We start from the raw sequence: 72,089 nt of genomic DNA on the forward strand, positions 1-72,089 counted from the left end.
TAGTGGAGTCTGTAACCTGAAGCGTATGTAACCTGAAGCGTATGTAACCTGAGGTACCACTGTACTGCTTTCATCGAAACCTTTCCTCACCCCATGTGACCTCTCCTAAGCCCAACATGACCCTCTGTCATTAGAACATAGGAAGATTCCTTATACAAAGTCAGCCTATTGGTCCATCTAGTTCAGTATTGTCTCAACCTGGTGTGCACAATCTTTGGCTCTCTGGGTGTTGCTAAACTACAACTCCCATCATCCCTGCCCATTGACTGTGCTTGCTAAGGCTGATAGCCATTGCGGTTCAACAACATCTGGAGGGCAAAAGGTTCCCCACATCTAGTCTGTATTTACTGCCAGTGGTTCTCCATGGGTTTCAGGCAGTGGTTTCTCCCAGCCAGACTAGGAGGTGCTGCAAAGCAGATGCTCCAAGAGCTACAGCACTTCCCCTCATGTGTCCCTGTGTCCTGCCAGATGTGCCCAGCCACATCCTATTTCTGTAGCCCCAGCCAAGCGTGAGCATCACAAGTTTTACAAAGAGACTAGCAGGCTGCTCTTTGGTAAAATGTAAAGAGGCAGAAAATCCGGATCCCAGCTCTGCATCATCTCATCTAGTTAGGCCTTGAGAATTAAGCCACCTGACAGACAGAAGGCAGCAAAGCAAAGGAAACTTGAAAAAGAAATATTGAATAGGTATTCAACAGAGGGGCCTAAGCTGCCTGCCAAAGTCTCCTTGGAACATCAATATGGAAAACTGCCACAGCAGAGAGAAAGGAGAATTGCTTTGAAAATGGGTTCCCGAAACTGGCATTCAACGTATTGTGGGGTAAAACAATAAAATGAGGCAAAATAATTTATAAAACTGTCATGTGTGTTCTTTGCACTGCTTTAAAACTGACGGTTGTTTGCAAAATTCATTTATTTGCCACTGCACATATCTCCTGAGAAAGGGGGAGTTGTGACAGAGTCTAAAAACTAAACCTAGCCACTCAGTAGCGACTGGTGCCTAGTGGGAATGGTGGAGCACAATGAAAGGTCTTCCAGAGTCTTCTGCAGTGGAGTCAGAGGGCAGAAGTACCACATCCTTGGGCTAAGGGCAGGGGGCGGCTTCATGCGTTCATCTGGCAGCAGCACCTCTGCACATCCTTTGTTGAGGTCTGGTCCTGTGCCAGAACCCACAGGAGAAGGACCACGGACAGCTCCAAGTGAGCACCTTGCTCCAACAAAGGTTGGGAGCAGACAGACCTCCAGACAGCCTCCTCCAGGCTCCACCCCCTTGACAGAACTTCAGGGGCTTAAAGATGTGCACTCATCCTTCATTCCATAATCTTCCTTGTAGCGTGCTTGCAGTGCTGCTAAACAGGAGTGAGAGGCATCTGGCTATTCAGGCTCAGGCTCTGTCCCTACAGGCTCTGGTGAACTGGGAAGTTCCTCTGGGAGTTCTTGCCCAGCCACCTCAGCATCAATGGTCTCCCTATTTTCTGTAGCCAGCTCTGAGCCCTGACTGCCAGGGACTGGCTGAATGATGAGGAACAGTGGAAAGGCACCAGCCGGGGAAACCCCAGAGGAGGGAAGCTCAGAGCCAGGTGGTAGGACACCGAGGAGAGGTGAGATGAAGAAGAGTAGGGGAGGTAGTGGATGCTGAAGAGGCAACAGGATTTAGTGAGCAAGGAGAGCCTGTGACAGGGAGCAGTTCAGAATCAGAGACTGAAGCTGAGTGTCACGATCCGGTTCACAGGTGGTTGAACCCAGTTCACTGGTAGCTGGAGACGTCGGGACCGGGGGCAAGATGGCAGGGTGGGAGCAGGAACGGGAGTCCGGAAGCCAGGAGTCAGGAAGCCAAGAGTCCAAGGGTCAGAGAGCCGGGAGTCAAGAAGCCAAGGGTCCGAGGGTCAGGAAGCAAGGAGTCAAGGAGCCAAACGCAGCAAGGCAGGGAACGTGTTGCTATGGCAAAGAGCCGAAGGGAAATGCTGATCTTATATCCCTTCCTGGCTCTTGCCACCAGGTGCTGTGAGTTACCAAGTAGCCTCACCTGTGTGGCTGTGCCTTGCCTCTCCAGAACAAATTTAGGAAGGCCCCAGTCCTGTGAAGCCCTACTGGTCACAGGGCCTGGCTCCAGCACGCAATCCTGACACAGAGGAGGGGGTGGGCAAGAAACTGCAGAAGCATCCCAGGAGTTTGCCTCTCCTACTGTGACAAGCTCCCCTCCCCGCTTGGCTCCAAGGACACACAAAGTGATGCGTAGAGCGGAACAGAGAGCACAGGTGCCCAGGCACAGTTCAAAGTTGCTTGGGAGACACCTGGCCGGGAAGGAGCCTTAGTGGAGGTAGAAGGTAGGGGACCGTCAGTCCTGGAAACTGCTCTATAGGGGCAAGACCTGCCAGGAAGTGTTGCTGAATTGTATGCCATTTTATTGAATGAAGAATTAGCTGCACTGAGAGACTCTGCATCTGAACCCAGCCTTGACACTGACTCAGACCCAGCTCTCCACTGGGTGCCCCTGCAGCCTCTGACTCTATCCACATCACTGCTAGAGACAGGGGTTATGGCACCCTTCCCTTTTGGGTTGGGAGTCTTCACCTCTCTCACCTGATGAAGAATTCAACTCCTTGTCCCTGACAGAAAGTGATTTTGGCAGTGAATTTGTCTCAGTTGCTGCACCGGAATTTCTTGGAATGATAATCCGCTCACAATGCAAGTAAAGAATTCATATTTTGCAACAGACGCAGTATTCAGAGAACAGGAGGCAACCTGGTCTTCTTGGGAAAGCCACATGCTATTATGAGTTCATTTGGCAGAAGCCAAAAGGAAACACTGACTAAAATACTTTCCCCTCCTCCCCTTCCCACTCATAACGGGGTGAGATATGATGAATTTCTCCTGGTGGAAGCAGGCAATCGGGTTCCTGTCTCATAATCAGCTTAAAAGAGCTGCCATGGGTCCAGAGGGTCACACCAAAATAACTTGACCTACCTTGGTCCTGTAATCTTTAAATACTACTCAACATCTGCCGTTCCGTATTCGGTCATAATTAATGTGTCTTTTGAAAGTTTGAGAGCAGCAGCCTTCCAGGTTCAAATTAATTAGCACAACTTCACAGACGAGGAAAACCTGGGCAAAAGAAATAAGGCTCATTCAGCTGGTGCAGATCTGGAGAAACCAATCCACTTGTGACTGCAAATCCACTGGAGCCAATTCAGATGTTAGAATCCCGTGCAGCAAGATGAAAGTCAAGATTCTGATTGCTAAAGCTTTGTCTATGCTGATTGATGGGCAGAGATGCAATTTTAGAAATAATGGCTGTAATTTAAACAGAGGAGGGGACCTCAGGACTGAGGGCCAATTGCATCCCCCAGACTTCTCTGTCTGGCCCTCAGGAATCTCCTACACCAGTCTTTCTGGCCCTCACTCACCCTGCATCATTCCGCAAGTGCTTTGCCTACCTGGAATGTGAATTTGAACTCTTCCTTGCCTGGATGGAGGAGCCTGAGTGCAGAAACTGACCTACTGTACTGCTCCCGTGGGTTACCCGAGAGGTGAGGTCCAAGTCCAGTCCGTGGTCAAAGGTGCAACATGGAGGCAGTCCATAATAGCTGAAGCTGGGTGCAGGACAGGGAGTCGGGTGAAGTCAGGGTCAGGCATGCAAGCAGGGAGCCAGGGCGGGTCAGGAGCTTAGGCAGGAAAGCAGGACAGGGTTCAGGCAGGAACTAGCAACCAACAATGTTCCTCCCGCAACTTGGGACTGGGGCTGGCCAGCTTTTATCTGCCCCGAGGCATAGGGTGGCCCCGATCCTCAGGTGACTTGCCTCCTGGCCTGGAGGCGAGCACTCCTCCTGCGGGAACTTAGTTCCCTCTGCCTCTCTGCCCTGAGCCTCCGCAGCTCAGGAGAGGCTGGAGGGTTACCGGACCCAGAGGCAACCTCAGCTTCCCCTGACGGGGCTGAGAGTGGAGCACCTGCAGGCAATAGGTCCTCCATCACCTCAGGAGCCAGAGCAGACTCAGCTGGTGCCTGCACCTGAGGATCCAGCACAGGTGAGGACCCTTCAGGCTCATGCCCCAGCCCCGGCTCAGCTGGTTCTGGAGGCAAGGACTCCTGTGCAGGCTGGGATTCCTCAGGTTCAGCATCCGAGTCCAAATCCCAGGCCATCACATAATGTTTATATTAATTTGCTCTGCCCACTTTTGCCTCTGGCCCCGCCCACCGCTGGCATGTGGCCCTCAGAAGGTAGCCCAGAAGCAAATGTGGCCCTCAGGCTGCAAAAGGTCCCCCCCCCACTTTTATATATTTCAAAATCCACTGGTGCTCCGAACTGCACCAGGTAGCTGGCTCTACTCTTCTTTTGAATTTCCCACAATGACCTGGGCAGTATTACACCAGGAGAATTGTGGGAAATTTTAAATAGTGAAAGCTGGACCATAAAGAAGGCTGATCGCCGAAGAATTGATGCTTTTGAATTATGGTGCTGGAGGAGACTCTTGAGAGTCCCATGGACTGCAAGAAGATCAAACGCATCCATTCTTAATGAAATCAGCCCTGAGTGCTCACTGGAAGAACAGATCCTGAAGCTGAGGCTCCAATACTTTGGCTACCTCATGAGAAGAGAAGACTCCCTGGAAAAGACCCTGATGTTGGGAAAGATGGAGGGCACAAGGAGAAGGGGACGACAGAGGACAAGATGGTTGGATAGTGTTCTCGAAGCTACCAGCATGAGTTTGACCAAACTGCGGGAGGCAGTGGAAGACAGGAGTGCCTGGCGTGCTCTGGTCCAGGGGGTCACGAAGAGTCGGACACGACTAAACGACTAAACAACGACAACAACAAAGAGCTGGCCATTCAGCCCAGTCTGGAAAACCACTGCTGTTTTCTACCAGGTAAGCCTGCTAGGGCCTGTGGCTGACCAGTGTGGGGTGAAATCAGTGGGCACTGACGGTGGGGGGAGAGGGCATGGACTCCTGGTGAGATTGAACGTTGCAGCCTCATCCAACCCAGCAGAGTCCTCATAGAGCATTGTGCCCAGACTTATTTTAGCTTCTTCCCTCCTGGGATATCTTCCCTAGTCAAAAATTCACTCAGGCGCTCCAAGCATTTAAGGGAAAGGCTTTCCACCCACCCCCTCCTCTGTGTAGAAATAGCTGCAGAGATGAACAGAGTGGGAATAGACTTTGCGTCTTGATGTAAACCAACCCTCCTGTCCAAAAAAAAGATGTGCAAGCAGTTTCTTCCCCCTCCCTCCCATAAAAACCCCAAAGCAGACATCCATTTGTTTTGACTTTGTTTTCCACTTCATGGTTTTTGTGAGACTACGGGGGTCATTTTGACATCTGGGAAAGTAGGTGGATTATGTTCTCAGTAATTATGAAGTTCTTCTGTTCCTCGATCTTGCCAGTGGGGGTGGGAGGGGAGTTTATAATGAAAACGAATGTGTCTAGTGCAGGCAACACCTGCAATGCTCCTTTGCAAAATGCAAACTTGACCTTCAGGCAAAGAGGGCGGAAGACGGTTCTGTCTGCAGTCCCCGAGGTTCAGATGATGCAGATCTGTCCTGAAAGGCCGCTCAGACTGACATTGTTTCTGACATCTGGTGTCAATGGAAAGAAACAAGGTCCCCACCCCCACCCCCGCCTGGCCAGCCCTCATCACAGTTTTAATATTTTGTCACAGTGGACAATTCCCTTAACAAACAGTTCCATCTTCCTGCTCTGACAGACGATGTTATTTTATTCAAGGGATGATTTGAGCTGGGCCATTTTCGGATCCCAAGAACCGAGGGAGGCACTGCGTAAAGAAACAGCAAAAGGTAGGTTTTCTGAAAAGTTTGGCTAATTAATAATAATAATAATAATAATAATAATAATAATAATAATAATTTATTTATACCCCGCCCATCTGGCTGGGTTTCCCCAGCCACTCTGGGCAGCTTCCAACAGAATATTAAAATACAATAGTCTATTAAACATTAAAAGCTTCCCTAAACAGGGCTGCCTTCAGATGTCTTCTAAAAGTCTGGTAGTTGTTGTTCTCTTTGACATCTGGTGGGAGGGTGTTCCACAGGGCGGGTGCCACTACCGAGAAGGCCCTCTGCCTGGTTCCCTGTAACTTGGCTTCTCACAGCGAGGGAACTGCCAGAAGGCCCTCAGCGCTGGACCTCAGTGTTCGGGCAGAACGATGGGGGTGGAGATGCCCCTTCAGGTATACTATATATATATATAAAGGTAAAAGGTAAAGGACCCCTGGACAGTTAAGCCCAGTCAAAGGTGACAATGGGGTTGCAGCTTTCATCTCACTTTCAGGTTGAGGGAGCCGGCATTTGTCCACAGACAGCTTTCCGGGTCATGTGGCCAGCATGACTAAACCGCTTCTGGCACAATGGAACACCATGACGGAAGCCAGAGTGCACGGAAACACCACAGTGATACCTATTTATCTACTTGCAGTGGCATGTTTTCGAACTGCTAGGTTGGCAGGAGCTGGGACAGAGCAACAGGAGCTCACCCCGTCATGCGGATTTGAACCGCCAACCTTCTGATTTTGTGAATATACTTCCATTGCAGGGGCGGCAACATCATGGTTTGGCATCTGCCAAGACCCACGTCCCAGCAGACACCCGTAGTTTTAGATGAGTTCTAAGGGGAGGCTTGGGGCCAGAACATGCTCAGGCGCTGGTCATAGGAGAACAGAGCTCTGATATTGCTTCAGCAGCCATTCATGGCCGGCCCACCCATGAGGCAAGATGAGGAGACTGCCTCAGGTGGAAGGATCCTCAGGGGCAGCAGATTCAGGCTCCAAGAAATGCATCACCCACTGCTGCTACTGCGGTAACAGTGATAGTCACAGTATGCCACCTCTGCAGTGACCTCTTGGCAAACAGAATCTACAGCTCTCCTTCTCCCGCCCCTAGGAAGGAAATGGTGGGAGCTGCCCCCTGGGATATCACTGCGAGGTTGATTTGTCTCCCCCCCCCATTCCTGATGTAGATCTGCACTCACCCCTTCTTCCAGATGGGGAACCTTGTGGTTTGCTTCAGGTGCCAAAATGTCTTGGGCCGGCCATGATCCCGAGTGAGCATGAGCTCTACATTTTTCCCTCTTGGGAGCCAAGACAGAAAATGACTCTCTTCCCACAACCTTAAAAAATCCTCTTTTTCCCCTCAGCAGAAACTAATAGTGCAGTAGCAATTAGGGTGTCGTTTCATTTCTTGTTTTCAGCATCCAGGCGTTAGGCATTCCTTATTTGCTCCCCCCATTGCTTTATTCAGTATATATATATTTTTCCTCCGGATGCATCACTGGAATAATTATCGCGTCCAAATAAACGTCCACCTCCCCTCCTGCAAAATAATGTAGCCCTGTTCTTTAGAGAAAGATAGCAGCTGCAGCATCTCCCCTGCCTTCCAAGTGACAAAAAGTTTGGGATCTAGTGAGTCAGACCCAAATAAAGATGCTGTGATTCAGGGTCTCATTCCAGCCTCTTTTCTTACTATCCCCTAGTTGCAAAGAGGCATCATTCCCTACATTACAGACTCTTATTAGATTATCCCCTCAACATTCTAGGCATGAGGCAGAGTGAGCCAGGCGACAAAATCGGAGAGGTGGGCAGTGGACCCATGGGCTGTATCCTGCAACCCATAATCTAGCCTGCTGTGCTCAGTGGCAATGGAGGACACTATCCCATTGCCAGCCAGAGGAGGCCGGTCCATTCAGTAGAATGGGGTGCTGTCCTCCCAACCTCAGCCTGCCCCCATGTCTTGGATTCCACTCACAGATTTGGTACCCAAACTCTCATCTCGGATGTTAGGATTTAAAGCTTTCTTCCAAAATTCATGGTCGTGCCCCAACGTAAACTGGGTTGTTGTTGTTGTTTAGTCGTGCCCGACTCTTCATGACCCCATGGACCAGAGCATGCCAGGCACTCCTGTCTTCCACTGCCTCCCGCAGTTTGGTCAAACTCATGCTGGTAGCTTCAAGAACACTGTCCAACCATCTCGTCCTCTGTTGTCCTCTTCTCCTTGTGCCCTCCATCTTTCCCAACATCAGGGTCTTTTCCAGGGAGTCTTCTCTTCTCATGAGGTGGCCAAAGTATTGGAGCCTCAGCTTCAGGATCTGTCCTTCCAGTGAGCACTCAGGGCTGATTTCCTTCAGAATGGAGAGGTTTGATCTTCTTGCAGTCCATGGGACTCTCAAGAGTCTCCTCCAGCACCATAATTCAAAAGCATCAATTCTTCGGCGATCAGCCTTCTTTATGGTCCAGCTCTCACTTCCATACATCACTACTGGGAAAACCGTAGCTTTAACTATACGGACCTTTGTCAGCAAGGTAATGTCTCTGCTTTTTAAGATGCTGTCTAGGTTTGTCATTGCTTTTCTCCCAAGAAGCAGGCGTCTTTTAATTTTGTGACCACTGTCACCATCTGCAGTGATCATGGAACCCAAGACTGGGTTACAGGTTGCAATTCAAGAAGTGTGGTGGAGTTCTAGAACACATGGCTAGGCAGATGCTAAGACACAGATGCAACATTTGACTTATCCTCCTGCGCTCTGTTTCTGAAGAGTGGGGTGGGCACCTGCATTTGCATAGTTGACATCCCGAGGCTCAGGACTGGGCAGGCAAGCAAGCAAGTGCTTCAGCAAGCAGGCTGAGAGTGCAAAATCTATTTGCACCAGCACAAAGAGTCCCATGGAAATGTCTTGGTGGAGGGTGGTCGGACCTGGAGAAGGAGGAGAAGCTCAGGGAGTGAGACCTGGAAGACCTTAGTAGGGTGAGGCCTTGTAGATCAGGCTTCCTCAAACTCGGCCCTCCAGATGCTTTTGGCCTACAACTCCCATGATCCCTAGCTAGCAGGACCAGTGGTCAGGGATGATGGGAATTGTAGTCTCGAAACATCTGGAGGGCTGAGTTTGAGGAAGCCTGTTGTAGATTCTGAACCCCAAGAGATGTCTGATTCGAGGGAAGGTCCCAGCAGATGACAACCCACCCTCCCATGGTGGCCAATGGTCAAGGATGATGGGATTTGTAGTCTTAGCAACGTCAGAGTACCGTAGGCTTCCCACCCTTGACTTTCATACAGTTTATTCAGTTTCTCTAACGTTAATTTCCACATTATATTTGAGCTTTCAGGTGATGTAAAAGCCACTTCCGGAAACCTTGCAGAACGTACTAGAAGAATAGCACTCATTTTTGTGTTAATTGCTTCCAGAAAAGAATCCATTTGCAGCCACCTTAACCCACAAAATTATTGGAGTAGAGTGATTAAATCTGGAGTGGTATCCTAGCATACAGCCTGTTCCTGCCGTTCATGGATGAATCACGGGGTGAAAGAAGCACACATGTGGGAAAGGTTGGGGAGTAGTGGCATTGTCCCTTGACATTGATTTTTGAGTCACACCACTGCTAAGGGTGTGAATGAAATTGAGCATGACATGCTGATATATTGGCCAAAAAGCCACAGTTCCATAATGCAACAGGGACTGCAGTGTGAAAGAAATTAGAAGCACTAGAATTGCAATCAGGAAAACGAATGCAATATCCCCCATGTCCGAATGCAGCTTAAGAGAAGTCTTAAATGACGCTGCCTTCTAGGGGTAAGTTGTAAGTGCAGGCTTTGTGTATGTTTTAACAGCACTTCCAAAACTGATTTCCATTTTCTCACCTGATAATTATCCCTGTAAGAGACATACCACTCCATCTTAATAAATATTCCGCTTCTCATACTTTTTGAACAGTTGCCTATTAATCTTTGCAAACACCTTAAGAGTAGCCAGAGGGATGAACTTGTGTGGTCTGAACTCCAGGTAAGCAAACATTTTCCTACTGAAAAATATAAGTTCAGGTTCAGCAATGCCAGCCATGCCCCTTCATACTTCATGGCAAGTATTAATATTTTATTCTTTTTATCAGGCAGATGATTTTCTAATGACAGAAGAGCTTGGAAGTGATCCCCTGCTGTGATTGACTGACAACATCATCTGTGTGTACTTATCTATCATCAAGCAGACATTCTCCGGTTCTGCAGAAATTGGCTGGCAGCTGTCCTGCACCCCAGAGGCAGTCGCAATTCAGTAAATAACACTTAGCTAAGGAATTATATGTTATCATAAAGCCTCTTCAGTTTAAAGGCATTGTATTAACACAGTGGAGTACACAGGTTGTTGTCTTCCAAGCAAACTAGTCTCTTGCATTTTTGCCGTTAAAATGGCTGTCATCTTCCACCTCAGAGATGTCTGCATTTCAAGAAACAAAGCTCAGCTATGGCTTGGCACTATGCAGGTTAAGTTGTTGTTGCTGCTGCTGCTGCTGTTTTCAAAACAAGAAATTTAAAAGTACTTTATAAACCAAAGCAGATGCCTAAATTTTGGGGAAAGGCATGGCAATACAGAGAACTGATCAAAGGGGCTCTTCTCAGCCGCCGCCACCATCTAGAATCTCAGATCTGTAGAGCTGGAAGGTACCATGGGGTCATCTAGTCCAACCCCCTGCAATGCAGGAATCTTTCACCCAACACTGGACTCAAACCCATGACCATGAGATTAAGAGTCTCATGCTCTACCAACTGAGCTATCCTTCAGGGATATGCTGCAATTCATCTGACTGTACTCAGACCCAACCCTCTCAAAGGAGCACCCATTTGCTTGCCCACATGCAAAAGATGACTCTTGCTTGCTGTGCTGAAGCTGTGCCCATCCTGCTCCTTAAAAGCTGTTGTTCATTGGATCAGCATCTTAGCTAGCTCAGCCCTGCAGTCCACCTGCTGTGCCTTGTAACCCTTGCCTTGTCTATGTATCGTACTGATCTGAGTTCGAGTTCTTCATCCAGCAACAGCCAGGTCGGAATCCAAAATCTGTACTTAACAGAAGTAGATCGTGAGATTCTAATTGCTGCTCTCAGCAATTGGCAGGAATGGGTGGCCAGGAAATTGGGGCAGGAGGTGCTACCAGAGAAGGAAGAAGAAGAAGAAGAAGAAGAAGAAGAAGAAGAAGAAGAAGAAGAAGAAGGGGAGTTGTTTGGATTTGATATCCCACCTTTCACTCCCCTTCAGGAGTCTCAAAGCGGCTAACAATCTCCTTTCCCTTCCTCCCCCCAACAAACACTCTGTGAGGTGAGTGAGGCTGAGAGACTGGCCCAAGGTCACCCAGCAGCTGCATGTGGAGGAGCGGAGTGTGAGAGCGGAGGAGAGAAGTGTGACTGGCCCAAGGTCACCCAGCAGCTGCATGTGGAGGAGCGGAGACGCGAACCCAGTTCACCAGATTACGAGACTACTGCTCTTAACCACTACACCACACTGGCTCTCCAGAAGACAGTGATTTCCGTTACAGCCTGTACATACAATAATCAGCACTGTTTCTATTCCTCTGCCGTTCAGTTTCCACCAAATGCTATGTTATGTGTCCCACTGTCCACTGGTTAATGTAAGCTACATGACTTATGTAACTAATTTCAAGGACAGATGTAACTTACATAACTTACATTCATTTCAATGTAAAGGAAATGTCACAACTGTTATGTATTCAGTGGTCTGTGTTTGCCTGAGCTTGAGTCGGGACTAAGGATTCTGAGCTCCTGTGTTCTTTGATACATGGTGTCCAATCACAGAACATTTCAGGATTTGGGCCTCTGCCATTGGCCCTTGAACTCTGAGTCATGATTCGCAGCTTGGAAGTTTAGACAGCCAATCACGTTGGGAGTGGGAGTGGCACAGGCTTTCAGGAATGTGTATAAGCAGTTGCTTTGCCCTTTTCCCAGTTGTGCAGTTCAATAAAGGTTATCACTGTGTCCTGCCTTGTGGGAACCCACCTATACTTCCACAACAGGTTTTTAAAAAGCCATTTAGTGTGTGTCATTCATAGACTTAAAATGCCAACAACACTGTCACAAAATGAATGCCCCTTGCTTGAATTATTTCCCTTCCTGACCACAACTTCTGCTTCCTTTTCAGTTTCATCGGAATTCTCCATCGCCTTTCAGTGCCACTGCTATGAACTACCTCGAAGTTCTTAAAAAAACAGGCAGAGTCTCCAGTCATACACATGGCCCTCCAAAATTTTGAATTTGTGCACATTCTTAAAAGGATACATCACACATTGGACCAAGACCCAATGCTGAGGAGCATTGGGGAGGTTTTGAGCAGGTCATTGTTATTAGCACTATCATTTTGCACAGGCAATAAAGGATGGAAAAATAGCTTCACAATACAGAAAGATCTTTGTGTTGCCAATGCAAGGTCAGCCTAACATCTTAAAGGATGGGTAGCCAGCTTAGAACCCTCGAGATATTATGGACTCCAACTCCCACCAGCTTCAGCCAGTGTGGTCAGTTATCAAGGATTATGGGATTTGTATTCCGAAACACCTAGAAATGCATCGGGTTGGCTACCTTGCTTAAGGCACAATCCTGTTGATGTTGTGCACCTTCCAGCTGCATTTATTTGGGGGAGATTTAGAAACACATGCGTAAAACAGAGTTTAAGGAGTTTTGAAAGAAGGAGGGCTTAGGTGCATTTATGTGACTAGGTCATGTTCTCAATCTTCCCCATTTGCAAAGGTAAGATTGGAGATGAGTGAAAAACCAACATGCGAACCTCGTGGCAGTGGAATCAGCTTTTCACAAAAGCACCAAGACATTTTAAATTTACAGTGCAAGTTTTTAATTTCCTCTTTTTTTAAAAAAAGAAAAGAACATTGTACTACGTATTAATGGAAATATGTAACTTTCTCCTACAAATGATACAGTCACTACACGAGAGCTCCATACAATCCAAACATTTGAAAAATAATATATGATTTTTAAAATATATAAATTCCCTTCCTTCCCCTCCCTTTAAAATCCCCCTAAAATCAGAAAAGGTTATCAGCTTTCTTTCCCCCCCGCCCCTGCCCCGATATGTCATGTAAGTACTCTTAGTGATGCAAGCCAAGCAGTCACCAAATGCAAAAAAAGGGGAGGAGAGCCACATCTACAAGGTATTGGGAAAAGAACACATTTGCTTTTTAAAAAAAAAACCCACACATTTAAAGACAGTTCAGTGCTTACAGATATCATGATAGCGAACAAGAACTAAAAAGCAACACAGCTGATTTTTATTTTTTGTAAAGCACAAAGGACCATCACAGGAGATATTTCTTTTAAAAAAAAATAACAGACAGTTGTTTTTTAATTGGGAGAGATGAAGAAAATAATAAACATTGTCCAAGAGGGATATGGAACCTGTGGCCCTTCGGGTTTTTGTTGAACTACAGCTCCCATAATCCCTTGGCCACGTTGGCTGGGGCTGATGGGAACTGGGAGTCCAACAGCATATAGAGGACAGCAAGCTCCCCATCCCTGCAGACAGGAAGTCCTCCTGCACAACTCCCATTGGAATGAATGGGCGGCATCTACTGAAGCACTACTGTGCCCATTCATTTCAATGGGACTTGCAGGTGAAGCGCCCAGTGAAGAGCCAATGTTTCTTTGCAAGTGCGGGGGGGGGGGAGAGAGAGAGACTAAAACAACATCCTTAACTTTGGCACATGCTTATGAAAGGCAAAGCAAAAGTACAATCCCCTTTGGGAATTCTCTTGGGTAGATATTTTAAAAGGAAATAAACAAATAAAAAATACCCAGAAGGTTAAGTATGGCTAAGAGTCAGTACCTAATAAAGATCAAGGGTCCTTACTCAGGTGTAGGGTATCGCCCAAGAAAAGAGGACAAGGAGGACACATATTTGCATAAGTTAATTCCAGTGTTCAGACAGAATTTAGAAATAATTAACTATAATCTGAATAAAAATATAATACATCTCAACATGGTGGGGTTAAGACATCTGCTCCCTCTGTGTTAACTGAGGATGGCCAACTTCAAAATCCCTCCTGTTCTTCTCTCTTGGGCTTTTTATCTTTGGACCAGACAGCCCTTCAAATAGAAGATGCCTTCAAACAGAGGACCACCCTCTGTACATGTAGGACACATGGTTTCCCAATAGCCAGAGGCCTCCCCTATCAATTGAATCATAGTGCCTTGGGGCTAATAAATGGGCAAGCAGCATCTCTGGGAACTTAGCCTTGGGAATAAGGTTGCCAACTGTTCAGGAAGAGCTCTGCTGACTCGGAACAAGGGTCCAAGTAATCCAGCACACCCTGCTTCCCCAAGTGCTTAGCTGGATGCCTTTGGGAAGCCCCAAAGCAGAGAATTAAGGGAGCAATGTGCATGAGAGATGGGATTTCCCCCATGTCACCCAGTGGGAATTCCAACCCACATGCACTTGATCAAAAAAAAACCCAACAGGGTTTCCAGACAAGCTCTCTCTAGAGGCACCTCCAACAGCAGTTTGATGTGCAGGCCTTAGTAGAGAGGATCACACACTCATAGAATTATAGTGTTTGGTGGGACCTGAGGGTCATCTAGTCTGACCCCCTGCGATGCAGGAATCCTGCTCACAACCATCCCTGGGTGGGCTCAAACCACCAACCTTGATTAACAGCCAGACCCATGCTGCGAAAAGCTTCCCCTTATGCAGTGCAAGCTGCTGTGCAAGGCACAAGAGCAGCCCAGATCACTTTCTTCCAGTCAGTTGGCAACCCTGTTCAGAATCCCTGTGCATGCTACTCTGCGATGCGAGCGTGACGGATCAGGAACGAAGGAAGGCCTGGGTTCACTTCCATATAAATACCCAGCAAATGACGTCCAGTACATTCATCAGCCAATGAAGGATGTGAATACAATCAGAAAACCTTAGCCCCAGCAACAATTGAACTGCCCTGGAGGAAAGGAAGACAGGGTTACATCTACCAGTAAGTAAGCGACCCATTAAAATTAATGAGTCTGGGTTTGTCATGTCCATCAATTTCAACAGGTCTATTCCGTGTAGGGCTGCATACACACATTTATCCCCTCAAAGAATTCTGGGCAATATAGTTTATCCTTCAGAGTGTTACGATTCCCAGCAAACCTTAACAAACTACAGTGCCCAGAATTCTTTGCGGTGGTGGGAAATGTGCTTTGAATGAGCTTTAAAGGTACTGTATAGTGTGTACATAGCCTAGGACTAGTAGTGGATACAAGAAAGAAAGAGAGAAAGAGAGGGAGAGGGAGGGAGGGAGAGAGGGAGAGAGAGAGAGAGAGAGAGAGAGAGAGAGAGAGAGAGAGAGAGAGCGACCTTAGTCAGATCCCTTGCTGGCTAAACTGAACGCCATCAAAATTGCTAAAGTGACAACTTTTATGTTTTGTTTTTCGTAAAGTCCTATTTACAATCAAGCAGTATATAAATTTGGTCAGATAAAATGAACAAATAAAAACACATGGCACGATCCATTTGAACAGCTCTCCTGCACAAGCCTCCACTGAAATGAATGGGCGGAAGGGCACCACCAAGTTCTTGGCACAACTCCCATTCACAAAATCGGAGATTCGGGGGGGGGGACCCTCAAAAGTAATCTTATCCAACCCCCTGTCTGATGCACAAAATCCTCTGCTGCAGCATCCTTGAAGATGGCCATCCAGCCTCTGCTTAAAAACCTCCAAGGAAGGAGAGTCCACCCCCTTCCAAGGTTCATTTCAGAGGGGCTTACTCAGGAGTAGATCCAGGGTAGATGGTGCTGCTAACACTTTCCTGCGAGGCTGGAGTGAAATGGCATGCCGCAAAACTGACTCCTATACATTGTACCACATCACAAACACACACAAGAACAAAACCAAGAAAGGTGTTGCCCGTTTCTCAGCTGTACAGCAACACTTTTTGCAATGTAAATAGTGCATATCTTTTGCTTTTTAAGGGCCTGAATGATGCAATATTAAGACAAAGTTACCATAGCGTTTAAAAAGTGCTTTTTTTTATTTAAAGGAAGGGCTACCAAAACACAGGGGTTGGGGTCTGAGGAAAGGGGAGGTCAGGATCCTATTAGCAAAGGTTTGGGCTCTCTCTGTGACTGGGTTTACTTAGAGATCCTAACTATTGCCTAAGGACTTTAGAACAACTGCAAATGATACACTCTGAAGGGGAAGTGTGAAAGGAGGTCTGCAACGTGCCTCAAGATTCACAACCTGTCATAGCCATATTTGGATTTACTTCTACGTAACCAGTGATGGTGGAGAAATCCAATTCAGTTTTCATCTGAAGCCAAATCTATTAAATTCGCACTTCCCAAACAATATAACTGAAACACAGCAGTTCTTTGAAATTTGCAGCTATTTGAATGTTGCAATAAGGTTCTCCAACCAACGTTTACAAAAATGCATATATTAGGGGAAAGTGTGCACAAAAACAAATACATTCAAAATGCATTTTATTAGGAGGAATTGCTTGCAAAAAATGTGCACATTAATCAAAACTGCATACAAAAATGTGATTATTGGGAGAATTTTGCACTAAAATGCTGATGAATTTTCATGAGCATTTAAAAAAACACACACACAATTTCACGAACTGCTGCAGAATTCTGGTTCTCTTACAGCCTCTCACTTCCGATCTTAAAGTTATCCATATTTTCCACAGCACTTTGCATTTTTTTAAAAAGTCCTCATGAAAATCCACCATATTCCTCTTAATATATATGTTTACATGCAACTATGTGCAACAGACATGTTTTTGCAAAACAATCCCCCCTAATATAATGCATTTAAATATTGTTTTCAGTGATATGAATATTTTTATGCATACTTTACCCTAGCAAATGCATTTTTGTACTTGTCTGGAGAATTTCACGGCAAAATTCAGAGAAGAGTGGATTTCAAAGGACGGCTGTGTTTCAATTTGAAGAAGAGTGGATTTCAAAGGACGGCTGTGTTTCAATTTGTAGATTGTTTCTGAAAGTGTGAATTAGCTTGGCTCCCCTTTAAGTGCAAATGGAATCAAATCTCTTCCCCCATCCCTAGTCGCAAAGGAGGACACCTGACGTAAAGGTAGGATGAGCTCACAGGTCTGCTTCTTCCATTGGAAAAGAACAGGGAAACCTGTCGACAGGGCAGCTTATGCATCAAAGTCCCAGTCCCATTGAACCAGGGCAATAGACACATTTAATTTTACCCCTTCCTTGATATGATTCAGAAGTGCAGAAACAAAATATCATATTGCCCTTTGTGCTACAGACCATTTCAGACTGCAGGCTGCATATGCCACATGTTTGAATACTGCTAGTGTTTAAAAAAACCAACAACAATTTGCATGTGGAAATCTAAAGCGAAAGGAAGATCAACAAAAACCCATAACCCTGATAAGCTGGATTTCTGTTAGCGTAAGCAGAGCCTGCCAGATCAGGCCACTGGCCCATCTAGTCCAGCATCCTCTTCCCACAGTGGCAAACCAGATTACAAGAAGCCTCAAAATGGGACCTGAGTGCAACCTCTCTCCCCCCATTTGGGGTCCCCCCAACAACCGACATTCGGAGTCATCCTGCATCTATGACAGTGGTGGACAATACAACCATTGCGGCTAGTAGCCATCGATAGCCTTTTTCTCCATGACACAGTTTCATTCTCACATGACGGGATCCTCCAGAAATTTGGAACTCTGCCTACAGCCTGAAGTGGGCATGAAAAAGGAAAGACAGGGCCTTGTTCTATTTCCATAGGGCCATTTAGAGAAACCCAGAGGGCCACAGGAAGTAATTCACCCCTGCTTTAAGGAACCTCCCCTTTCCCATTCTTCACTTCAGCCCCACAAGGGCTCCCAATTCCTCCATTTGGCTGTAAACACAGGGCTGGGCATTACAGGTTCAGTGGGAAACAGCATGAATCTATTGTGACGACCAAATTACATGTAAGTCCTTACACTTAACCCCTACGACGTTTGTGCTTTATTTGACACCATGTGCTGTTAGGAGGGGACGCATTCTGTCATTAAGCAGGGACAAAGTATTTGCATGGGACATGGGGTTTCTGCCAGAGGGATGGACGTAAGCTTTGGACGCGGATCCATGGCACTATCTACTGCTCAAGTCTGAGAGCTTGATGGTTTTGGAAATTCGAGGCAAGAACCCATGCAGGTAACAGACAGAATTGGCCACGAACCTCTTCTGCGGGAGCTCCGCTGAGCAGAATCAAAGATGGACAGGTTGAGGGCATAACAGTGTACAGGTGCTTCCCAAACTTCCCCCTCCCCCCATGGACCATCTGAAAATTGCTGAGGGTCCTGGTGAACCACTTAAGGATTTTTCTGCCTGCTCTAGCAATTGCAGTGCACAGAGCTAGATGCTGTGTGATTGTTAATGGTATTATTGCAGACATGTCATGGACCACCTGAATGAAGCTCATGGACCACTAGTGGCCTACAGACCAGTTTGGGAACCCTTGTCTTGTACGCCACCTCCCGTTTAATTAAGGGAGGCTGATGCAAGCACTTGTGGAGAACTGTGCCTCTCATTGGTACCCTGGCAGTGAGTTTACTAAGGGGTAATTGAAATTAGCGCTAATGAAAGGAAGCGGATAGGGGCATCAGAGCGTCAGACCTCACGAGAGATTGTCTTAAGAAAAACGGGGCACTTCAATGGGTTATGGTCATGGCTATAAATCGAGCAAACGCTCTTCGCACGTCTCTACGGGCCATTTCGCTGCACCCCCAAACACATCCACGTTGTTGTCAACCCAGGGGATGATGTTGCCCGGCATGTTGGTGGAGCAGTTAGCAATATTCACGATGTCTTCAGGCTTCAAGACTCTGTCCCATATATTGAACTGGCTCATCTCCCCAACGAAAGCTTGAGTTGCATCAAACCTTCCTCCAACAGTGTCCTTAAAGTGAATGAAAACCAAAGCTTGGATTAGTTCAAGACCGTCCTTAAAAGAGATGGCCAAATCAGTATCTTTACGTTTGCAAAAATGAGGGGGAAAAGAAATCAGTGCAGCTTACTTCTGCGTAGGCAGAAAGCTGCGGGGCTGGTTTTCTCAATTAGGAAGCCGTTCAGTGTCATGTCAAGCCACTGGTGCATCTAGATCAGTATGGACTATTTGACTGGTGGTGGAAGAACTGCAGGAGCCTTTCTCAGACTTACCTGGAGATGCTAGGAATTGAATCTAGGGCCATCTGCATGCAAATCCTAAATACCAAGAGTGGGGGGACCTGTGGCCTTCCATGTGTTGTTGGACTCCAGCTCCATCAGCCCCAGCTAGTATGGTCAAGGATGATGGGAGTTGTAGTCCAGCAACATCTTGAGGGACTCTGGTTTCCTATTTCTAGTATCTCCTCCAGTTGATCCTTAGGTAACACATGTAATAATAGAATTGTAGAGTTGGAAGGGACCCTAAGAATGCAACACAGCTTTTGGGAGGGGGACTGCACCCCAATAAACATAAATTGTTTATTGGAGATTTTCCTATGTAGAGGTGCCCCTCTATTGAGTTGAATGGGGAGTCCCATATTGATGCAATGAGCTTCATTAGTACAATGGAATCAGCACCCTTGCAAGGGATGGTGAGCTCAGGAATGTGCAGGATGGTTTATTCACTGTGATCAGCTACAACCATGAATCTTTTGTGTACAGCATGTCTGATGTTGCCATTTGCAACATACTGAGACTGATGTACTCATATGTGAGGCCCTCGATAGCTCCGTCAGTAGAGCATGAGACTCTTAATATCAGGGTCATGGGTTCAAGCCCCACGTTGGGTAAAATATTGCTTTGTAACCATGACGCTTTCCTGGTGGAAAGGTAAAATACACACGTAATAAAGACATATGGTATGGCCAACAATATGTCAGAGATGTGTTAGGTTTTTTATATTATAATACATTAGCAGGAGGAGGGAAAGAGGCAGAGGAGGAGAAACATGGGAAGCTGCCTTATACTGAGCCCATATTGCCTACACTGACTGGCAGCTGCTCCCTGGGATTTCAGACAGGGGTCTCTTCCTGGTGACACTAGGGATTTGAACCGGCAACTTTCTGCATACAGTGCAGATGCTCTACCCATGAGCTATGGATGTTCCCTGTAGAGGATGAAGAAGAGGGCCTTTCCTGTGGTGGCCCTGCATTCCTAGAATACCATGGTCCCTCCTCATTGGCCTTTAGGCAGGCCCCAAACACCTTGTTGAATGAACCATGGTGCAGTGTTTTAATAACTTTTCTCTACTGCCGCTATTTTAAAGCTCGGGAGATGCTTTTGAATTTCAAATTTTAATGTGGTGTTTTATTGATTTGTTGTAAGCTGCCCCAGGGTATGGGCTTCAAAAAGCAGGCCAGAAATAACAAGACGGATCATGTTCCTTCATGTTCGGAGGCAGCATGCAACTGAGTTGCAGTTGCTTATTGGATTCCCAGAAACATTTGCCTGACAAGTGTGGGAAGCAAGATGCTAGGCTATAGAAAGATAACCAGCAAGAAAAGAGGAAGGAGAGTCTCAAGGGCCATAGATCAATTGTACGGCATCTGCCTTTGCATGCAGGAAGTCCCTGTTTCAAACACTGACAACTCTAGGTCAGGCTGGGAATGTGGAGAGCTGCTGCCAGTCCGTGTAGACAATTCTGAGCTAGATGGGCCAATGATCTGACACAGTATGGGACAGCTCCCTACGTGTTCTTCCTCCCTCCCTTCCCCACCTACCCTCTGCCATTCTGAAGATGAAAATCACACCCTCTGGGGATGTTTCTTTCCCCTTCTATATTGGTCTCTCCCATAGTTGGGTTTGCAAGATTGTGGGCAGAACCTGTATTTTAAAACGCTTTTTGTGCATAGCACTTAGTTGAACTACTGTGTTTTTTTTAAGACAGGTGCATTCTTCTGCAACATGTCATTGAAGCAATAGCAGTGCGTTACTGCCTGGATAGCTCAGTTGGTTAGAGCTTGGTGCTGATAATGGCAAGGTTGCAGGTTCGATCCCCATATGGGACAGCTGCATATTCCTGCATTGCAGGGGGTTCGACTAGATGATCCTCAGGGTCCCTTCCAGCTCTACAGTTCTATGATTTATACTGGTCACACCATTCTGCTTTATTCGTTATCATGCAATGCTTCTGCATTATTGCCACACAGAAGGGCACTCTTGCACTACAGAGCAACGAAAGCAGAACCAAAACACACCCCGGGGCATTTGTGGTATAAAAAGTTACTGGATTCCAACAGGGAGTTGCAGGACACACACTGATGGATGATGAAGCAGTGTGTCTGCCCCAAAGCTTTTATAGGTGCAAACAATATTGAAAGTGAGATCGTGTATAACCACCCCGATACCATCACAATGATACTTTACTCAGAGTAAACCCATTGAAAACCAATAGGTCTAAATTAGCCATGCTCATTGGTTTCAATTTATCTACACTGAGCAAGACTAATATTGGATACAACTCCATGAATGCACAATAAAAAAGGATATCTGCAGGTACCTCTCAGGCCACATTCAAACCATATGATACCACTTTAAACAATCTTCTCCCAAAGAATTCTGGGAACTGTAGTTTCTTAAGGGCGATGAGAGTTGTTATGAGGCCTTCTATTCCCCTCACAGAGCTAAAACTCTCAAATACCCTTTTGAAGACGGATTGATTGCTGAAATACTCTGGGAACTATAGCTCTGGGAGAGGAATGGAGGTGACAATTTCCTGTTGTTTTAATTTCTTGGAAGGAGGAAAAGGGGAGAAATAAGCACCTTGCATGACTCACCTGCTCCTGACCAAGGATCAGAACCCCTCCTGGCTTAATGGGGTGCCAAGGAGCTAAATTATCCCCCGTCCCAAGCTTCTCTCCATCCTGAAAAGCTTCCCACATTCCGTCCCTCGTGGTCCACGTCACACAGATGTGGTGCCATTTTCCATCGCTAATGAAGAGCGGGAGCTGGGCGACCTGTTGAAGATAATAAAGGTCATTGTGGATGCCTGGAGTGTTACGCCCAAAGGGTGCAGGCCTATCCAGTGTGGGTGAATGACATGTTGCATCACCAACCTCAGCCTGTCTTCAGCCAATCCTCGCTTGCCTGCCTTCTCACCTGCACCCAATCCAAGCGGAGGCCCTGCCTGCCAGCTCCCTCCTCTTTAGTCTCAGCATTGCCCCTTGTAGAAGCGAGGAGGAGGAGGATGGGGACAAAACTAGAATGAATTGGTTCTGCCAGTCACTGACTCTATCCACCATTGGCCTCTTTGCCTTCCTCCCTGGGAGTCCCAATGGGCACCAGCCGCCATTGGCACAGACCACACTGATCCTGAGCCAGTCAGTGGCTGAAGCACTCTACAAAGAACAGACGGTAAGGTTGGCTAGGGCAGGAACATGGCTTGCAATCTCTGGACTTTCCCATTTTACAGCCAACAAGATTTTGCTGCCGATTAAACTGGAATCTTGGTTCGTATTTTATGGCGAAGCTTGGCAAATCCTAGATGTGCCCAATCAGCGAGGAGAGACAGATGCTAAGCGGCAGGATCAAGCTGAACTGTAGAATTCAGGAGGGAGGAAGATGGGGACAAAACTAGAATGAGTCACTGACTCTGTCACCTCCTGTTGCTGGCTTCCCTGCCTTCTGCCCTGCTTATCCCAAAGTGTAGCAGCATCCATTGGACCTGTTTGCTGAGCGGCAAGAGCCTAGTCCTCAGGAAACCCAAATACTAAAGGAGAAGAGTTGTGAAGATTGGACACTAACACACTGCAGAGTTCTCAATGGGGGGGCTGGGGGGGCGGAAGGAGGTGCATCCTCCCCAACAATCCTGCTGTCAGTTTGCATTTCTTAGTGCAGAAAGTATTGATCCGACGCGTAGAGATCTTTCCTGTTCTAATTAATTCAAGAGGGTTCTGCAAGCTTCTCTGCGAGAAATAAACAAGCAGACGGTTCATAATGTTTGCGTTATTCCTTCAGAGAAGCTGAGTATTGTACAGCTGGTTTAAACTGGTTCTGTTATCTCTTTCTGGCAAGATCATGCTGACTATAAAATTAAGGCCAGAAGGAACCTGGGTTTCACTTTCTCTTTCTGTCTCTTTTCCTTCTGGTGTGGTGTTCTGTACATAGTACAGTGGTACCTCTGGTTGTGAACAGGATCTGTTCCGGAGGCCCGATCGCAACATGAAAAGAGCTCAACCCACAGCGGCGCGTCTGCACACGCGCGGGTTGCGATTCGCTGCTTCTGCGCATGCGTGTGACGTCATTTTGTGCTTCTGCGCATGCACAAGCGGCGAAACCCGGAAGTAACCCTTTCCGGTACTTCCGGGTCGCCGCAGAACGTAACCTGAAAGAACGTAACATGAGGTATGACTGTATGGTTAGTGTTAAACTTACTTACAATAAGTCTAAACCTTAAGTTAAATCTGCTGCAACTGGATTTTCTATGGATAGTGCCAGTACTGAATGTATGGGATTTGTGACCATTATGTTCCTTTGCCTTCAGTAGCAGTAAAGCTCTGCTGGATCCTGCGTTTTAAGTTTTTACTCTGCTAACTATACATTGGAGTTCTGCTCTGGATCAATACTGATCGAGGTCATTCCATAAAGCTGAGTGTTGGAAGATTCGGGGCAGGGGAAATAAAGTGTTTCTTCACACAGCACATAGCCCAACTATGGAATTCTCCACCAAAAGCTGCAGCCAAGGGGCACCAACTAGGAAAGCTTTAAAGGGGAATTAGCCACATTCATAGAGAAGTCTGCCATAGCTATGCGCTACTTGCAGTATCAGAAGCAGAAAAGCGACAGCTCAGTGGCAGAGCATCAGCAGAAGGTCCCAGGTTCAATCCCTAATGGCATCTCCGGGTAGGGCTGGGGGAATTGCCCCACCTGAAACCCTGGAGAGCTGCTGCCAGTCTGTGTTGGCAATACTGAGCTAGATAGGCCAATGGTATGACAAAGTGTAACGCAGGTTCCTATGCCACTGAATGCTGGGGATCATGAGTGGATGGGAGTGCTGTTGCAGTCAATCCTGCTTGTAGGTTTCCCATAGGCATCTACTGGCCGCAGTGGGAACAGGATGCTAGACTAGATGAGCTGTTGGTCTGACGAAGAAATACAGTGGTACCTCAGGTTAAGAACTTAATTCATTCTGGAGGTCCATTCTTAACCTGAGGTACCACTTTAGCTAATGGGGCCTCCCCCGCTGCCGCCGCCACCCTGCGATTTCTGTTCTCATCCTGAAGCAAAGTTCTTAACCCGAGGTACTATTTCTGGGTTAGCGGAGTCTGTAACCTGAAGCGTATGTAACCTGAAGTGTCTGTAACCCTAGGTACCACTGTAATCTTCTCAGCTATTTTGTGTTGCAAAGCGAAAAGGCCTGACATACAGTCTGTCAAAAAAACTCTTGTCCTCGGTTCCATAAATACAGTGGTACCTCGGGTTACAGACGCTTCAGGTTACAGACTTTGCTAACCCAGAAATAGTACCTCATGTTAAGAACTTTGCTTCAGGATGAGAACAGAAACGGGGGGGGGCGGCATGGGGGGGCAGCGCAGCAGCGGGAGGCCCCATTAGCTAAAGTGGTACCTCAGGTTAAGAACAGTTTCAGATTAAGAACGGACCTCCAGAACGAATTAAGTTCTTAACCTGAGGTACCACTGTATTTAGTTGGAGATTCCAACCAAACACCAGGAAGAACTTTCTGGCAGTAAGGGCTGTTTGATAGTGGAATGGACTTCCCTGGGAGATCGTGGACTCTCCTTCCTTGGAGATTTTTAAGCAGAGGTTGGATGGCCATTGGTTGTGGATGCTTTAGCTGAGATTCCTGCATTGCAGGGGGTGGACTAGATGACACATGGGGTCCCTTCCAATGATTCTACAATTCCTTCTATCTATCTATCTGGAATCATTGTAGCTCCCCAGTGGTAACAGCAATATCCTCTGAACAGGCTTAAATACATTTTCCTTTAGAATTGCCTAGTAGAATTGATTTTTGTACCTGGATGCTGATGAAGCCCTGTGTGCATATATTATGAACTGTGGCAAATTCCGAATGATGCACATGTCTCTTAGCAACCTCTTATAACGCTCCCAGGGATTCGATGTTTATGAGACTACCACAATGCATCTGCACAGAACAACAGGCCTTTTCCCCTCCCCTCCCCAGCTACACACAAATACATTTCTCCTTCTGACAGAGCCTTATTTTGACCACATTTGTAATAGGTCAGTTGCTGACTTGATTAATTGTTACGTGACTTACAGTCTAATTTTAAAGCGGCCAAGCCAACAAGCCGCACTCTGGTGAAAGGAGCTTCTACCGGCAAAGTAATTCAAGAACTGCAGCTTTACAACCTGATCAATCAACTGGGCGAACTTGCAGCAGTGCAAGTCTGGGAGCCTCATCCTTCCCTTTGCAAGCAAGTAAAAGTCATGTGGCCTCCCACATCTTCACTTTGCAAAACAATACGCAGAATGAAACACAGCCATCTTTCAAAATTCACCTTTCTTTGCAGTGGAGTTCTGCAGACAAGTAATGGGTACCCAACGAACATTGGTGAAAATAACGTGCAAAAATGTGCTATATTAGCAGAATTTGCTTTGCATAAATGTGTGCATTAGGCAATATTGCGTACAAATAATGTCCCTATCAGGAGATATTTGCACTAAAATGCAAATGAATTTCCACGAGGATTTTTATTTTTATTTTATGCAAACTGATGTAAAGGTGTGGAGAACTTAAGATTGGGTAAAAAACGAGAAAGCGGTTGGCTCATCTCTACTTGGAACCAGGTCCCATTCAGTTCAATGGTACTTGCTAGGGAGCGAGTGTGCACAGAATTGCTGTTCCAGGAGCCATGTACCAAGACACTCCATTTGCCTGTTTATGGTTTTAACAAGAGTGGGGCTCAAATGCATTGACCCTCCAGACTGAATGAAGAATTGCCCTACTATTTCAGCAGGGCAGGATTAAACTCTGCTACATCTTATAGTGCAGCAGAGCTTAATCCTTGAACATTTCACTATTGCACAGCAGGAATTCTTTCTTTTTCCTGCCTTGGCTGGTGGAAAGAAATGGGATTCTCAAAAGGAAGAAGAGGAGTTTGGATTTCATATTCCGCTTTATCACTACCCTAAGGAGTCTCAAAGCAGCTTTCTTTCCCTTTCTCCCCCACAACAAACACTCTGTGAGGTGCGTGAGACTTCACAGAAGTGTGACTGGCCCAAGGTCACCCAGCAGCTGCATGTGGAGGAGCGGGGAATCGAACTCGGTTCACCAGATTATGAGTCCACTGCTCTCAACCACTACACCACACTGGCTCACTGGAAGGTAAATCTTTCCTCACCTTGTCATTAATGAGCAGCTCAATGGGGTTGTTCCCCCACTCGATCAGCACCACTTCGTTAGCTTGCCCAGGGACAGCGTAGGAGAAGGGTGTCCCTATTCCCGGAGAGGCACTCGACTTCAGCCACAAGCACACAGTGAAGGCATACAGCTCAGGCAACGTCTTCTTGATCTTCCCATACAAGTAGTTGGTGCGGAGAGGGAGGGAGACTTTAAATTCATCCGGTGATTTGAAGGCGCTGGTACCTACAGCCGTATCCCAAAGGACACAAGGTTACCCATGTAAATTGCAGGGAGGTCGCTCAAATAAAGAAGCTGATTCATTGCACAGGTTTTACCTGGTTAATCAATCAATCAAATTTGCATAAAACTAATGCTAGAGCTCTGAAAGCAAACTAAGAAGCGTGCTTTTTTTATCCCTGCACAGAAAGTTTCCCCCCTGAAATATTAAGTGTCTAAAATAAAAACATAAAATATATCTATTTTATGGATCTTCATGACGTAAGTGACAGGAGAAAGTGCCTTTTCAGTGGTGACGCCTGTATTTTAAAGTTTGAATGGGATCATTTTATTGTGTAGTTTGATTGTGGATGTTTATACTTTAATGCTTGTGGAATTGCTTTTTGTACTTGAACACTGTTTAAGAAGCCTTTTTCTGGCAATAAGATTTATATAAATTAATAACAGGATGAACAACAACAATAAGTGCTGGATTTTAAAGGGACTCTGAAAACCCACTTACATGGTACCTCGGGTTAAGTACTTAATTCGTTCCGGAGCTCCGTTCTTAACCTGAAACTGTTCTTAACCTGAAGCACCACTTTAGCTAATGGGGCCTCCTGCTGCCGCCGCACAGGGATCCGGTTCACTGTCCCTCATACCTTGTGGGGGGGCCGGACTATATTTTTTGGGGGGGGGAATGAACAAATTCCTATGCCCCACAAATAACCCAGAGATGCATTTTAAATAAAAGGACACATTCTACTCATGTAAAAACACTAGGCAGGCCCCACAAATAACCCAGAGATGCATTTTAAATAAAAGGACACATTCTACTCATGTAAAAAAACGCTGATTCCCGGACCATCGGCTGGCCGGATTTAGAAGGTGATTGGGCCAGATCTGGGCCTTAATTTGCCTACTCATGCTGTAAAGTGTAATATTTTGTTGTGAGTTCCACATGTCTATCTGAAAATAGATAGCAGGTATCACAGAATAGCCTTGTTTAGTGGGACAGGGGCACCATGCTAGCTCCCCAGAAGAGGGGTGGGTGAGTCAGCGGGGAGGTTGATGCAGTGCAAACACAACAGCAGAGCCAATCTAGCATTCCTGCAAGTGTGTTTGCACTGTAGCAACCTCTCCACTGCCTTGCCTCCGTCCCTCCTGGGTAAGCAACAGCAACCCACCTGCCAGGAAGCTAACACAATGGCTCAGTCTCACCCAAAGAGCAGCTTCTGGTGGACAGCAGCATTTAATGCAATCTCCCCTGAAGATTATTGGGTGTCATGCCACAGGTGCTGAAAAGATATCCCTTGCCTGAGTCTCTAAAGCAAACTTCGCAGACTGTAGGCTGTCTGGGTCAGGATTGGAAATATAGGAAGCTGCCTTGTACCAGTTCTGACAATTTTATCCATCTAACTGGGTGTTACATACTCTGACTGGCAGTGGCCCCTATGGTCTCAGGCAGCTTGCTCCTTTTAATTAGAAATACTGGGGATTGAACACAAGACCCTCTGCAGAGTATGTGTTCTGCCACTGGGCAATGGTATCTTCATTTAATTAGACGTTCTGATTCTGTGCTTACCAATGAATGGCTGCCTTCTTTTTAATTAAAAAAACATCACTATGCGTTTTGTTCCTTCCTTCCTCTGTGTGGCATATATATATATATATTGGCAAGCACATTCATTTGCAATGAAACAGAACACAAAGCCTTTGATTTCTATGGAGCAGACTTCGCCGTAAATGTGTTTTTTAGACTGAGGATATAGGTAACTTACATCAAGACTGCATGTGGCAATTTCCGGCAGATCTCGACATTACCTGTCCCAGATGGTTTGCTTTTAAAGAAATCTAGCAGGTCAGCTTTTTTCAAATAGCTTTTGACTGCTTTTGAAGACCTGGGGATTTGATTTGCAGCAGTGATCCTGCAGCTTTCTCAGACTCATTTTCCCTTTAAGTGTATTTGGTTCCAAGTTCTGCAGCAGCCTGCTTGCCTCTGAAAGCTCTTTCTATGAATGCATCGCCACCCTATTAAGAGGTTAAAACCCATCTGTGAACAGCACGTGTCCCTGGGGAGAAGATGAACATTTTCATTCCATGCTGCCTTTCACCTTGGATGAAAGGTTCTGTTAATTTTTTATCAACGTGTCCATCTTTCCTCCTGATTCCAGACATGTTTACTCAGGTTCAAGCTGGATGCAGGTTTACTCAGGTTCAATGCTGGTCCTGCACCCATATAAAGGGTCAGTGTGATATAGAGGTTTAAGAAGGCATGGGAAATCCATGACTCTCCAGACGGGGCTGGACTCCAGTTCCCATGAGTTCCCGTCACCATGGCCAATGGTCATAAGATGATGGGAGCTGTAGTTACACAGGAGGACCTCCTGTGTACAGAGATAGAGAGCCTGCAGAACTCCAGATGTGGCTGGACTCCAGTTCCCATCAGCCCCAGCCACCATGACCAATGGTCCAGCTACCATCTTCCAGGCTAGCCTACCTAACAAGATTGTTGTGAGGATAAATGGGGCAAGTGGGAAAGAACCATGTATAATGACTTAAGCTTTGGGGAGCAAAGGTGGAGTATTTAAATACAATGCAATGTAAATATTAACCATTGCAATTATATGCAATATATAATTATCATTTATTGCATTTATCAGTTGCTCATACAAAAGAAAAAGTCTAAAAGCTATTTAACGAAACACAGCACCTAAGAATGTTTTAAAACCAGAAAAAAAATAAAACAATGAGCACTACAAAATACACAAAGCACTCGCCCAGTAACATTTTAATAAGGACAAGTCCACTAAAATATGACCACTACCATAGGACACAACTTAATTACCAAAGGCCTAAGCAAAATAAGTCTTGGTGCCTAAAGATGAACAAGGGTGGAGCCAGGTGCCTCTTCCTGGTGAAAGCATTCCAGAAATGGGATGGAGCCCCACTTTAAAAGCCAATTTTTGTGTAACCACCCTCTGTCCCTCCCTCAGGGGGCACATGGAAAAGTGGCTCTGCTGAAGGCTACAGAGTCTGGGCTGGTTCATATGGGGGCAAAAGGTTCCCCTCACTTGTTTTATACCAGGCATCCCCAAACTTGGCCCTCCAGATGTTTTGGGACTACAATTCCCATCATCCCTGACCACTGGTCCTGTTAGCTAGCAATGATGGGATTTGTAGTCCCAAAACAACTGGAGGGCCAAGTTTGGGGGTGCCTGCTTTATACAACCTGGGGACACAATCCAAATCCCTGGCCTAGATATTGTCCCGTTTGCTCTTACAATGGAACCTTGCACACACAAAGAAACACACTGTATTGGAATCCAAGCCAACACACATTTGGTTCCCAAGTGATCACCCATCAGATCAGACCTGCTTAGCTTCAGCAAGGTTGTGGGACTGACAGGTTATCAGACCATACCTTGGGACCAAATCTGAGACAGAACCAGGCTGAACCACCTTAGTCTGTCGCCGCTACATCTAATTTCAGTCTCAGGAGTTGAGCCTCTTTTTTTTCATTCCACAGACACTCATTTCCAACAGTGTGTTTGGGACTTCATCCTGAGAAGATGTCTCCCATTCCCCAAGACCAGAAGAGGAGCTGAACTGACTCTCACAAAAGGCCCATCCATCTATTCCAGCATTCTATTCCCTCGGTGGCCGACCAAATTTATTTGTTTGATTTACATCTCTTCCAGTGGGAGGACACAGCATGAATTAAAACAAATACAATCAGTGTTTTAAAACACACAACAAGTGTCAATTTTTTTAAAAAAACCAAAACTAGTAAGTAACCATACAGTGGTACCTTGGTTTGCAAACAGCCTAGTTTACGACCATTTTGGATTATGATCAATTTGTGAATTTTTTTTGGATTACGACCTGTTTTTTAAGATTACAAACAATTTTGGGGGGATTACGACCCATTTTTTCGGAAGCCCCATTGGCGAAAGTGCGCCTTGGGTTACAACCTGTTTTGGTTTATGGACAGACCTCCGGAATGGATTATGGTCGTAAACCAAGGTACCACTGTATTAAAAAAGAGCACTACAAACCCTTAAAAACATTGAAAAGCACACACACGCCCAAAGTAGAATATCCAGCCCTAGAAGACCCTAACAAAACAGCCAGTTAGTGGCCAAAGACCTGTCTGAGCAAACAAAACTTTTGTCTACCAGTGAAAGGGAAGCACAGAGGGGGCCAGCCTAGCCTCTTGTAGAAGGGAGTTCCACAATCTGGGAGCAGCCACCAAGAAGGCCCTGTCTCATGTCCTCGTGAAACATGCCTGCGAAGGTGGTGGGACCAAAAGAATGGCCTTTGGGAAAGCATTGAATTGCATTTGGGAAGGTTGCAAAGCAGAACAGGAGCACAGCAGCCTTCTCTCGTCCTATCACTAGACTTCCTATATCTCCAAAACATCCCTGTAACTAGCCCATCATGGCAAAAAAACTAAGCGACCCAAAATGAAGATTCCCCTGCTTTTGCTCAACAACAATAACGAACAACAAAAAAGAGAAACCAGAGGTGCTTATGTGGTCTGGAGATTTATTTTAAGGAACGTTTGCACCCTTTCCCCATAAGAGTAATGGCATGCCCAGATATGTGGAACCTGGCTCCTGCAAAGGCTGGGGCTTAACCTTCATAAAAGGCATCCCTTGGCACAATTCGGAGGTGCAATCATTAATTTGCCTGAACAAGCCTTGATCCAGACTTGCTTAACACTATAAATATCATTTAAAGAGAATCTATATTTAAACAATTCACACGCTCTTGCTCTGTAAAAACAGGGGGGAAAGGAAAGGAAAAATGATTATGCAGACAGTTTCGTGTTATTCCTCCCTTGCCATGTGTGCTTGAAATTTAAATACACAAACTCTAGCCAAGCGTGCTGTTTCCCAGTAATTAAATCTAAGGATCTGATTAAATGATTAGGATTAAGAGTGTCCCCCAGTGGCTCCAGGAGTAATCCACAGTAAAGGTTGCGCATTTGAGACAGGACATGCTTGCCCCAAGGTCTGTGGAGTGAACAGAAGTGACATTCAGCAATTAATTAAAAGCAAAAGAGAAAAGGGAAGTTTGTCTCATTTCACAGCTTGCTCAAAGGCAAAGAAGAAGCCTTTACAGGTAGGGTAAGTGCCTCTCTCTTACTCTGTCTACCAATTAAACTAACTGATAGGAGGTTCAGGACAAACAAAATGCAGTACTCCTTCACACAACACTTAAAGTTAGACTGCAATGATGCAAACAATAAGCCCTGCTGAATCCAGTGGGACTTGCTTCTGTGCATTACATGGACTTGTGCTATAGCTTATGGAACTCATTGCTACAGGATGGTGGTGATGGCCACCCGCTGAGATGGCTCTGAAAGGGAATTAGACATATTCATGGAGGAGAGGTCTATCAGTGGCTATTAGTCATGATATTTATATGCATTCTCCAGGTTCAGAGATTGTAAACCACTGAATACCGGAGCCAAAATCACAGAGGGCTATTGTCCTCATGCCCTGATTTTGGGTTTCCTTGGAGGTATCTGGTTGGCCACTATGGGAAACAGACTCTTAAACAATGGAAGCTGGTCCACTTACGGTGAATGGGACAATGCCCCATCTACCTCAGCCTGACCTCAGCCAGCCACCACCAGCCTTCTTGCATACAACCAGTCAGTGGGTGGCTCTGCCTGTCATTGGCTCTGGAAGTGCCTGCTATTGGTCTCCTTGCCATCCGCCCCAGCAGTCCCAATCAGCACCAGCCACCACCATTACATCCGCAATTTCTCAAACTTGGGTCCCCAGCTGTTGTTGGACTACAACTCCCATAATCCCTAGCTAGCAGGACCAGTGGTCAGGGATGGTGGGAGTTGTAATCCAACAACAGCTGGGGATCCAGGTTTGAGAAACGCTGGACTAGATGGACTGCTAGCCTGACCCACAAGGCCTCTTCTTGCTTTGTGTGCTGGGTGAACTGAAGGAATTCTATTGCCAGAAATGGACCGTGCAGGATTGAAGCCACTTCTTCCTTGCTTGACATCATCCCTTTGAGATTATGAGAATTGATTCCATGTAGTGATAGGGACATGGCAGTAGCCTCCAAATAGCCACAGGACCGCCATGCAAAGATGGAACAGACTTCTTATCTGTTGCTCTGGAGAGCAGGGCTAGAACCAAGTGGCAGTTGTCAATTGGAGGGAAGGAAGCAAGTTTAAGCTGAACATCGGGAGAGGCTTCCTAATAGCCAGAGCTTTTTGACAGCAGGAGGCGGTGGGCTCTCCTTCACTGGGTGTGTTTAAGGAGGGGGGCTGTACAACCATCCGTCAGGAATATATCAGCTGCATCCTGCATTGCAGATTCTGCACTGAACAAGAGGAGGTGCTACATAAACGTAGGAATACAGTGGTACCTCGGGTTAAGTACTTAATTCGTTCTGGAGGTCCGATCTTAACCTAAAACTGTTCTTAACCTGAAGCACCACTTTAGCTAATGGGGCCTTCAACTGCTGCCACGCCGCAGGAGCACGATTTCTGTTCTCATCCTGAAGCAAAGTTCTTAACCTGAAGCACTATTTCTGGGTTAGCAGAGTCTGTAACCTGAAGCATATGTAACCTGAAGCGTATGTAACCCGAGGTACCACTGTATAAGAAAAGCCCTATCTGATCAGGCCATTGGCCAACTAACCCAGCATCCGGTTCTAACCAGTACTGGATTTACGTATAAGCTAAACAAGCTATAGCTTAGGGCCCCACTCGCTTGGGGGCCCCCAAAAAAATTAAAAGAAAAAAAACCTGGATGTACATTTCCAAAATATAAGACAAAAAACAAATAAAATAAAACCTACATACAGCAACAGTGTTTTGTGTTGTGTAGGCTCCTATGATGCAAGTAATGGGCCCCGCCTGCTAGCCTGCTCCCTAAAATATCACTGGATTGCTCATTTCTATATATAGGGTGCCTACATTCTGAATGGATTGGTTGCATGGCAACACGGGCAAATGGCTTTAGATGCCTATTAGGTCCATAAATTACCATACAGCATATATTCAACACAAAAAGTAGCAACAATTTGTTGTTGACAAAGGACAGCTGGACATATAAAGGGCCCCATTACCTTCAGTAGCTTAGGGCCTCATCAAACCTAAATCTGGCCCTGGTTCTAACAGTGGCCAACTACAGTGGAGGTACTGCACATCCATCGTCCAAATGTGTGTATAAGTCTGCACTCAGGATGCCCTTATTCTGTTATTTATTTGTTCAGCTTAGATTCAGACCAATGCAGTAACGGCTGTCCCCATCCACTACCAGCAATGCAAGTTGCTCCAGACATCACTGCACCCTAAATCAATACATAGGACTTGAGTGTTGCAGGACATCTGAGCTCCTGCTGAGTCAACAAGTCAAACAAAAATAAATCCATGCTGGAATATACGAAAAGGGGGATGTAAATTAGGCATCATTATTACCTCTTTCTAGTTCAGAAACCCTTTCAAGAAGTGCGTTCAATGCTGCCTCTGTCCTTTGCCGATGGGTGGAAGTCTCATTATGAAGCAGGGATTTCTCGTTCTCCAGGTCTGCCACTTTGCTTAAAAGCTGGCGCTCTAAATCTCCCAGCCTCCTCTGAAGCATCTCTCGGAGATCGTGAGGCAGGGCTGTATAGGACACGTTCGCTCGGAGCTGATGCTATAAAGGAGAGGGGACAAGGGGGAAACAAAACAAAATGCCACAATTCTCATTCATTAAACTTAACGAGACACTAATACTATATTATCTTCTCATATGCCCCAGGGCAGCTGGAAGTGAAGCATATGCAGCAAAAATTGAGCTTCTGAGTTCATATATCTCACTGTATGGGAAACCATGTGTGCAGATGAGAGACGTGTGTACATTTCTCCTCTGTGATCTAACAGCTGGGGATGTATATGCAGAACCCAGTAAACCGCTGTCTCTTTAAAAAGCTGGATTTCCACAGATCAGCCTTTCAGGGCAAGAAGGAAGAGAGCAGCAGGATTCAATTCATCTAATAGCTGATTAACAGTATCTCAGGGGAGTCATTCCCAATAATTTCAAGGAGTCTACTATGAGTAGGAATAGCATTGGATACAACACTGTTAATATTCAAATAAGCATGATTAGGAACACAGCCTTGTTTTAAATTCCAATTTATAATGCAGCAATAGTTCACGTTTGAAAAATACATCTCCTTTAAAAAAAAACTAGCTGTGAGGGTGGGGAGATGAGCTACGTCATAAATAAAACAGGCATTGCAAAACAATGAATTAAAGCAGTCCATACTAGCATCCCCAACAGCCAGACCTTACAGATCTCATTCTAACAACTGTAGAGCGTTGCTGGAATAAACAAAGTTTTAGCCTTCTTTTAGGAAAGCAGAAATGGAGGTTCTTGGCGAGTCAATGATACCCTGCAACGATGGAGCAATGCTAGAAATGACCTGGCTTTATGCTCTACAAGAGCAATTCAGCAATCAATACGGAGATCAGCTATGGGAAAAGGACTTCTGGAAGTATAGAGGTCTCCATGCTGGCTGCAGCTGCTGGAAGCCGAAAACATCTGGAGGCAGTCTTAAAAACTCAGATATATAAGCTAGGAGCCAATTGGCTCCTTAAACCTGGGTTTTCTAAAACAGAATGCCTAGTTGCCATTTTGGGGCCAGATGGCTTGAAAGTCATATTTTTCAAAACAACTTTTTGGTTCCTAAAATTCATTCCGATTTTGCAGATAAAATATAATGGATTGACTTCTACAGGCTGTGTTGCTAGTGTGTGCCAAGGATCCCCAGGCATGCACCTCCAGAGAGTAGAGACATCAGGTGCCGTCCTGGTGCCCCAAGCATCTTCACATGGTCGCAAGTGGCCGATAGCCAGGTACAAAATGCGCCCAGCGCCTGGCTAATTTCGAATGCTATAGGAGGGCATCCTATTGGCTACCACTGGGTCAAACCAACACTTTCAGTTATGCCCAGAAGTCAACTTTTTTTACTTACAAATGGATGGTTGATAACTCTTAAGCCGCTCCATTCTACAGAAAGTGATGTCACTTCTATGCAGGTATGTTTGGGGGGGAATGTGTGACTATGGTGGCATGCAATAGCTCTCACAGGGGCATTAGCTGCCAGATTTAACATTTCCTTGCATGAACAATTGTTAAATGCTTATGACACATGCGACAGAGATCTCACGCCAATCTAGACATGTGATTTTGGGGAATGCAGATAAATTTGTGTAAATTGTCAATGAATGGCTAACTCTTTGAATCCTTTTACTGTAGCGTTCATGAGGGTGCCTTTGAACTGTGGAATAAAAGCATTGCTGCTAGCCATTTTATTTACATTTTTATAGGCCTGATGTTACTGAGTTCATCCATCCTTATGTTTATTCAATGTCATGGTCAAAAAGAAGAAGAAATGAAATGAAACAGAGGGATACCTGTGACCTCTGGGCCACAGGTTGCCTCACTGTGTCCCACAGGTAATCAAACAAAGCATCTAGCATTTCCAAAGGTGCTGCACCTTGCTGATAACGTTCCTTTCCAAAGAGGAAGGGGAAAAACTTGTCCTTAAGAGTTATATCCTTGATATTTGATTACTATGAGACTTCCTCATTATACATTGACAGCACTTCAAGCAAATGTAAGAGCTGCTTCAAACACTGAATTCTGCATTGATTACAAAAAGCTTTCAACCATGTCCTTCAAAATGACAGCTGGATTGGGAGAAGAGATATATTCTGCATTAATATTTAAGCATCAGCGACCACTGGGCTGAAAAATAATAATATCTAAAATATCTAAAATATTAATAAAAATAATATCTAAAATACTGTCTCATTCATTCCAATGGTCTTTGTAGCAGGTTGTATAGTTAAACTGTTGAGAAGATGGACCGGCACTTAACACTTAAAACAAAATAAAAACCCTCATGTTCTTACATGGCACCATATGCCAAGGACACATTATCTAGGATGTCAACGTTACACTGCAACCTCTTAAGCAACTATGTTCTTAGCCGAGGCTGAGATTAAGAAAAAGAAATGAAAAGCACCAGGGCAGGGAAATAAAACCCACAAATCTCCTCTCAATCCATTTTATTGGTAAACACACACAGAACATCTATACCTTCTTGTGCTTCCATTGGGGGAAATGGCACCTCATAAACACCAGTTCTGTAGTTTGTACTTGTTGCAATCAATTTTCACAAAATCTGCACCAGGGCTCAGAACAAGCATCGCCTTGCCAGGAGCTGGTGAATATTTTATTTCTTTGGATTTCTAATAAATTGACCATTTCCGGATCTCACTTCCCCATCATATTCTCCCTCTTATGCCTGGATTAAAGTATAGCTTCTCTGCTTAATGTGATAATAAAGTTCCCCTTTTATAAAAGAGAAGTTCAAGAAAGTGATTTACATAAAACCTGAGCAGCCTTTCTTTTTAAAAAGAATCCCATTAAAAATGAGACGATGACTAAGAGTTTCTGGGAAATGAAGCCTGTTTATTGCAGTGTCCCAGAAGGTTGAAACTTCACTAATTGCTCCCCTGATAATCTACGACGTATATATTTAGCGGGTGACAACAATCCCCTAAGGAGAGATGCACCTTCAGCTGCCTAGAAGATAGGTTACATATGTTGAATGGCTAAGAAAATGGCAAAAAAGAAGACAGGCGGGTACAAATATGGAGTTCTTCCCCAAAAAATGACCTGGTATTTGAACTTGGAACAGCACCATACTATAGAATGGACCAGACACATAGACTATGAATGAAGATGTTTCACACAATTCTTTAGATATGGACAGCAATAGACTATTTTTAAGAAAATGAAGGTTGCAAAGCTGCTATAATGGGATCTGAGCACTTCTTGATGGGGGATAATATCAAATCCTGTCCCTCGACACTACAGCTACTCAGAAGAATGTGTAGATTATTTATGCAGCAGTATAAGAATAGCACTGCTGGATCAAGCTCAACATTTTGCACTGGCCAACCAGCCGCCTCTGGCAAGCCTACAAACAGGGCAAAAGGGCTGTTGCCATGCTCAGCTGTTGCCTCCTTCAGCAACTGGTATTGAGAGGTACAGTCCCCCTACACATGGAGGCTCCATTTAGCCATCATGCTAGTGTAGTATAGTGGTTAGAGTCTGGGGTATAGACTGAGGAGATTTGGGTTCAAATCTCAGCCCCAAGGCTTTGTGGGTGACCTTGGAAACCAGTCAATGTATTTCAGCCTATGACTGTCACACAAGGATAAAGAAAGCGGGAGGCATGAAGACGAGCAGAAGCAAAGTGAAAGAGCATCTGTTTTGCATGCACAATTTCCAGAATCTCCAGACAGGTCTGAGAGAGACTCCCTCCATCTGAAACCCTGGAAAGCCACTGCCAGTCAGTGCAGACAGACTGAACTAGCTAGACTAATGGTCTACCTCAGTATAGGGCAGCTTCCCATGTTCCTATATACATATCGCCTTCAACGCTGTGGAAGAAGGGTTAGAGCTGAACTCAATGATACTTACAATGCAATGCCTACTTTAAAAAAGTAAATTCCAGTGTGCCCTGAAGTGCTTGCTCCCTAGTAAGGCTAGCTTTTAGGATTGCAGCATAAGTCTAACTTGCCTCCTTTCCACACCAGTAGCCAATTTTCAGCATCCTGGACACACAAAAGGTGGTTTTATCCCTATTAGGACTCCCTAAGAGTGAAGTTTCAAAGGCAAAGTGACTTTCTCACCTTCAAACCAAACACTAGCTACCTGGCATCAGTTACCCACAAGGATGCCGCTCTCTTTTCCAAAAAGAGATGGAAGCACCACAAACAGCCCCCACCCCGCACCTAGCTACCACCTGTCAATCACCCCCAACGGAGTGCGCTCGCTTCCCGGGACCAGAGGCCAAATTGCAGCACCACAGACAGCTCCCGCTCGGCACAGAGCCCTCCCCGCTATCCATTACCGCCAACTGGCTGCCGTCCCTGCTTGGCGAAGTCGGCGGTTAACTTTCAGCACCGCGGACAGCTCCGCTCTCTCCCCCCGTCCTCACCTCCAGATTCTCCAGGCGATCCTTGAGCGTCTGCATGGTGCGGCTGAGCTGGTCGATGATCTTGGCGGGGTCGCGGGGCAAGTCGCCCATGGTGTCCTTGCCTTTGCCGAACTCCTTCCTCCACGTGCCCGCTTTGCCGTCGGGGGTCTCGCAGCGGCCGAGCTTGGCGGTCAGCTCGCGGATGGCCTCCCTCTGGTTCCCGATGGTCTCCTTCTGCTGCAGGATCGTCTCCCGCAGCTGCAGCACGGTGGCCTTCAGCTCCTCCTCGGGGGGCAGCCCGCCCCCTTGCATGGGGATGGGGGGCAGCGGGCAGCCCGGGTTGGCGGCGTCCAGAGGCAGCGAGGTACACACGAAGCGGCTCCCCGGGGGGCTCTCCTGGGCGCCCGCTGCCCCCCACGCGGAGAAAGCCAGCCCCGCTAAGACAGGCAGCAGCATGCCGGCCGGTGGGGGGGGGCGCTAACTTACTGCGGGAGGGACCGGCTCAGCATGGGGTTGCGGGGAAGAGGCTGCCAGACCCGGGAAAGCCCCTGGGGTGGTGGTTCCAAATGGCTTGCCGTCGGGAAGCGCCCAGCGAGCGTCTCTCCGCGTGGGGAAGCACTTTTCTTCGCAGGAGAAGAAAGTGCGGAGCGGAAAAAAGCTTGCCACGCTCAGCTGCAACTCGTTGCAAAAGACAGCAAACTAAGATTGCGCCGGCGAAGCGGCTCGCGCGCTCTTAAAAGGCTGAGCCGGGTAAGCTGCGAGGAGGGAGGGGGCGTGGGAGAGCCGGGCAAAGTGAGCGCGCGCCGTGGCGGCCTCTCGCTCTGATTGGTCGGTCGGTTCGGAAGCCCGCGTGACGCCTTCTCGGCTCTTGAACGGCGGGGCGGGGCGAAGAGTGGAGAGGGGGAGAGAGAGAGAAAGAGAGAAGGCGGGAAGCTTCCTCATTCGTTTCCCGCTTGGGAGAGAAAGAGGGAAGCGCGCGAGGAGGATGGGGAAAGGCGCGTGCTCGCTGGGGGGCGGGGGCGCGCGGGTTTTTTGGCGCGGGAGAAAAGGCGCGAAAGCTTATTTCGCTTTTATTCCCTGAGGAGAAGCTTTCGCACATTCCTCTAACCTGAAGGAGAGGTGTCTGGGCTCAAAGCCCGTCGCAGCTCTTCTCTCGCATGTGGGTTGAAACAGTGAAATAATAATAATAATAATAATAATAATAATAATAATAATAATAATGTGTGGTGGGCAGTATCGTGTAGTGGCTACAGTGCTAGACTAGGACCAGGGAGACCAGGGTTCAAATCCCCTCACTCAACCATGGAGCTCACCAGCCTCTCGGCTTAGCCTACCTCACAAGGTTTTTGTGAGGATGAAATGGAGAGGAGGGGAGCCATGTGTGCCACCTCAAGCGCTTTGGAGGCTGTAATGTAATACTGTAAATAAAACTGGGAAAACCTGGGCGCAAGTCACTCCTTAGCACCACAGCACTTGTACATTATCTTCTGCTAGTCTAACTCATCTTCTTAACCTACCTCACAAGGCTGTTGTGAGAATAAAAGTGGGAGAATGTGTGCTTTTTTAATAATAAAAAAGGAAGGATAGGATTGAAATGAAATGTAATAACAAGCACTCTGCACATTGCTCAGAGGCACTTTCTTTGTTATAACACAATACTATTTGAGACTGACCTGTGGTAAGTCTCGACACATGTAAAGCACCCTTCAGGGACAATGACCCAAGAGATGTGCTTTGCAATGATGTGTGAGAAGAAACTACACCTTTTGTATTTCATATTTATTACTTTATACAACATACCTTTCTTCTGTGGTGCTCAATATAGCATAAATAGATTCCCACCAATACTTCACCCCAACGCTGTAAAGCAGACTGGGCTGAGAAGAAGTGACTCTCCATGGTCCTGCAGTTTTTGCAAGTGATTGTTATTCATTTGATTTATTTATTTAAAACCTTCATGTACCTCTGAACTGCAGTCATCTCAAAACAGTTTACAAAGATACAATGCCCCAAAAGTAAACATCAGTTATAACGACAAAACCAAACATAAAATGCCTGCTGGCAAGAGTGTCAGCTTGGCCCTGCGATCGTGGGTGCCTAGGGCCATAGGTGCCATGCAGCGTGCATGGCCCTGGCACCGAAATTTGTGGGTGTCCTGCCCCTTCATGGGGAATTTTGTGGGTGCTTGGGCACCCAGGGCCCCAGGAAGTTGGCAGCTATGCCCACTGGAATAAAAAGGTCTTCAACAGGTGCCATAAGGGAGGAAGGCCTGTCAGACATCAACTGGAAAGGAGTTCCATAAAATTGGGCGCGCAATGTAGCTGGAGCCTCCAAACCAGGCTCAAGGGTAGCCACGCATAGAGCACATTGCAATAATCAAGTTGTGTTGCCATGTTGCTCTGCACTGTGAGAGGAATGGCGATGTAGCAATTAAATAATAATATTTTTTATTAGCATTTTTTTAATTTCCGCAAATGCTTTGTACAAACTTTTTCTATAGCTTCAAATGTAATGATGATAAGAAATTCCCACCCTCCTACTCCCAAATTAATGCCCTGCCTTTGTTTTTGTTTTGTTTTTCAAATTCGAAACCATTATATTGCTAACCAGATACATTATTAACCACCCAGTGCCAAAGTCTTATTCGTATCAACACCTCCTTTATAACATTCCCAAGATTCTTCAAGGCTGGATCCTTATTATTCCAATATGTTATAAAAATTGAGTGTTTTTTCTCACTGCCTTCCTTCTCGAAACATAATAATGCTTGTTAATCATTTTTTAATATTGCTTTTTAAAAATGTATTTAATCAAAACCATACAATTCAAAACCATGTAAGAAATGAGGCAGGGGTTCCCACCCTCCCATTTCCATCCCCACAGATCACTTTACAATTGCTCTCTGTGGACCACTTATTGATTTTTCTGCTTTTTGTATCAATGGTAAAGCACTTCAGTAGATGCTGCATGATTTTTAATGGTATTTTCACCAACACTCCATGAACCACCTGAATGAAGCTCATGGACCAACTGGTGGTCTGTGAGTCACACGGTATGGGAATCCCTGAAACAAGGAAATAGAGAAAGAAGGAAGGAAATACAGAGAATAAAAATGAAAATTAAACTTCTCGCACACACAAAAAAAGAGAGGTACAGATTTGGGTCATAATTCTTGGGAAGAATAATAGCATGTTGGTTAATTGCTCCCTCTTTTTCCAATGTCCAGGCTGTGAATGTCATTACTTACACAGCCAGATTGGCAACATCTGTCCATTAGAGGGAGGCAGCAGTAGAAGTACTAGAAGTTTGCAGAAGTATAAAAAAAAAGTTTAGTCCTATAGAATGAACCCTCAAAATATCCCAGTGTAAATTCTGACTGGCTGTTTTGTGTGGGGCGGAAAATCAGGGGTGGGGCCGTCCTGCCTAGCCCTGAGCTGGTGCCAGACACTGAGTCCTTAGAAGACAAACCAGACGCTTCACAGGGCAAGAACCTTGAGCAACAGGCAGGGCCTCCTGGCACCAGTGCTGAGAATCTTCCTGTGGAGCTGTCTAGGTTGAGACCTGCTGAAGAACTTTGTCAGAGGAGGAGGAGGAAGAGCCACCCCTCAGTCTCTGAGAAGATTGGTGCCAAAAGGCCCAGAGTCCAATCCAGAGAGCCATGACACAACGTACGTCTACAGACTTTGAGTCATCATGTGGCTCATGAGTAAGGGCTCTACTTGTGAATGAGCAGTCCCTAAAACTTATTTACTACCAAGCAGCTGCAGATAGAACAGGCATCCCCAAACTCGGCCCTCCAGATGTTTTGGGACTAGAGTGGTACCTTGGGTTAAGTACTTAATTCGTTCTGGAGGTCCGTTCTTAACCTGAAACTGTTCTTAACCTGAAGCACCACTTTAGCTAATGGGGCCTCCTGCTGCCGCCACGCTGCCGGAGCACAATTTCTGTTCTCATCCTGAAGCAAAGTTCTTAACCCAAGGTACTATTTCTGGGTTAGTGGAGTCTGTAACCTGAAGCATATGTAACCTGAAGCATATGTAACCCGAGGTACCACTGTACAACTCCCATCATCCCTAGCTAACAGGACCAGTGGTCAGGGATGATAGGAGTTGTAGTCCCAAAACATCTGGAGGGCTGAGTTTGGTGATGCCTGAGCTAGAATGTGGTTTAGGAGGCCACAGAATATAAGGTGATTGGGCTTGGCTTAACTGAGACTATGCTGTACCTTGGACTGTACTTTCTTGGACAACTGTTTTGGTAAAAGGCTTTTACCTCACTGAGACCCCAGGCTTTGAGAGAATCTTCTGGAGCACAACAGGGAAGGGAACAGCTGGAATTTTGGGCAGCAATGCTCCACAATGCAACCTTTTGTTGCAGGCCCCACTTGTATACTCAGTTCAAGGCAGGGGAGAGATCTGAATGAGGGACTACCTGATTAATTGCTCATTTTCATTTTTAAAAATCCATATCCCACTTCCCCCTCCACAAAGAAGCTCCTTGCAGCAGCCGACAAATCTATATGCAAAAATTATCGAACCATTAAAACCCAAATTACCAAACTAGAAACAGCAGCACATAAAGAGCAGAACTAACAATATATACATTAAGCTGCAACAGAATTAAAAAGCTTGTTTAAAAATGAGTGTCTTCAGTTGCTGGTGGAACACGAATGAAGAGAAAGGTTGTTTTTATTCTTTTGTTCTAATTTTTTTAACAGGATTTATATGCAGCTTAATCATCAAATCCTCTAAGCAGCTTACATAAAATATAAAATATAAAATAAAATTATCAATAAAGTCAGCAGTTAAAAAAAATATGCATTGTAAAATAATATGTACATATTAAAGTACATGTCAAATGTAAGTGTCTGGGTAGGCTCACTTAAACAAAAGAAATCTTTAGCAGCTCCCCCCAAAAAGTACAGCACTTTCCTGATATCAAAGTGCTGATCTTTGGTATTGATCCTGGGGCTGAGACTGAGCTAAGGTTAACTCTGCCTGCCCTCTAGTGGCTAACGGTAACAAGCCCACACCCATTCATAGTCAAGTCTTCTTGTTTCTAGTTCCATCTGCACCATACATTTAAAGCACTCCTATGTCACTTTAGCAGTAATGGAGAATTCTGGGAACTGCCGTTTGCCCAAGGTGCTGAACTTGCAAAGCAACGATTCTTAGCACCCTTAAGAAGCTGCAGTTCTCAGGAATCTCCACGACTACTAAAGTGGTATAATACTACTTTAAATGTAAGGTATGAATGTTTCGTTTGTTAGGAGAGCTTCACACAGCTCTTCCTATAAGGAATTTTTTTAAAGCAAATCTATGTTGGCAAGATCCAAACATGAGTTGAACCGCATTTTGTTAGGGCAGAACCTGGTTCTGACACTCACCAAAAACATTGTGGACTATTTGCAAGCCTCAAAGTGAATTCCTCCCTTTGATGTGACTTTTTGCAGGCCTCATGTACTAAGGCTGAAATAATGGCACCATTGGCGCAGACTACACTGATCCGAAGCCAATCTCTGTCTGTGGCTGAAGCACCCTGCAAGGACTGGATGATAAGGTTAGCTTGCGCAGAAACATTGCTTGCAACCCCTGGACTTTCACATTTACAGCCAACGGGGATTTTGCTGCTGATTACACCAAGATTGTGGCTTATAGTTTATGACCGAGCTTTGAAGTTCTGACATGTGTCAGCCAGCCAGTGAGGAGAGCTAAGTGCTAAACAGCAGGATCGAGTTCAACTTTCCTGGCTATTGAGCACTAGTGTGCAGTACGTGCAACAGAGCTTTGTTATGAGAACGAAGTGTTGTTCGGTATTAAAGCCATATGTCTTTTGCTTTGACAGGCAAGGTCAATACAATTGCGGAGAAGTCTAACATGGGCAATATGAGATATGGCACATTCTTTTTGCTTGGTGAGGCCAAGCGCATGGTGGAGATGGACAGATCGTCTAATATTAGCACCATCAGCCTTCACTGTTGACCACATTTTGCTTTGTCATCTTAGTGCTAAGCAAAGATAAAACTTCAATTTAATACGTATTAAACACAATGCTTGAAAAATATAGCTGATGTTTATATGTTTATGAGCATATAACTCTTAATTTTGTGCAAACAGCATGCATCAGTTGTTTATTGGATTGAGGGAGGAAAAATCCTTTAAAAAAGCACAGCACACACCAGCCTGCTGCTTTTGATGCCCATCAATAATTAGGCAGTAAAGGAACCAGATTTTTTTCCACAGGTTTCATTATTACTCATCCAAGCTGTTTTCACATAGATGCTGCCAAAGAAAACGATACCCATGCAACATATTCATGCAAGTCAGCTATATATTTCGTAACGCAATAAATATATTACGAAAAAGAGCTTTATAGCTGTAGTGGAAAGAATTTTTTTTTTTTTTACGTCATCGCCCTAAGGGCTGTCTGGCACACTCACCATCTCTCTTCAGCCCACGGAATGGATTTTTAATTTTTAATTTAGCATTGACAATTTCAGCTGCCTTCAAAAGAGCTTTGTTCTTTTTGGAAAAGGCCTTTGTGTTCTAGTTTGTGTCATTTGCCGCGTTTGAGGCACTGTTTGAAATGTCTAACCCTGAAACTTAGGAAGAAAGATATAGGGCACAGATGGGCTAATAAGGCTGGATTTTTGCTCAGATGCCTGCTGAAGGCTTCAGCCTGCTACTAGCAAATACTAGGGAACCCCAAGTAAAATTTGTATTTACCTCCTAGTATAGGGCCAAAAGAGGGACGCGGGTGGCGCTGTGGGTAAAACCTCAGTGCCTAGGACTTGCCGATCGTATGGTCGGCGCTTCGAATCCCCGCGGCGGGGTGAGCTCCCGTCGTTCGGTCCCAGCTCCTGCCCACCTAGCAGTTCGAAAGCACTCTTAAGTGCAAGTAGATAAATAGGGACCGCTTTATAGCGGGAAGGTAAACGGCGTTTCTGTGTGATGCGCTGGTGCTGGCTCGCCAGCTGCAGCTTCGTCACGCTGGCCACGTGACCCGGAAGTGTCTTCAGACAGCGCCGGCTCACGGCCTCTAGAGCGAGATGAGCACACAACCCTAGAGTCGGACACGACTGGCCCATACGGGCAGGGGTACCATAGGGCCAAAAAAGCTCCAGTATGTGGAGACCAATCATGGCCTGCTAGGGAGTCCAATTTAGCCCTCCAAGCCACTTCCCCCCTAAAACCACACCCACCTGACATCACTGATGACATTCACTGATAGGTAGGGCAGGGTGTAATCCTCCAATGGCTGTGCTGAAGGAACAGGACCACACAGCTTAGGCAGCAAGGTTTAATCTTCATTCATCGGCTGATGAGGACACTCAAATCTCCCCCTCCCCTCCTCACACTCCCAGTTTTCCTTTTTCCTTTTCCTATTAACCCTTAGGGCACATCGGTACCATACATTTAATTCACACAGTTTCCCACACTGTTGCAATGTGTTAAGGGTGCTGGGAATTGCAGCTCTGCGATGGCAAGCTATACTTCTCAGGATTTTTTGGGGGAACCATTTGCTTTAAATGTATGGTGTGGGTGTGCCCCCAGTGTCCTATGGTTTCTGAACAAGGGCAATTCTCTTTTTTTTTTTAAATATTTTTTATTAAAGAATTTTTTATGATCACGAAAACATAACATAACAATACAATAAACACAACAGATACATAAACAAACAAAAACAAAAACAAAACAAGAAACAAGTACCATTTCATATCTTAATTTCTTATATGAACAAGGGCAATTCTCACTGGGCTGGTTTGGTGAAAGGGCTGCCACCTGGGGAGTGGGGGTGGTTTTTATTTTTATTTTTAAGCTGAGACCCTCTAGTTTTTTAAAAGAATTTGAAAGCCTTGCTATCACTTCATCATTGCTCCTGCTCTGAAAAAAGTCCTGGAACTATGCTCGCCTGCATTCCCCTCAAGGCAGGCCCATCCATGAGGCCAAGGTGAGGTGGCCACCTCAGGTAGCAGGATCCACAGGGACAGCTGTTGATCTTTCTTTCCCCACCTCCTTTGTTCCTGATGCAGATCTTCCCTCACCTCTTCTTCCCTGGCAGGGAACAAGCACCATTTTGGGGTCCACCTCAGGTGGCAAAATGTCTTGGGCCAGCCCTGATTCCTCTTCACTATGCCAGGGATTTCATCATGAATTCATCGTGTCCATGCTATACTTTTCATAGGCTATTCCTATTAATTCTTCTTCTATATATTTTGTTATCTTGGACTGAGTATGGATTTTTTCTTCTTCAAAATGAAAGCCTGTTTCCTTTTATTAGTAAACCTTTTAGAGGATACTTCATTTCTGTTTTTGCCAATAGCTGGTTTGAAGAATACTTATGAAGAACATGGGCATTAAGGCAGCTGATGGACTTATTCTGTAGGAGTGTTCGCTGGCGCTGTGTGTACCCTGAATTGCAATGTGAGTTGGGCTGATTCATGGAAGGTTCTCCACCCCCTCCCCTCCCCAACGCTGTCAGCTTGGTCTCATTTCTCTGGAAAAACTTTCCCGAAGACTCTCTGCCTGGGAAAGAAAATCACATCCCCATGGCTCCATTTTAGAAAAGTCTACAGCCCTGCTTGGGACCCTCTGGCCCTCCAGATATTTTTGGAATCCCATCATCCCTGAGCTCTGACAACACTGGCTGGGGTTGATGAGTGTTAAGAGTTCAACAACTTAAATTTAAAAAATGCTCAAAATGTGCAATATAGCCTTGAATTCTGCCTCCAGCCTTACATCCCACTTTCCTTCTATCTTTCTTCCTGTACTGCTTTTGTTAGTGACTGATGATGAGAGAGTTATTTCTTCACCCCCGTTACATTCACAATGCCAGAACGTCAGGTGTTTGGCCATGATGTGTCGTCTGCTTCCTCTTGCATTCTAATGGGCATTACAAGGAAAATGAATGCTGGCAGCTCTTCAGGGATGCTTGATTAACTCAGAAAGCCACAGTTTCCACACAGTGCAATCTCTATAAAGAGAATTATCTGCGTTTCTTTCATTCATACTTTGGTCTCTTAATCAAACTATGCAAACTAAAGAAACAAAAGGAGACGTTGATCCATTAACAAAATGCCAGCACTGCAGTCATTGCCATAATCTGATTCCAAACAGTCGCACTTTCCAAGGGTGCAAACACACATTTCTAATTACTACTAGGTGACTCTTTCCTGCATGAGGATTATCTCCAGGTAGGAAAACTTGTGCACAGCTTCACATACAATCAAGCTGGCACTCAGGAATTTTGGACAGAGAGGGCTTATGTGAAGGACATGCAATATACAAATGTGACACTAGATGGCGACAGTGAGCTATGACAAATTCAATGTATTTTTCAAAACTTTTTTTAAAAAAGCATTTTCACAGCATTTTTTATATGTGTGTAGATTCCACCCCTGTCGAGGGCTGTATTTTCCTTTGGGGATAACCCATCAGGGACTGCAGGCCAATTGTGGACGTGGTTAAAGCCAACAGAGGGTGGGATTAGTGGTGGGGGGATAAGGCCACTTGTTTCTCTCTCTTTTTCTGCCACCTCTTTTCCTCACCCCAATAAAGCCTGAGGCCACAGCCTTGCTAAAGCTTATCTGGTCATTGCCTAGAAGAGTGACTGCCTGGGAACTACAGGTATGATGCATTGGGTTTCACAATGGAAGAAATGTGGGGTGTAAATGCCTAAGGGCTCCCCAGAATCTAGAGCTGGCCCTGGTAACCTGTAGTTTAGCCAATGGCTGTTGCAGAGAGGATTTTCTCAGTGGTTGTTCTCCAGTTGGCTGCCTAGTTCCCCTCCTCCACTCAGTTGCTATCTTGTTAATTGCTTCATAGATTTAATCTGTTTAGTATCAAATGTAAGACACCCTTTGTGCCTTTTGCTGCTGCCAATTGTTCATTTAGGCTGTTTCCTTATCTTACAGGTGGCTTATTCTAGCAATCTTTTATATATTGATTTGTTTAAATTGTTCCACATTGATTGTAAGCTGCCTCGGGCACATTTTATGGAAAGGAAGAATATTAAAAAGAAAACCTTAAATAAATGAAATTATAGTTAATGGAAGGAATTTCACAAGCAGTCTCCTTATTTGTATTCCATGTGGTCACACATGCGTTTGCAAATTGTTCATAATTTTATTTAGAAAGGGCATGGGTTTGCCAGAGCTTCTGTGAAAGCAGCTCTTAGTTAAATCTAGGGAAGTGTGAAAATCAGTCAGATCAGATGTACATGTCTACAGTCAATCTCTCACTTGCCTTTAAGTTCTTTTTTCCGGTTTGTGTGGGCGCTGGCAGCTAATGCAGGTTTCAATCAAACGTCAACAAGCAAAATTCCTCCTGCCCTACAGACAGCCACAAAAATGATTCAGCGATATATTCACACTACAAATTCATTTAGACCCCTGTCCAGACTCGATGAGGCACAGCAAGTTGAGGGCATCACATTTCATGTTCGCGAGATTCTTTTGTTTTTGCCAAAAGGTATCTTCAAATGTGAAACAGCATGCTCTTAAAATTGGAAAACAACATCTAATGGAGGGTGGATTCAATTTCTGCCCAAAGATGGGAAAAGTGTCTAATTTAGACATTACTTCCCAATTTGGTAATGAATTGCATCTAATTGCCTCTTAGGGAGAGAAAGACATTATGGCGGCAGACCTGCGCCATGTCTGCTCTAAGATTTTCTGTAAAGGGAATGGTGTGATTTAGAGTACATCCAGTAGGAGGGGTGCATATCCTTCCCCCTCCCCGGTTTTTCTACCTGAATTGTTTAAGGTAGCTATGTCAGGCCTTTTTGCAGAAGAAACAATGCTCTGATGGTACCTTGTAGTCCAATCATGTTCTTGTTGCAGAACTTTGCTTTCATGGACTAGTGCTCTCTTTGTCAGATGTGTGAGAAGTGTTCTGCCCTCAGTCAGTAGAAAAATGGGGCATGGCCACAGATGGAAAAGGGTGGTACTTAATGGGTATGTTTAAGAAGCACAGAATAACAGTACCAATAGTAAGAAGGCATTGTTTTCCTTTCTGCTCTGTATCCATCGTATACAGCAATGTTTCTGTTCCACGGCAGTTCACCTCCTGCCAAAAATTAATCTATTCATCCCACTGCATGCTATGGCAAAATTATTTCACTTACACAATTAATTAAATAAATTACATTGTGTGCTATTGACCAACAATAACAGACAAGACAGCGCATTGGGATCAAATAAGACCACAACTTTTTTGATTGACAGGTGTCAGAGGTTTGGCATAGGCATTGGGTAATACCATGAACTTCCAAGCCCACTGGCTGGAAGTAAAACCTAGGTCAACCCGACAGCTGGACTAACATCAACTAGAAGCACCCCCTGTGGGGTCGCCATTTTGAGGCCCCAGCCACTGCCTCGACAGAAGCAACTCCCAGATTCCTTTAACTGGATACCCATAATTTGGAGGGGCAGGCAGTGGCTACAACCTCCCCTCCAACCACTACTAAGGCTTTCCCAATGCCAAAGTTGTGACGATTGCTATGAGGTAGGCAAACCCACAAGGCGTAAGCCAATTTGCTGCCCCTGATTGGCTGAATTTGAGTAGGTCTGAATACAAGGCTTGACTGGCAAGACAAGGCTAGGCTAGGCTGCCTTGCTGGCCAGGGAGCCACGCAACAAACAGGGGATATTGGGACCCAGCACATTGGGACCCAGCTACAATTTTGCTACACCAAAAGGTTTAGCGGACTTGTCATTATGTTATTTCCTCTCAGTTCAATGGAAAGGAAATTCAATGTGAATGGGTGGGGGGAGGCATTACCAATTACATGTCATTGCAGACTGAAAGCAGTAACAACAACAAATACCAGTTTTATTCACAGGTATTTGATTGATTTCTGTTCTGGACATGGAATGAATTAGCAAACGTCAGTAATTTCTACTTCCACTTGCATTTTTGTTGGGATTCTCTGACATCCCTATACACCAGTACATTCAACCTCCTATTCCACTTAAGAAAACGAGCTAGTTTGCAGTTGGCAATTTTCATCTTTGTATGTCAAAAACAAAGACACTGCAGCAATGGGCTGATGGCAGCATTGTTGTTTGCACTAGAAATGTATTGCTGGCGATGAATGCTTCAGTTAGGGCTTTCAGTACAAAAGAGGTGGAGGAGTAGCAAGGACAGCCCCAAATGCAGATTCAGCATGAGGCAGAAAACGCAGGGACCATATAGGCTTTCAAAAGCAATTAATGAGGTCCATGGAACAGTCAGGTCCTTTCTGCAGCCTCTGCTGACCCTTCCACGTCTTAGCATCATCTGCCCATTCAGAATGCTGCTCTGAGATTGCAGAGAGTGGTTCAAAAGAGTGTTTTGATCCATATTGCTCATTGTAAGTGAAAGACAACTTCACACAACCAGGAAAAGCTGGGAAGGATTTCCTGAGGTTTAATGAGCAGTAATGGTTTGCTGGCAACAGGCTCAGCCTGCCTCAGTGCTTGCCAACTCTTCATGGGGTTTCAAGTACATTCTTTGCTTTCTCTATGGCATATCATATTGATGGAGCCTGGGAAAGGCCATCAAAGCCTGCCTTGTCTGTTTGACTTTCAGACAGGGATGACGACGAAATTCAATTCCGTTTGTATTTAAAAGTGAACTCAACCTAATCTGTCCTCCCCAAAACAATACATGAATCAAAACATAGCCATCCTTCAAAATTTTCTAAATTTTGCAACACAGTTCACCACCAGCCAACTAATGTGTACAAAATGCATATACTAGGAGAAAGCATGCACACAAATGCATAAAATAACACAAAAGTGCATTATATTAGGGGAAATTTATTTGCAAAAAAAAATCTGTATGTTAGGCAAAATTGTATACACAAATGTGTTATAGGTGGGGCAGGATCACAAACTGATAAGGAATGTGGAGAACTGAATTTAAGATTAGATTAATGAGAAATGGAGAGAACCCCACTCACCCATCCCTACTGTCAGAAATTTAAAAGCATAGAATAATATCATGGTGACAAGCAACCACAAACCTTCTTAAGATTTTATTTGCCCGCATTCAATTATTTATATAAAAATAAAAGGCAACTTTTCAATTCTTTCAATAATAATGAAATAATAAACAAAAGCATTACAAGAAAAACAGATCGAAAAATAAATCAAACAAAACTGTTACAAAGCAAAGCGGCATTAAAACCTAAGGAGAAAGCATAAACACAGTAGAAATCTGTCTTAAAATACCTGGTTTGTGACTGGGTGAGTTTTTTGTAGTATCCATCTAAGAACAAGAAGAGAAAGTACTTAAGTGGACCTAGCTAAGGAGGGAATTCCACAACTGCGGTGTCAACCACCTTGAACAACCAAGGTGTCTCTGTCCCTGGTACCCATCACTTGGACCTTAACTAATAATAATAATATAATAATAATAATTTATTATTTGTACCCCGCCCATCTGGCTGGGCTTCCCCAGCCACTCTGGGCGGCTTCCAAAAAAATATTAAAATCCTCTAATACATCAAACATTAAAAGCTTCCCTAAATGAGAGGCCAGAGCACTTAGCCTGTGATGCTTCTCTTAAAGCCACACAGGCTCATATGAGAACATGTCTAGTGTTAACCCTGCATTCCCTTCGCCTTTGGCTTCAAGATTCCTCATACTCTGAAGATGAGGAATCTGAGTCCAGGATCATGACAACTACCTGCTAGAAAGAAATGAAGGGTGCTGAACACTCAAATAGATGGAAGTTGGTGTACAGAGCTTTGACCTTCATGCTCATGGTAATTGTTTGTGTCTGTGCACAGCTGCAGTATCAAGTGATGATGTTTACAGTTGGGATGGGGCAGGACTTGTAAGCTATCTTCTCCAATCCCTGGGTCCATGCAAGAAAGCCAGAGTTAAACATCCCCAGCAGAAATCTGGAACCTCCAGATTTGCTGTAGGCAAATGTTTGGCTGTAACCAAAATTGCTTTGAATACTTCCGGCATTGGGGGGGGGGGGAGAGATAGCCTGCCTTTTCCAAACTCCACCAGCAACTTAGCCAAGTCACTCATCAGAAAATTTTATTATATATTCAGTCAGCGTAATATTTTCCCTCTGATCCAGTTCCCACGATCAGTTCCACATCAATCATAATAACAGTTCAGATGGCTGAAAACCCACACAGCCTTCTGTGCTGTGGTTCCTGTTTCATTTTGAACAGAGGGGTTTCCCCCCCCCCTACTTATCAGCCGAAACACTGGCATCTGTTGAATATCACATTTCATTGCAGCAGGAGAGCTCTCTGTGTAAAGCGTTGCAAAAAGAAAAAGGTGCCCCTAACGAAGATCTTCAGTTCTTTCAGTGTGACTGCCACCACCATTTATCATATCAAAAACCAAGCTGTGAACTGGTGTTGGCTCAATGAATTGTTCCTCTAGCTTCCCATTCTTGCCCAATTCAATTGCAGGGTGATCAACTTACAGTGCAATGCTCTGCATAGATACTCAGAAAGAAGTCCCATTGGGTTTAATGGGACCAACTTCCAAGCATGTACAGGATTTCAGCCTTACAGTCTGATCCTAGCTTTATTATTGCTTCAATTACTAAGCTACAAGTGTAGAATTCCGCTACTATATATTTAAGGTGCATCCTATGCTAAGAAAATTACTTTCCCTGGAATAATTACAAGGTAGTTTACAAAAACATGAGCAACACATGAGCAATCAGGGCCGTCTTACCCATAGGCATCAGGGATGCGGGGCACCTGGGCGTTGGGCTCTCAGGGGCGCCAGGCCGAGAGTTCGGGGCCCAAGAGTTGAGTCCGGGGAAGAGCCCATCTGTCAGCCAGAGTGCCGCAGAAGGCTCTTCTGCTGTGGGTGGCTCTGCGCCGCATGTTTGCGGGTGACCGAGCCAGCGAGAAGCTAAGGCGGCCAGCCGGTTCTTCCCTCCTGCATGGCTGGGACTGGGCAACTGGGGGGGGGGGCGCCAGGCAGATCTTTGTACCCTGGCGTCACATATGCTTAAGGCAGCCCTGTGAGCAATACACACATACAATAATGCAACAATATGTTCAGATGCTATAAATTCAGATAAACAAAAAGATATCCAGAGGTTCATTAAGAGCTGGAACTAAGACTTAATGACCTGGAACTGCATGAGTGAATAGATGTATTTTTAACAAGCAGCAAAAGACCAATCCTATATTGTTGTCATACCTCACCCTTTAGTTAAAAAAAAGGCAGTCAATGCGAAGATGGCCCTTGCCCTCAGGCTCACAGTCTAAAAGGACATGGCACATGAGGAAAAAGGAGTGGGAGGGAAGAGAGAAAAGCAAGCTCCAGCACAAGGTCTTAAAGTTACAACCAATGTCATTGGTGGTTCTGCTACACCTCCGAAGGGAGATGATTCCATCAATAGCTCTACTCTGCTCACTGTTTATACTGTGATCACATTTTTGCTTTCATCAGTTGCTAAGAGTAGAGCAGGCCGGCTTGCTTTTGGGCAGATGGAGCTAAGGAAAGGGATAGTATTGAGAAGGAGAGTGGGTAGGGCTTATAGCACCACTGATCTTTTTTAAAAGAAAAATCAGTAATCCGTATTAAAAAAACCTGTTATGATTCATTCTCTGATACCATGCATATTAAGGCCTCGTGTGCACTATACATTTAAAGTAGTGTCATACCACTTTAAACTGCCATGGGTTCTTCTTCCAAAGAACCCTGGGAACTGTAGCTAGTTAAGGATGCTGAGAATTATTAGGTGACCCTCCCCCCCCCATAGAGTTACAATTCACAGACATTCTTGAGGAGAGGGATTGATTGTTAAAACCATTCTGGGAACTGTAACTCTGAGAGGGGGAATAGGGGTCTTCTGACAGTTCTCAGCACCCTTGACTACAATTCCCAGGATTCTTCAGGCTAAGCCATGGCTGTTTAATGTGAGATAGTTTATTCTGATATTGCTTTAGATGCATAGTGCGGATATGGACTAAGACGGCGGGTAGCAACCTTTACACGTGTGTTTCTCTAAGTAGGTATGTCATGATTTGCTCCTGATAGACATTCTGTTGATATTCATCATCAGACGTTATCAGACATTCCGTGAACAAAGTATCCAAAGAAAACTACAATTCCTCAAAAACGAAATTGGTCTTGAGACTGCCAAAAGCAACTGAAAGGATTTTCTCAGACAGGGTTTAAAGATTCATTATTTGCTTTGTATTTATTTAGTTGTAAGTTTCGCACACAGAGAAGGAGAAATTGGGGAAAACCCAAAGCTTTGCAGTGCCTAGAGCGAAGTCAAGATGTTTTTACTTTTTCCCATTGCACACTGAGTATTGCAATACTCTGCTGCAAATTAATTCATTGAATGCCTATAAGAATCCCTACCGGCAGCCTGAATGCCAGAGGAAATTATTGTAAATACTGGTTTAGAGTCAAGATCTAGGATTGTAAAACTGACTATTTAAAAGCAAAGGCAAGCACTAAATATGTTCAGGTAACAGAAGCAATCAGGAAATTCATCTGTAGATCAGGCAGGAACCTGGACAATAGTCAAAGAAGAAAGAGTGAGGCAGTTGGAGAGAGAGAGCCAAGGGAAGTCTGACGTAGCAGCAGTCAGAATTTCCAGGACTGTGCGCTAATTTTGCACGCACCAGGATTTTATATATAGCTTTCCCTATGGAGCCCTCTAGCCCATCAGAGGACTAGGCTGAAAGTCAGCCAAGAACTGAAGAATGTAAACATCCATCAATTATGCCAGTTACATAGAATGAGAGAGTGTGCTGCGAACTTCATGGGTTGACTATAGATGGAAAACGTCCAAACACAATCCTGGAAAACTCAGGGTATAACCTGGCTCTTTCCACCCAAATAACAGGAGGGTGGGGATGCACTCTCTACATTAACTTATGTCAGAGGCTCAGGAGCAGAAGAGCAGGGGAGAGAGCAAATAGAGAGCGGAGGAGAGGAATCAGAGGGGAGCGTAGGGGAATATGACAGTGGCCCGAGAGATTCCATGAGCTTCTCCAGCGAATCAGAAGATTCCCAGGAGGGGGCGCCTATGATAAGGGCGAGGCGAGTCCCAGGGGGGACGCTCCATAAACAAGGAACCAGAGGGGACTCCCAAGGGAGTAGCGGAGGATCAGGACCAGTTCCCCCACCAGAGCACAGTGGGGGGGAAGAGTCACATGAGTCAGGACCAGCTTCTCCTCCAGCGGGGAGAGAAGATGAGTCAGGGGTAACCACGCCCCCATCGGGGAGTGGGGAAACGGAGGGAAGGCCAGGTCCAGCTAGCCTCCCCGAAAGAGGGAGCAGTGACACAAGTGTAACGGTCAGAAGGAAAGTGGGAGGCTGCGCGCGCGCGCCAAGTTCAAATGTGGAGGAGCGCGGGACAGCAGAAGACCCAGATTGGGAGCCAGGTCCTAAAGCCCGAAGGAGGGGGGGAGGAGAGTCGGGGGACTCAGCGTCAGAAGAATCTAGGAGGGCTGAAACTCCGACTAGCAGGAGGACCCAGAGAAAGAAGGAACAGAGGAAGAGGTGGAGTAAGGCTAGAATCTTAAGCTGGTGTCAGGGGGGAGGAGATTCAGATGGGACTTCTACGGTCTGAGGCATAGACGTAGCGTTGCGCGCTGCGCGTCTGGAAATGAAACTGAACTTCAATAAAGACCTTTTTACTTGAGGAAGAAGCAGCGTTGGTCTTGTGTGAGCTGGGACCTTGGGCAGCGCTGACAACTTACCATAACTGGGAATGAGAGACAATTTTGATTCAGTTCACAATTAAAGGAGATGCTTCCTAATGACCACAAAACACAGCCATCTTTTGGAATTAGCACTTCTCTGAATTTTGCAATGCAGTTCTCCAGTCAAGTAGGGTAAAATGTAAAAAGTAGGGTAAATGCATACATTAGTGAAAATAACATCCAAAATATTTGAGGGACTGCCCCTCCCCCAAGGTTGGTGGGCATTGCCATTCACATGGTGTGTGCACGGCAGCATGTGTTCTATTATGCAGAGAGGAGCTTACCTGCCCCCCCTCCAATATTTTATTCAAGTTGGCACCCCTGATCTGTGACCTGGAACAGGACATGAACACCAAGCATGTGGTTGACATCATAGTGGTGGATCAGAGGGTTTACCATTAAAGCCTAGCAGAAACCCGCTACACTCTGTGTGCAGCTTATTCCCTCCTATTTGAGGTCTTGGCTAGGATGCAGATGGGCTGCGGGCAGCCAGCTATGCCACAATCTAGGGTTGGAAAAGCAGCTGGATCATGAAGTGCCACCGGCAGAAGGACCTGCTCTGTCGACCAGGCGTATGGCCAGGTTCCTGAACCAATATAGTCAGCAGTTACAAGAATGAGTTTTTCTATATGTATCAGAATCTGGAGGCCTCCCAAATGAGTTGGTGCTTTTGTATGCACAGTCCATGACTTCTGCAATCCATCCATTCTGTTCTTGCAGCACTCTTGGTCTGAATAGCTTTAGCTGTTCTACAGGAGAGATGATTAAGAAGGAGGGTCTGGTGGGGGGAGCGGGATTCAGAAACTGGAAGGTAAATTCCAGCAATGCCAGGGAGTTTCAACAGTGTGTGTGCTAGGACTCAATCTGAGGACTCCCTTTACACACACTTTACTTGAAGCTTGCAAAGCAAATCCAAATGCAGCCCTTATTAGGAAGAATTGATTGCATTTTCATGAATGGAACAGTGCATATTATATGAAGAGATGTGTGTCTATCCAAGGGATGGAAAACCTGTGGCAACTCCAGATATTGCTATACTACAACTCCCATCATCCCTGATCACTGGCCAAGCTGAATGGGACTGATGGGAGTTGGAGTCCGACAGCATCTGTTTCCACATACCTGGCCTATCCTCACCAGAAATCACTGCTCTGCAAATCATCTAGAGTAACTTTAACTTGATTTGAGTACGGCTAGGATCCCTAAATGCAGGTGCACAAAAATTATATTGTTACATCACAATGTGGGGCATGAGCCTGAAAATGCAAGCCTATGCACACTTAACCTGGAACCAAACCCCACTGAACACAGTGCAACCTTGTAAGTAAACAAGTAAACAAGTAAGGGATTTTGCATTCAGTGAAGTTTTCATGCTCAGATGGAACCCTCCCTGGGTCAGCTCCTAGTTTGAGGGGGCTTTGGTAAAAGTGTCCCGTGGGGGGTTCTTTCCTCTGTTGTGGGGTCCTGGTGGGCATTGCCTGATAGTTGTGGCAAGTAGCAGCACTGCTGTGAGCATTGGGCAATTGTGGGAACATAGGAAGCTCCCTTATAGTGAATCAAACCGTTGGTCTGTGTTGTTCAGTATTACTGACACTGACTGGCAGCAGCTCTCTAGGTTTTGAGGCAGAAGTCTCTCCCAACCCTACCTTGAGATGTGTTGGATCAAACTTTGGACCTTCTGCATACAAAGCAGATGCTCTGTCACTGACCTACAGGCCTTCCCCTTGGAAGCAGGTGTGCTCTGAAAGGCAATTTTAAAATCTACTGTATATCTTGGGAGACCGGGATCCATGGGAACCTCACCTCCCATGGACCCTGCTGCACTGTGCAGCAGGCAGAATCTATTATTTTGATACTGTAAATGGACTTTCCCAGTTGCCTATGACCCACACACTTATTCATCATTAAGGAATATAAAAAAAGACTTTCTAGATTGCTTTTGAACAGTCTGTAGTCCATTCCAAATGGATCCATATTGGGCAGATTTGCAAAATCTGGGTTAAAATTCCAGGTCTGGAGGTCTCTGATAATAAAGGGTATAATGTCGCTATAACAGTCTTTTCTTTCTTTCTTTTTAAAGTGCTATAGCAGCTAAGGTAAAGGTAAAGGACCCCTCACAGTTAAGTCCAGTCGTGAACGACTCTGGGGTTGCAGCGCTCATCTTGCTTTACTGGCTGAGGGAGCCGACATTTGTCCGCAGACAGTTTTTCCGGGTCATGTGGCCAGCATGACTAAGTCGCTTCTGGTGAAACCAGAGCAGCGCATGGAAATGCAGTTTACCTTCCCGCCGGAGCAGTACCTGTTTATCTGCTTGCACTTTGACGTGCTTTCGAACTGCTAGGTTGGCAGGAGCAGGGACTGAGCAACGGGAGCTCACCCTGTCACGGGGATTCGAACCGCTGATCTTCCAATCGACAAGCCCTAGGCTCATTGGTTTAGATCACAGCGCCACCCATGTTTAACTAGTAGTAAATGAACCGGTTATTCAAGGCCAGGAAATTAGCTGTTGCTAAAGCCATATTCCCCCCATTTCTTTTTTAAAATAAAAGCCATCTTTTATTACATTTACTGTTGAGTTCCTTCAACGCTGAAATGAATTTAACCAACAATACTGCAATTGCTCTTTGATTATGTGAGGTCAGGTTCCATCCACAGGCAATAAACATACAAATGTGAAAGAATGAGGTGGCTGACATTTTTGTAAAAAAAAAAAAAGGCATAACATTTAGAGTCAATGCGAGTATTTATTGTTTTTATGAATTATCTCACAGGCAATAAAAATATATACTGAATGGCATTTCAGTTTTCATATCTCTCCCACTCTGTCTTTTAAATGTGAGGCTTGCTATGGAGTTAGCCACAAATGCCACACTAAACTAATTCCCAGGTTCTGCTGTCAGAAAACTGGATTCTGCAAGAATTGACAACAACAATTTAAAACTCAAAAAATTAAAACCAACAACAAACTAATAAAACTCTTAGCAGCTGGCCACAGATGAAGCTAGTGGCTACTTTTCCAAGTTTTGCATCCAATTACTCCAACATTCAAAGTGGAGGCTTGACAGATGGAACCTGGTTTCCTCTGTTAATGCTGGGCTCTCCAGTGGTTCCAGTTGAGCTCCACTGGGCTCATGCCTGTTCTAGTGACTGCTTCCATTCCTTCTCAGCCTAAATAGGTTCTAAATGATCCTATTTCTCAATGACTTCCACCCTTCCCAAAGGCAATCCTAAACATCAGAGTTGGAACAACTCAACAGGAATTCTTTTTATATGCCAGCTCACACGTTCAAGTTTTCATCCACCCGTCATCGACTTCGTATTACGCTTGCCATATATTTTTGCAATACTGGTTCATGTTTGACTCTGACACAGAAGCTACATATTTTTCTTTTAACTGCAGCAGAAGAGGTGAAGTACTTGGAGGCTGCGGTCGAGAGGGGTTACATTCCGGAATTCAGTAGCCAGTTTTCCAAATCAAGCCATATGTCATGGAAGGGAGGGGATGTCAGAAAACACACTCGGGCAGGTTTGTGTTTATAGAAGGCCTTCCAATCTCTGCAGGCATCATAATGGGTTCTTTGACTCTTATGGTCGTAATGAATATAGGAAACCAGGTTCTGCCCTCTCACTTACACTGATGGGGTCAACAGCTGCTGCCAAGAACTAATGGAAGGCTGGAAATCGATTCTGGAATGAGACATGACTTGTATTAAATGCTGGCTCGGGATGAATGTGAAATCTTAATCAGGGTTGCATATTTGGGGCTTGTCCACATGCTACGTAGTACAAGTGTACAAGCTGGGTTGTGTCCTCCTCAGGAAAATTCATCAGCATTTTACTGAGAATTTTATCCTAACACAAACATTTTTAGCAAAGCAATTTGTCAAACATGATGCATTTTTAATATGTCATTTTCACCAATAGATGTGTTTTTGTCCATACTTCACACTAGTTTTCCCGAGAGAATGCCTTACCCCACATTTCCCCAGTCAACTTTTTTGCTCTGCGGAACTGGCCCTGTTACAGGTGCTACATAACACTCATTTCCCGTTTGTACGAAATGATATTTTTGTATGGCAGCATCCAAACGTCGGAACTCCCTACCTTTGGACACCTGGCAGGGGCCTTCAATGTACTTCAGTGTAGTATAGTGGTTGAGAGCGGTGGACTCGTAATCTGGTGAACCGGGTTTGCTTCCCTGCTCTTCCACATGCAGCTGCTGGGTGACCTTGGGCCAGTCACACTTCTCTGAAGTCTCTCAGCCCCACTCACCTCACAGAGTGTTTGTTGTGGGGGAGCAAGGGAAAGGAGAATGTTAGCCACTTTGAGTCTCCTTACGGTAGTGATAAAGTGGGATATCGAATACAATCTCTTCTTCTTCTTCTTCTTCTTCTTCTTCTTCTTCTTCTTCTTCTTCTTCTTCCCTTTTCAGTGCCTGCTAAAAGCATTTCTGTTTAGGAAAGGCTATCCAAACATGCAGGATGTCAACACATGTTTTAATCTGTTTTTCAGCTTACCAGTGGTGTTAATTATTATTATTTGAATATTTTAAATAGTTGTTTTTAACTGGTGTTGTGTGTGTTTTTTACAGATAATTTTATCAACTTGTGGTTTTTTTGTAAACCGCTTTGAGGTTTCATTACAACCAAGCAGTATATAAAGCTTGTGAAATAAATATATAATCCCCCCACAAGGGGCGGGGGTGGGGCAGGGAGGAGAGCCTTGGCACAGAATGGGAGTGAGATCAAACCCCTTAATGTTCCATTATCAAATTCACTGCCATTTGCAGATGCTCTTTCACAAGGAAACATACTTCCTCACCACACAGCCAGGAAATGAGAGCAGCGTCTGTCTGAGTGGAAGTTCATTTTGGTTTAAAAGCACAGTTGGCACAGAGAAACATGGGCTGAGCAATTGAATCAGCGACGTTAAAGGGACGAGGCTACACAAAGACCACTTACCGTCATTTGACAAAGGTTTTGGGGAGGTTTTTTTATTTTTATTATTACTATTAAGGGAAAAGCTATGAGATGTCATCAAAGGCCAAAGGATTTGTTCCATCTCATTATCTCTTTGCATTCTGTCTATGGAACAAACAAGAATGGTTTAAATTAACAGAGGCTTAGCCCTGTCCTGATGCATGTTGCTTGGAGCTGTTGTGCTTCGTGGTGGGTGGGTGAGTCTGTACGAGGGATGGGCAAATGTGTCCAGCTAGGTTTCTCTCAGTTTCTCTTTTTTGCCAATCTTAAATTCAGTTCTCCACATTTTTGCAGCCATTCTCCATGGAACACATAGGAAAGCATTTGTGTTTCTGTATTAAAGGCAGCACATACCGTGTACCAAGGGTTCAGAGCCAAACTGTACCTGATGCAAGAGATCTGAGATAGTTCAGTATAAATCTAACCTTTGCATCCAGACATTGTTAGGGTTCAGGGACACATCCCAGCCAAGCAAAAACATTTGGGGTGTGAAGCAGCGCCACTGAGGGGAGTGGCCTAGGGAGAGGGGTGTGGCCTAGGGAGAGGGGTGTGGCCTAGGGAGAGGGGTGTGGCCTAGGAAGAATTCCGTGGGCCACCTAGAGAAGCCATGGGGGCAGAATTTGGTCCTGAGCTTTAGGTTCCCCACCCCACACCTATATACGATTCGACGAACAAGAAGTGAACTTGTTGCTGGGTTTTTCTTTTTAAATCAAAATTCAAAACTCATGGGAATTAGCAGTGGAAGGGGAGATTTTAAATGTTTCCTGGACACAGAACCCTTGTAAGCGAGGGCACAAATGTCTGGTTGCTTAGATTCACACAGCAGGTCATTCAGGCAATCTAAATCGAAACCAGCCACTAGCTTCATGGAGGTTTGGCTCTCCTGAGCAAATAGACAAATTGTATCAAAAGAAGATTCTTATAGTTATTATTTATAGTTCTCCTTCACCCTCCCTGCTGAGTTCTACAAGGGCAACACAGAGTAAGGAGGGAGAAGCTGAGAGCTGGTGCCACCAGTTGAAAGGGTTGCATGTAAGAAGACAGGCAGCTGAGGGTGACAGCAGCCTGACGTTGGTTGGGCAGTACCCCATTTGCCCTAATGGACTAAGCTCCATGTGGGGTGAGGCAAACACAGCCCAAGGAGAACTGAGCATGCTCCATGGGGACCAAGTGTTAGTTGGAACCTTGAACAGCAACATTCAACACTGCAGCACTTTGTAATAAATCTAAAACCTAAATTTACAGCGAGCAAATGCTTAAATGTAAGGCAGCTTCTTTGACTCCATCTGCACTATACATTTAAAGCAGTATCATACTACTTTAAACAGACATGGCTTCCCCAGAGATTTCTGGGAAGTGTAGTTAAGGGTGTTCCAAATTGCTAGAAGTTGCTACTCCCCTCGCAGAGCGACAATTCTACAATCCTTCCCAGGGAACTCTAGGAATGGAAGTTCTGTGAAGGGAATTGGGTCCACCTTAACAAACTACAGTTCCCAGGATTCTTTGCAGGAAGCCATGGTATGATGTTGCTTTAAATGTATGGTGTGGATGGAGTCCTGATTCTCTTCCCATCTGCGGTACACTAATTTGCAGATTGTTTGGATTATTAAACCGCGGAGAAAAAAAGATGCCTGACCATTATCATACCTTGAAAAGCCCCTTAAGACAGATCGATTCCCCTCATATCTCAGGGTCTCTGACCCAGCCTTTGTCTTGGGAAGTTGCCATCTGGCATTTCAGGGACTGGTGAGCAATAAATATGGATGTATGCAAATAGTAACACAGCTAATCAGGGTGATTTTCCTTTTAAAGAAACCTACACTAACCTTGGGCGATGATGGATTGCTCATGAAATAAGTACCAAATTGTGAGGCTGTCTAAGGAGTAACGTTGCTAGTGACTTTTACTCCTCTCTAAATTCCAGCATTCATTCTTTCAATTTGTTGAATTTATTTCAGTGTATTTATTCTATCATCATCACACACAAACCACACATTATACCATAAAATAACCCAATCAGCAATAATTAGCAAGCCACATTTTAAAAAAACTTAAAATGTCATTTGCAATATTATCCTAAATCCTTATACATTGGTACCTTGGTTCCCGAACGGCTTGGCTCCCGAACGGCTTGGCTCCAGAATGCTGCAAACCCAGAAGTAAGTGTTCCAGTTTGCGAACTTTTTTTGGAAGCCGAACGTCCGTTTCGGCTGTCGGCATTGTTTCCGGGGCCAATCAGCCAATCAAAAGCCGCACCTTGTTTTGCGAACGTTTTGGAAGTCGAATGGACTTCCAGAATGGATTGAGTTCGAGAACCAAGGTACCACTGTATTCCAGTATGGAAATCTGAGTTCCAACTAAACACAATTGGTTGCATCTACTACACTAACCATTGAATTAATCCATATAACTACCCTAGGTCTAAACCACTAAGATTTTATTATATTTTTATATGTTCCGGAAGCTGCCCAGAGTGGCTGGGAAAACTCAGCCAGATGGGTGAGGTATAAATAATAAAATTGTTGTTGTTGTTGTTATTGTTGTCATATAGCAGCAAATAAATAAATAAATAAATAAATATCTTTATTTCAGTGGGTCTGCTGTGTAAATAGATATACAAAGATTCTCTCCTTTTTTTGGAATCATTCTTAATGTGTAAGTTTTACTATGTACATCAGGAATAGGGAATATTTTTTGGCTTGAGTACCACATTCCTTCATGGGTAGTCATCCAAGGGCCATAGATCAGTGCTGAGCAGGCCAGATGCAAAAGTGGGGTGAGCAATGGATGTGGATCTTAAGAGTACATTCCAGCCTTGCAAACATGAGAGGTTTCAATGCACACATCCTCCTTCCAGGCAAGCAAGAGGAATGATCACAATTCACAGACACATCCCACTCAGGCAAAAGCGCTCAAGGAGGATCTTGGCTGGGAAGAGGTGTGTAGCCTGGGAAGAATATCAAGTGTTAAATCTCGGGGGCCCTAAGGTTCTCTAACTCTGATGTGCAATGAGCCCCAAACTTTGTTCAACCACTCTTTTGCCAGTGGGCCTTCTGCACAGGCAAGAGCCTTAACTGAATGATAGGACATCTCCTGCAGAATGCTCCAGCTTCAATCCCTGGCATCTTCAGGTAGGACCAGAAGAGACTCCTGCCTCAAACCCTAGAAGGCTGCTGATGGTCAGTGTGAACAATAGCAAATTAGGTGGACCAACAGTCCAATTCAGTATAAGGCGGCTTCCTATGTTCTCTTTCCATTAATAATTATCATTTCCATGATTATTTACTCCAATTTTTGTTTCCTCTTATAAAACAAGTCTTCATTACATCCAAATTATAGCCTTAATGATGTTAATGCTGGTTTGAGGAACCTTTCAACCTCAATATATTGTTGGATTCCAACTCCCATCAGCCCCAGCCAGCATGTTCAGTGGCCAGGGATGATGGGAGTCTATCAACATTAGAAGGGCTACAGATTCCCTGTCCCTGTATTAACGGGTAACTCGCACACAGTAATTCTCTTGATAGCTTCAGTGGTTTCCTTGCAATACCTTCCCGTATTCATTTTTGACCCTTTGCTTCCAGGCAGCCTGTTTAAGCATGGCTCCTTTTACAGTGGTACCTCGGGTTAAGAACTTAATTCGTTCCGGAGGTCCGTTCTTAACCTGAAACTGTTCTTATCCTGAGGTACCACTTTAGCTAATGGGGCCTCCCGCTGCTGTGGCACTGCTGCGGCGCAATTTCTGTTCTCATCCTGAAGTAAAGTTCTTAACCCGAGGTACTATTTCTGGATTAGCGGAGTCTGTAACCTGAAGTGTCTGTAACCCGAGGTACCACTGCATTATCAACATGGATGTAACAATACTCTAATAGCTGCTTTTGTTACAGAAAAACTGCATTGGGAGAAAGCAGTTTTTATGTTTCCGTTCTGTTCTGAAGAAATTTCTGCAAGTTTTGATTAACACTAATGGGCCTGGACAATGTTTTATTTCAAAAGGAGTCAGGTTTTATGCATCCAGTTGCTTCAGGCGGCATAATATTAATATCTGCAGTAATGAGTGCATTGGCTGCCACCTGCAATAATGACTTACTATTACTTTAGCAAAACACATCCATCTGTTCCAGCCAAGTTCTACAGTGGACCAACTTACTTTATACTTGGAGCCACCTGGTATGTTTAAATGCTTCCATAATGCTCCCGGTGTTATGAAACCACCCTGTGTGTGGGTGTGCATCTTTCCTGCATGTGGGAATATCATACACAGCAGGTACAGTTCATGGCACACTGGTTAGCAAAGTGATAAATTACAACTGTCAGTTGACGAAGAGTAACTTGTTGCCTGGGTTTTAAGGGGATGCTATTTTTACAGCAGTAATGATGTGGTGTTGATTGTTTGCTTCCCTTCACATTTGTTTTCGAGGTAAAGCTGGACAAAGGGTCCTTCCAGAGTTACTCACTTTTTCTGTCATACTTCTTCTGTTTGTTTGTTTTTTTCCATTTGTTTTGAAATACACACTTATTCTGCTTTCGAGCCCATCGCTGTCACACTCCCTGTGTCATACGGGAATGCGACAGTGATGGGCTCATAAGTGTGCTCTCGAAACAAAACAAAAAACCCGTTCAGCACACCAGGCTCTCAGCATGAGGGAACAAAAAGGAAAGGTGAGGTTAGGGGGTGAAAATTTACAACAATGTTTCAGTTGCTTTGCCAATACCTGGAAAATAATTCAGTTGCTTTCAGCACTGAGCTGAACAAAAGATGAAGATTAAATTTTTGTATTAAAAAAAAAACCCACAACACGATTAGTTGCCTCAGGGATTTTAGATCAGGGATAGACAGAACACAATGTAAACATTGTGAAGAACAGGAATTGCTATTAATGATGGGAAAGAGAGAGGGGAATCAGACAAATTTCTTGGTGATGGGAGAAAGCTTTGCGCTTTATTTATTTTATTTTACTTTACTTTTACTTCTTTATATATCCCACCTTTCCTCCAAGGAGCTCATATCCTCCTCATGACAACCCTGTTGAGGCAGGTTAAGCTGAGAGATGGTCACCCAGTGAGCTTCATATTAGCTCAGTGCAGATTTTAACCCAGTTTCTCAGATTCTAGTCTGGCACCCTAACCACTATCATTATGCATGGTGTAGAGAAGGGGTGGTGGTAAAAAGCTTTCCCCTGTTTCTCATGTCACTAGAACGTGTGGCAAGCCAACGAAGCTGAATGTTGGCACATGACAAAAAGTACTTCTACACACATGACAAAGTTAAACTGCAGAATTCGATCCCATAAGTAGTTGTGATGGCCACCAACTTGGATGGCTTTTTTTAAAAAAAGAGGATAAGGGTATCAGTGTCAGGAGTTCAGCTTACACTCGAGTAGAACCCTGACAGAGACACATGCCCGACTGGCCTGTTCTCTCCCTCCTGGTCGATCATTCAGGAGCTTCATAAGCTTTCTTCAGCCCGAACATCACAGCGACTGATGCCAACCGACACCAGCACACTTAGGGATCCACAGTTTGCACAACAGACCTCAGCAACTCAGCATTTTGGCTAATCTACTTTATTTACATATAAACACACACAGAGCACTGCAACATGGCTCCCTCTCTCTCTAGCATCAGACAGCAAAGAAAAAAAGAACGAAGGACAATAGTCCCACTTCACGGAACACAGTACAGTGGTACCTCAGGTTACATTCGCTTCAGGTTACATACGCTTCAGGTTACAGACTCCGCTAACCCAGAAATAGTACCTCAGGTTAATAACTTTGCTTCAGGATGAGAACAGAAATCGGGCTCCGGTGGCACGGCAGCAGCAGGAGGCCCCATTAGCTAAAGTGGTGCTTCAGGTTAAGAACAGTTTCAGGTTAAGAACGGACCTCCAGAATGAATTAAGTACTTAACCCGAGGTACCACTGTAACACAAACATCCTGTCTCTGTCACTTCCCACTCTGTGGAGTCAAAACATATACCGTCATGTGATAGACAACAATCCCATGACTGCAATCATGGAGCAGGAATTCTAACAATCAGTGGCTACTAGCCACAGTGGTTATGTTCTCCCTCCACACTTGGAGGCAATATGCCTCTGAATGCCCATTGCTAGGAATCACAAGTGGGGAGAATGCTGTTGTGCTTGGGACCTGATTTTTTGGCTTCCCACGGGCACTTAGTTGGCCACTCTAAGAAGAGGATGCTGGATTAAATGGGCCAAATGCATCTTCTTAAAGAGATTCATTTAAAACATAGTTTGGTCCCTAGTTACTCAGTTCTTCGGATTCCACCCACTGGCAGCAATCTCAATCAAACCTCCTGCAAGCATCTCAAAACACATCCAAAATTGGACTCAGGCACTTCCACTCCCCATAGCATCACAATGACAACCTAAGGCTAACTATTCTGGGTAGACTGAAGAAGTAACTCCCCCCATGATAAAGTATTCCTTTTAAAATCTTCTTGATTATGTTAAATCATTATGGCTTGCAGGTGCCATATACAATAATAGCACTGACTGTTCTTTGCTGCCACAAAGGATAACTATATAATGTATTCCAATGCAAATGATGAAGACAGATTTTAAAGCAGCATTGAGTACCTTTTAAATAAATTATTTTTCAGGACTGAGAATGCTGAAGAACTTTTCATCACAGGGCATTGCAAAGCACTGTTCCTGGTTCTGTGACCTTGGGCCACATTTATAACTGATGTGCCTTTCTTTGAAATTTATGGCTGTCATTATGACGGCAGGTAGCGGAGGATATTCAAATGGCAGTGTGTAGAAATGCAGCTGTTATGAATTATTTTGAGGAAGAAAATCAGTGCAGGCTGCAATGGGGCTTATTCACAGATGAGCATGTTTAGGGTTGCAGTTATGTCTGCTGGCCAAATACTAGAGATGGATAAATCCCTTTCTCGTTTTTCCAATTTTAAGCTCAGTTCTCCACTTTTCCACATCAGTTTGTGAATGGGGGGGTGGGGGGTTAAGTCCTCATGAAAGTTCATCAGCATTTGAATGTTAATTTCTCTGAATATACAATTTTTGGTATTCGCTTTTGCCTAATGAATGCATTTTTGCAAAGAGATTTTCCCTAATAGAATGCATTTTGTATGCTGTTTGCAGCAACACACCCATTTTTGTTCACATTTTACCCCACCATGTGCATTCTTGTGCACATGACTTGACTGGAGATTGGCAGCATTGCAAAATTCTAAGAATTGCAAATGGTCAGCAGTCATGGCACCCACCTCTCTCTAAATCCTGCTTCATAGTGGAAGGCAGTTCAGTATGAGAGGCTTGTAAGTATGTTGCAATTGGCTGGGTTTTTTAAAAATGATATGTTATCTTTCTTCTTTTAACCATTTTTTTTACTTTGTCTTTTATTCCTTTTTTGCATTTTGTTGAATTATTGCACTTTATTGCCATTAACTGCCTTGAACATGATTTTGTGGGAAGGTAGGATATAAATTTAAACAGCAGCAGCATCTCTTTTCAAGTTGGTAGTCATGGCATCTTGTGGCACTGAATTCCATAAGTTAATTAGGCACTGTGAGAAGATGTGACACATAGTATCATAGGTCCATTCCAAACCTGTGATCCTGTATCTGTGATGTTAGAATCAAATCAGCCAAACCAATTCCTTTAGTAAAGGCCTAAACCAGCCACTTAAGTTCTCCTATTTACATGTTCAGAGAGGTTGCTTTGTTGCCACAGAGACAAGTGGGTGGGCCTTTCCCCACCTTAGCTAGCTGATTGCAAAGGTGGAGCTGTGCATGTGAGAGTTTGGCTGATACCAGAAACTGAAGACACAGAGGCTTATCTTGCTTTGTGCTGGACCCAAAGCTATGTTATTGCTGTGAGACCCTCCATCCTATGCTCAGGTTGTATACATGTGTAAATAAAACTATATATCCTAAAACCACGGCAGCACTGCCCGTCTTGCCACCTGAGGTGAAACAGGAATTGTCACCTCCTGGGCTGCTGTGCTGCACCCCACTTCTGCTGCCACCGCTGTGACCTACTTCTGTGCCCAAATTTGGTGGGAGCCAGGGAGCTATTCAGATTGTTGTCACTCAGCTTCTCTGCCTGGGGCGGGGAAGACAAGTGGTAACGCCACATGCTTGAATGCCTCCCAGCATTCCAGCAGTGGGCCAGGCAGAATGCCGCCTCTTGCACTTCTGCCACCTGAGGCCAGTGCTTCGCCCCATGTCATGGGCGGCCAATTCTGCTGAAGACATTGCAGCCCCCATTGACCTCCATTCCAATGAAACTGAACCCTGGATAACTATAGGAAGCTGCCTTATACGGGGTTAAACCTCTGGTCCATCTAGCTACAATCTGCGGCAGCGGATGGGACATTAAATGTAACCCTCCATGCCTTCCTATCTCGCCCTTGGGACTCTCTCAAGGTCACACCCTCTCCCCGTCCACATTGCTCACTGGCCCAGCTCCACGTCCATCACCAGCACTTTTGCTTGGCTGACTGTTCTGATACAGCTGTCCTAAGGTGATCACCACTAACTTGTCAGGTACAATCTATCACTTGGGGTCATAATGACACTCCCAAGCAGTAAACATAGCAACCGTCTAGACAAGTGTGTCATAGGCTAAATATTTTAAAAATATTTTCTCAGGGTCTCTAATCTCTGACGCAAACCAGTCATTCCCTGTTTTCTTGTTCAAAATGGTTAATGTTTAACACTGCCCGGTGTCATTTGAGTTATACACATTTTAAAATGAATTGATAAGGTTTGATTGCTAAGTAGACAGGCAGCTTATTGAGAAAAGTGTCTTGGGTTGCCTCTGTGCCAGTTCTTTTCCTTCAAATTGCCACACTTTACTCCAGGTGTTGCTGAACTAAAACTCCCATAATCTAGCACTCTCCCTAGCTATCTAGTGCTTTCTCTAGCTCTCTGCAGAATTTGGGGAAGTACGAATTCCAAAGGATGACTATGTTTCGGTTCACAATCTGTTTCAGAAAGTGTGGATTTTGTAGGCTTGTCTTTGAAGGTGAAATTAATTCTCTGCCATCTCTAGATGCAGCTTATAAAAGCTTGTTTTATAACAGATTCTGAGACGTTTGAGAATCTGCATCAGTGTACTACTAATACAGAGCAGTTTGTTTTTGAACTAGAATGATAGGATGGTGGCTTCTGGAAGCCCTGCTCCAGCTTTTAGTCAATTGATGATTCTGATGAATCAAAATAGAATCTAACCAAAGGAAATACTAACCACAGTGGGGCAAACAAAGTGGGGGGGGGGAGTAAGAACAACAGAGCCCCATCTACTTAAAATGCCAATGTTAATTTCATGAATAGATATTAAATTATAGATTTTTATTATCCTGCTCAAATTTATGCTCCCATAACCTCACACCCACACGTGTGGTAGCATAGTAGCAACATAATTTTCTCTCTGCAGGGGATTTCATAACACTGCATTAAAAGAGTGATCATTCCACTCACACATTTTATAGAATTGTTTTCTCAACAGCCAAAAGCACGTTCCCTCCATTTCAATAAGACAGATATTTTGCGGCTGGGAGTGACAGTGAAAACCTAATGCATTTGCACCTCATTTTCAGTGCAACTGTTTGAATGGCTTAAGACACAGTCTGCTAGGAACTGCAATGCTGTTGCAAGACTCCCATGATTTTCAATGGAGACTAAGTAGGCCAAGGGAACTTGTGGGGTGCAGGGTTGTCCCCTTTATCAGAGCTCTCCAGAGCTGCTGGACTCCAGTTCTCCTCATTCCCTACCAACATGGCTAATTCACAGAGTGGTTTGACAATCAATCTCTCTTCCCAGAGGACTCTGGGAATTTTAGTTCTGCAAGGGGGAATAGGCATCTCCTAACATCTTGCAGCACCCCTAACTGGCACCCCAGGATTCTTTGGGGGAAGCCATGCCTTTTGAAAGTGGAATCTTTGCTCTGCTACGCTAGCTTCATGGAAGGTGTGTTGCTGTTGCTTTCTGAAAGTGAGAGGGTTGAAGTGGCAGAGAGGTTGGCATGGTACAAATGCCCTGGCAGAGCCAACCTGGCATTCCTGCAGGTGTGTTTGCAATGCATTGACTTCCCTGCCAGTGGCTCACCTGCCAGGAAGCCAATGTAGTGGCTCTACTCCACCCAGTGAACTACTTTTGGATTGGAACAGTGTCTTAGCTCTCAATATCCCCACAAACATGGAGCTACAGAGGTGTCATGGCCCCTGTATCCTGCAGTGATCTGGACACAGAGTTGGAGACTGCAGGGGCGCCAGATGGGGAGCTGGGTCTGGGTCTGAGCTGGAAGATAGGGATACCACTACACCTGAAACATTTGGAGACTGCCCAGAAGTTCCTTCCAGGCTTCCAGGGCCAAAAGGGCCAGAGCCCGAACCTTCACAGACACTTTCCCCTGAACCTGAAAAAGCAGGCAACTCCTGCTGCATATCATCAGTCCAGCAGCATTGGGAGCATACTGGGAGGAAGGCTATGGAACAAAGGAGAAGTTCCCATCTTCAGGCCAGAAAGCTGGCCCTTTAAGGGCCTGAAATTCTTTCAAGTGGGTAGAGCAGGCATCCCCAAACTCGGCCCTCCAGATGTTTTGGGACTACAATTCCCATCGTCCCTGATCACTAGTCCTGTTAGCTAGGGATGATGGGAGTTGTAGTCCCAAAACATCTGGAGGTCCAAGTTTGGGGGTGCCTGGGGTAGAGCCTGGAGGAGGTAGTCTGGAGACAAGCATAAGATACCCCTCAGTCTGCTCCCAAGCCTTGTTGGAGTGAGTTGCTTGCTTGGAGCTCTCTGTGGCCCAGTAATCTTGGTCCAGCCCTGCCTCCAGTCTTGTTGCATTCCCCATGGGTTCAGACAGTGGTCCAGAAAAAGGCCAATTTGTCCCCCTTTTGGCTGAAGCAATCAAATGTCAATTGTTCCATTTCTTGAATAAGTATCTTTCTTACTACTGCGTTTCCAAGTTTCTGGGCAATATAAGCAGGACAGGGCTATTTCGCTCACACCATGCTTGCGAGCTTCTGAGAGGCATCTGGCTAGCCACTCTGGGAGCAGAGTACAGGCTTTGATAGGCAAGGCTGGCACAAAA

At 45.1% G+C, this 72,089-nt stretch overlaps 1 protein-coding gene across 1 annotated transcript; it reads right to left on the reverse strand.

The window, feature by feature from the left end:
- Positions 1-16,718: 16,718 nt before the first annotated feature.
- NPTX2 (neuronal pentraxin 2) lies at positions 16,719-39,064 on the reverse strand. The gene is made up of 5 exons (XM_053364834.1): positions 38,357-39,064; positions 33,777-33,993; positions 26,103-26,347; positions 21,555-21,734; positions 16,719-18,691 (listed from the first exon to the last, which is right to left on the reverse strand). The coding sequence occupies exons 1-5, from the start codon at positions 38,789-38,791 to the stop codon at positions 18,464-18,466; spliced, it is 1,305 nt and encodes a 434-aa protein (XP_053220809.1). The 5' UTR covers positions 38,792-39,064; the 3' UTR covers positions 16,719-18,463.
- Positions 39,065-72,089: the final 33,025 nt, after the last annotated feature.

The sequence above is a fragment of the Podarcis raffonei genome, chromosome 14, assembly GCF_027172205.1.
Source record: "Podarcis raffonei isolate rPodRaf1 chromosome 14, rPodRaf1.pri, whole genome shotgun sequence".
NCBI lineage: Eukaryota > Metazoa > Chordata > Lepidosauria > Squamata > Lacertidae > Podarcis > Podarcis raffonei.

What these genes read in the sequence shown, in the direction of transcription:
- NPTX2 (XM_053364834.1), bottom strand. Translation starts at nt 38,791, where the DNA reads ATGCTGCTGCCTGTCTTAGCGGGGCTGGCTTTCTCCGCGTGGGGGGCA. An exon ending in ATCGCCTGGAGAATCTGGAG is followed by an intron (nt 33,994 to 38,356) that starts GTGAGGACGGGG and finishes TCTCCTTTATAG; the next exon opens with CATCAGCTCCGAGCGAACGT. An exon ending in AGCTGCTCATTAATGACAAG is followed by an intron (nt 21,735 to 26,102) that starts GTGAGGAAAGAT and finishes TATCTTCAACAG; the next exon opens with GTCGCCCAGCTCCCGCTCTT.